Source organism: Lipophrys pholis (genome assembly GCF_963383615.2).
Source record: "Lipophrys pholis genome assembly, chromosome: 11".
Classification (NCBI taxonomy): Eukaryota; Metazoa; Chordata; class Actinopteri; order Blenniiformes; family Blenniidae; genus Lipophrys; species Lipophrys pholis.
This window is the reverse complement of record NC_137631.1, coordinates 6386648-6458736: the sequence shown is the minus strand read 5'-3', so window position 1 is coordinate 6458736 and position 72089 is coordinate 6386648. Positions and strand designations below refer to the sequence as shown.

Here is a 72089-nt window from a genome sequence, read left to right as displayed (position 1 = left end):
CGAAAGCACAAAAATGACCCGTTTTCATTTGAAGCGTTTGAGCTTTCAACAGGCAATGCATTTAAAGAATTTAGCTGTCACTGCTCAAGCTCCAAACTCTGACGTCTCTAATGTGGACACACATTGAATGTGGACTGACTTCCAACACGGCACATAATGGGTTACTGATAATTGTAGAATGGCTCAGGAAAAAAAAAGAACTGAATGGAAATGAAGTTTGAAGTTCTAATAATCCCAATTTTAAATAAATAAATCATCTTAACTCCCTTTACAGAGTAACACTGAAGGCCTTTGAGTTTTTAATGACCTGCATTATAATTTAATCATGAAATAATGGGGGAGTATTAAATAACAACTAAAAGTTAGTTTTTTATATGTATTTATTGCTTGAAATATTAGACACAGTCAGAGAAGACATTAAACTGTCCGTTCTTGAGTGTCTTCAAAAGTGCTTGTTTGATGTATTTATTTCTTTAAACTTGGACAAACAGGTTGAGTAGATCTTAATTGATATCTTAGGAGAGTGCTAAACACCAAACACATTTTGCACTTTGGTTCCAAAGAGCAGGAATTTCCATATTTCTGGTCGGGACACAAATGCTGTAAATTTTGTACACTCTGGTTCCAGTTATGTGTTGTTCAAACAGAGTCAACCATTCTGTACTGACAGTGTATTCAACATGTTTTCGTTGAGATATTATGTACTCAGTTGCCTTTTGACAGTTATGTGAAATTCTTTGTTAAAAAAATCTGTGAATGCTTATCGTGGTTTTAGCAGGGCTTTGTACAACTCTTGATTAGCCGTAATGACCAGCGGACCAGATGGCAGCGAACATTTCAGCACTGTGGACAGTAGGAGGGGCATCCGGTGGTATACCCGCAGTAACGAAACATGTTTATAAAGAGAATGAAAATAGAAAATACGTTACGAAGATTTTCCCACCTGGGATTAATATAGAGTAATAATTGGCAGCGTAATATCAATAAAATATGAAATAAGTACATATCAGTTTTCAAATAGTGATCAATATCACATGTTAAAACTTGAGAGTAAATTTTATTTTGCCTCACTAACTTTATCCAGAACATGTGAATCACTAGAGACAAAACAAGAAACAGACCCACAATGTGAACAAAAGTAGAAAAAACTAAAAGTGCACCCTCAGATCAATATGCACCCCAGTATGAACCACATTAGCTCCATTTCCTAAATGTATCCTGTTTGGTATCTAAAACACACCAAGCTTTGCTTATGTCCATCCCTGGTACCAGGATAATGTATTTTATTGTTATTTAACATCACCATTCAATGTAGCTCAAGTTTACAAAGACATACAAGGTTAACTATTTTCTTTACTCAGGGTTGCGAATGTTCTTGAATTTAACTTCTATTGTTGGAAAACATTCACGCATGCAGTTGTTCTTCCATCTTCTGCACCCACTTTATCCAAGCTAGCGTCATTGGGGCTTGGATTGGGGTAGGGTCAGAAGTGACCAATTACTCTAACAAGCATGTGTTTGTGGGAAAAAGACAAAGTACTCAGAAAGACCCTCAGAGAGAATATGCAAACTCTACACAGGAACCAGGGTTTGCCTCTGGTGCTCTGGTTGTAAGTGGGAGCCACCAATGCCCCTTTATTTGCCGCCCCCATTTTTTTGTCAGCCAATAAACTGTTCCATGAATATCAGGACCGATATCACGCACCGAAACGCCCATTTAAGAACCCTATTCAGATGCATTACCTCACATAATGAACGTCAGGTACTATGTGTCAGGAATGATAGGGAAATTATATTCGCAACTCATTTTGCCCATGTGTAAACGCACCTTTATAATGAGCAAAGGCAAACCCTGGACAGACGCCATTGACTATTTTTATTTAGCCAGGAGAACCACATTGAGATTAATAATCTCTTTTTCAAGTGTGTCCTGGTGAGTTGGGGGGCAAGGGTCTTGCTAAAGGACCCCCAGTGCATGTTTTTGAGACTGTGGGGGAAACCGGAGTACCCGGAGGAAACCCACACGGGGAGAACATGCAAACTCCACACAGAAAGGCCCTGTATTTGAACCCACGACTTTCTTGCTGTGAGGCGAGAGTGCCAACCACTGCGTCACCGTACAGTCAATAGGCTAGACTATAGGCGGCATCACGTAACTTTGAACTGGCTTGAATGCAAATCGGTGACTGCTTTATTTATTCTTTATAGACATGTGGCTCCACCAACCTTTTACAACACTCAGACCAAAATACAAGTCACACATCAACACACATGCACATATCAAGAAAACGCAAGAGACACCACAGTATTTAGATCGTGGGCGAGCTTAAAAGGCACCCTTCCGTTGGCAAACTCACACAAGATGATTAAACAGCAGAAAACAATTAATCACAGATGGCATGTTAAGTTGAGACAGCTTCATCAAACTGAGTTATGCTGGGCTGAATAGTTTGCACGGATGAAAAACTAGAACTAAGAACATTACAGGTAATATATGAAACTATGAAAAGAATAATACGTACGTCTCAGATCTTTAGCATTACCTTTGAAAAAACCTATAGAAATACCACTATAGATAGATAGATAGACAGACAGACAGACAGACAGACAGACAGACAGACAGACAGACAGACAGACAGACAGACAGACAGACAGACAGACAGACAGACAGACAGACAGACAGACAGACAGACAGACAGATAGATAGATAGAGACTTTATTCATCCCTGTGGGTAAATCCACAGTCTCAGCAGCAACAACAGAACTGGTTTGCACAGGAATAAAGAAAACAAAAGCTTTATATACAATAGGGTCTGGTACCCATGAGTACTAGAGTCCCCTCTAGTACCCTTGTCCACAGTTTCTAAACTTATAACTCCCCTTGGAGGAGTTAAACAGCCTCATGGCATGAGGGAGGAAAGATTTCCTCAGTCTGTCAGTGGAGCAGCACAGCGACAGCAACCTTTGCCTGGAGATGTTGCTGGACAGTGGATGCAGTGGGTTGTCCATGATTGACAGGAGCCTGTCCAGCACCCGTCGTTCACACAGATGTCAGACTGTCCAGTTCTGTGCCCACCACAGAGCCTGCCTTCCTCACTATTGTGTGGCATCCTTTTTCTTGAGTCCTGGATCACTTTCCTGTACTCCTCCTCTTGTCCCTCACTTATACACCCCACAATCGCAGTGTCGTGGGCGAACTTCTGCACGTGGCAGGACTCCCAGTTGTATTTGAAATCAGATGTGTAAAGGACGAACAGGACCGGAGAAAGCACAGTCCCCCAGTCGAACATACTGGGGTCTGCCTGTCAGATAGTCCGTTATCCATGCCACCAGGTGTGTGTCCACCCCCATCTCCGTTAGTTTGTGTCCCAGAAGCGGGGGCTGAATGGTGTTGAAGGTGCTGGAGAAGTCCAAGAATGTGATTCTCACAGCACCACTGCCCCTGTTGAGGTGGGAGAGGAATTGATGCAGCATGTGGCTCAGACTGTGGCGTAGCCGGGTAGTTCAGCGTTAGCGTCTGGGATGCTGGCAGTGAGCCAAGTTTCAGTGAAGCACAACAAACTACACTTCCTGTAGATCTTCACATTCTTCACCAGCGCAGCCAGTTTATCGATCTTGTTCGGCAGGGAGTTCACGTTTCCCATGATCATTGATGGTACCGTAGGCCTTTATTGCCACTTCCTTGCTAGCCACTTAGCCTTTAGCATCGCCACCTGCCAGGGGTACACTGTATGAATAAATGTGTATTATTTTGAAACTAGAACATTTTATTTACACACACATCTCTTCCACTTCCCTTTCTATGTATGTCCAATGATATCTTGAGAATTTTTATTGTCTGCATTTCAACAATAACACAAAAACAGGGTTGATTCTCATTAAAATCTTTTTTTTTAAAAATCACAAATATTAGCAATGCATCTGATATCGTCAAGGATTTTGACTTGAATAATGCTGACGTTAGTTTACAAGCCAATGACAAAAGACACCAAAGCAGAGACACCAATCAGTTTTAGAGCTGAATGATTCAAAACTAGAAACCAGACCAATAAAAACTGTTTAGTTATCTTACATGTTAGTCCATAAGCTGAAGTGATACCAGCTTTCAGAGGTATCTTAATGCTTTTCCTGTCGTCTAAGCCTCACTGATATGATATGAGGGCATGCAAACGTCACTCAGGAAAATCTCCAAATCCAGACAGGGAGCAATACCACTATCAATCTGTGACCCTCAGTCACAGTTCTCAATACAAAGTAGGAAGATCAAACTCATTACTGCTGCTCTACACACAGTCACCTCTTTAGCTTCACAACAAATCCATAATCAGAATCATGGTTTTAGGCAGCAAGCCGTCTGGCCGTCATTTGGACGGTCGATTTTCAGAAAAGATGGCCGAAAAAAACGCGGATGTGTTGCTCAAAGCCATCTAAAATATGTGTATAATGTCCATCACTACTTGGCACCATCTAATTTTGTCTAAATCCATATTTTTTCGCCAAAATATAGCAACTTATCTGCTCGAGTGTACAACTAGCAATTGACTGCCGGTTTTGTATTAGGCCCAGGAACGAGCAACATGATTGGTCAATTGATACCATGTGATCTATACCTTTTGAAAGGTGGCCTCTGATTGGTTCGTAATTTTTCTCCAGGTGCGTTCAAATGCTGAAGTAGTGAGGAGGAATTTCCTTTCCAAGATGCTGAGGAATTATATCTGCAGAATCCACGCAGGTGGGACTAATTCTATCGACCTATGATTGATCAAATGTTTTAGTGAAGTGAAGGTTTGGAGTGAGGTGAGACAGGTACAGGAGGACACCATCACCCATGAACCCCCCACCCCACCCACCCTACCCCACCCACACTGGTCTAAGATCCAATTTAATTTTGGACACACTGAATTTATGGATGGACATCCAAAACAGAAATTTCTGCCTAAAACCATGATCAGAATAAACCCATCCATCCGTCTTCTATAGCGGTTAATCCGGTTCAGGATCGCAAGGCACTGAAGCCAATCCCAGCTAATTGTAGCCAAGGGCAGGACAAACCATAGACTGGTCCATCGCATGGCAAACACACAAAGAGACACAACCGCAAACACCCACATTCACACTGCAGGGCAATTTAGGGTCAACAATTAACCTTACATGCAAGTTTTTGGACCGTGGGAATACTTTGAAAAAAACTCTCTCTCTCTCTCTCTCTCTCTCTCTCTCTCTCTCTCTCTCTCTCTCTCTCTCTCTCTCTCTCTCTCACACACACGCACACACACGGGTCGAACATGCAAACTCTGCACAGAAAGGCCCCAGCCGGCATTTGATCTTTGCGTTGTGAGGTGACAGCACTAACCACTGTTCCCAGAATAAAATCTCCGTAATTCAGGATAATCTTCAGCCACATCAGCACTCAGCAGTTAAATATACCAGAGCAATGGTCTTAGTATAAGTGGGGTCGGCTGGTGGGAGTCCTGCTCCGGAATCTTGGCCTCACCCCCCTGGGGGCCAGTTGTAGGTTTGCACTCTGGAGCTTAGTTTGACCTGCGGCGGCCCCGAAGGCTGCTAGGTTTATTTTGGTGCAGTTAAGCCTGCTGCTCCTCTACTATTGGCACATGAGCAGCTCCACTTCCTGTTGACAAGGGAAAGTAGGTTATAATCTGGCCTATTTGTAGACGTTTAATTGTAGGGAACCGATCAGTCTTTCCTTTATTGAACTTTATTTTCACAGACACCCTGTTGTGATGTGAGCAAAGCCCAAAACACAAAAATTCAAGCCATCGAACATCTCACTAGAAAAGGATGAAAAGTACATTTTGTAGTGATAACTTTAGGGACAGGGAAGTAAAACAGTGCAGTTTTAGTCATTAGATGAAGTATTTTAGATTTTTTTTTACCCTGAGAGAAATTATACGTTGGACCCTGAGTGTTAAGTTCATGTTATCTTATCCTTTAATAAATTAATATTCATGATTCATTTGTTAACACTGCTAGACGTCACAAAGGATTTCCTTAGTTTTAGTTTCAGTCAATTGAAAGCTGAAACGATCAAGTCATGCATTTGCTGAGTCACAATGAGGTGGAGTGTGGGTTTACATACCTTGTGGGCCTGAGGCAGTTCTCAGTGTGGTTCAATATCTGGTATTTCAAGCTTCTTCAAGTCTAACTGCTGAAGTTAAAAAAAAAAAAAAAAAGTATATTATGACTGAGCTTGGAAATGCAAAAATATGTTTCTGGGATCCCATGAATACAATGTAAAACGTTGTGACTTTAGTGTGCCAACTCTTCAAACTAGAAAGCAAATGTGGACCTCTGAACTGGATGACAGGATATGAAACCCAGGTCTGTTTCACACGCAATAAACATTAAACAGTGACCGATGAATCAACCAATGAAAACACAAGTGTCGGGAGTGTGTACAGAGAGCCGAAATACACAAACATGTTCCAACCGAATGTAATGTTTATTTCCAGCGAGGGGTAAGTACGCTGGTCAAAACAATGAAGAACTGCATGAAAAACTCAAAACCAATGGATAGAAATCAAAGAGACCAACAGACACATTGAATATGTGCTTGGAAATACGTCAAGAGGTAACGATGACGAGGCACAGGTGAGAACTGAAAGGGTGGTGAAAAAGGAAAGACAAAGAAAGCGCATATGAACACATTTGGGAAATGCAACTTAAGGAGAAACTCCACAACAACAGTTTCCATGTTGAACTTGTTAATTAATTATTACAACCAGCAGACAAAGTACAACTCAAAACACATGCATAGAATAAAAAAAAAAAAAAAAAAACCCCATTCAAATAAACCACTAACAAAAGTGGAAATTTTTGTAGTTTTACAGTTTTTTGGGGGTTATTTTATGGCTTGGGTTGCATAAAATGATAAATGCAGTGGTATTTTGTTAATTCCAGCAAGTTCTATAAATTATTCTTAATTGAATTAATGACAAAATATGTCACTAAGTATGATATTGCCTTATTTTTGCCCACAGATGGTGCTACTATCAGTTGGAAAGGTATATTTGGAAGCCACGGAGGCTGGACTGACCACAAATACAAATCATTGAGCCACAGTGTCTTTTCTTAAAACATTATATTTTTTTTATTTTTTTTTCTTCCACCGTGTTTTCTTTATACACCTTTCTCTCCTCACACCCCAATCCAAGGGAGGCAGATGGCCACCCACCTTGGAGCCTGGCTCTCCTCCGAGGTGGTTTTGCCCAGTTAAAAAGGAGCTGCTCCCTCCCTGCTGATGCTCATGTAGGAAATTTTCAATTGTTGGGTTCCTCCCCGTTTCACTCCGGGGTTATTCAATGTCAAACCGGCAGATTTCGGAACAGCTGCTGGCAGGAGGCTGAGTTTTCCATCACACTTGTGGAAGAATATAAGCTCTTTATACGTACTCCTGTCAATGATGTTTCTCCACAGATTTTTGATCTCCTGACAAAGTGATAAGCTCACTTATAGGATCTGGGCTTGCAGCCCACGAATAACCAAAAAACACAAGCCTTGAGGTTGATGCATTCTTGATTGCAAGTCCTATTTTATACTTGGCTGTTGACTTGTTTTTACTGTTCTGTGAGTGGTTTGATTTGTTTTTATGGTGAAGTTAGCCGTACAATGGAAATGTGCAATGCAAACGAGCTTCCGTATTGAATATTTTTCCTTCTCTGTTTGCAATAAACGCATCCCACAAAAAAGTTGTTACCAGGAAATCTGCCAACCCAGTTGCAAAACAAGTATATTGCCCAAACGTTTAATATTATTTATTTAGAATACGGTTATATTATAAACAGGGAGGGCCAACATCTGAAATGTGGTCATTTTTGAAGCAATTCATGAAGCTAAAACTCAACACATATAAAGAGAAAACATTTAGAATTGAAAGAAAAAAAGAGTTTAGATCTGGATTTTCAATCTCCAGCTCAGCGCCTCACTGACGGGCCACTTTGTTGTGCTTTGTTTGTTCGTACAAAATAAAAAGCTGCCAAACGTAGGTACCAAACTTATTCTGCATCCCTCAATTACTTTACATATTTCAAGCTAATAATTCAATGAACTAATAAGTAAACAAATTGGTACTCTGCTGTCCCAACATGACAGAATTTATGATTATATTTTCAACTTAGAAATGTATATATATATAAAGTATAAACATTATTTCATGATTGCTAGTGCAAATGGTTTTTTTTTCAAACATCTCCTTCTACCAGAAGAATTATCTTTCGCTTTGAATTTCCCGAGAAATGGTTGCTTTAATTGCAGAGGGAGGAAAAAATTAAATCATTACTCTATATTTTCAGCATCAGACGATAGTTGGGCGGCTAGACAGATGTGGTGTGTGGCTACAAGTTTCAGACCCTTAGTTTAAAACCATCCCGGTGTGTTAAAAGCATCAAGCACACATGTTATAAAAGTAAAAACATAAAGTGGCATATTGATTAAAAACAGATTTTTATTCTTTGCAGATGATTAAGACACAACGGAAAAAGGTTGTTGAAGACTTCAACTGTAGTTAGTAGTTAGATTATGATGGAAAAAGTAAAAGTGTATCAGATGGACTAATCAATAGAACAAAGGCACATATTAATGCTTGTAGTTCATGCTTATAGTACTGTCAAAATATACTGTTAGTAAAGGGTTTTGCTCCCTTGTCCAAGATTTCTTCTGTGGGTGGTTGGAAAAAAAAAGGTTGTGTTCAAAAATGAATTTTCCATGCTTCAGTAAAAGCGCCCATTGGACGTGAACTAACCAATAAATACCCGTTTTTACCTCAAACCAAAGTATTTATTGATTCCAGTTTATATCAAGGTTTCATTACTTTGATTTAAAAACCACAACCACCAAAACCTTTCATGTTCCTGTTTGAACCATTTGTAATTGGATCACATTTTTGCTCCCATATACTTGTTGAGATAAAAGTGACAAAACTCTTAAACTTGTGAAACAATGTGGAGTGCTGGTTTTAGTCTTCACTACAAAAAGAACAACACCAAATACCAAACCAAACGGCACTAGAGGAGGGCAGAACTACTGAATGAAAAGACATGAAAATAACAGTGAGTGTCAGAGAAGCAATACAGTCTCTCTTGAATTATGTTACAGGTATCCATCATTACATCAGTTTGCTCATCGGTTGTCAAATAAAACCCAGAAACCAACACCTCGCCTAACTAATGTGAAGCATGGTGGAGGGACCATCATGCGGTGGGGGCTGCATTATTTCTGGTGCAAACTTTGTTAGCTCATGTTTGGAAAGCCAAAGCCCACCACCAGGACCATAAAGGGAGGGTTGAACAGAAAAGATAGACTCTTCAGAAGAGTCTAGCAATGAGGCCTGACCTAAACTCAACTGCAAACCTTTGAAGAGCGCTAAACTCTGCTACTGTGGATTGAAACTGGAACACCACAAAAAAGAACAAAAAGTACAAAAAACAAACAGAAGATATAAACACTAAATTTGAGAAGAAATGGTGAAGTTATCTGTCCATGCAGCGTGTCAATTTTACTTGATAAATCTAGATTTAAGATTATACTGTAAAATCAAGGAATAAAATTTCCTTTTAAGTTTCTAAAAACGTTTAAAAAATGCCAAATTATCTATCATGTCTGAAAGCAAGACTTTATATATTGGCAAGTGCCAAAAAGCAAATAGCAGCAGACTTCTGTTTGTTTAGTGAAAACCCTTGACTGACTCCCCTCTTCTCTGGAGTCCCCCAGGGCTCTGTCCTAGGTCCCTTCCTCATCTACTCCCCTTGGCCATATTTTCCAAATACAGTATATAGTTTCACTGCAATGCATATGACAGTTAGCTCTACCTTTCCACCAAATAAACTGACAGGAGAGGGGGTAGGATTTAATAAGTTTTTGCTTCCTCAAAATGAATGAATGAATGATTGAATGAATAAATATTTTAACGAATCAATGAACAGCCATTCTTAGATACTGTATGATACACTGAAATAGAATATAACAGGACTTAAAGTTAAAAAAATGTAAGTATCAGATGAAAATGATTGGATACCCCTGGTGAAATAGGTTTGCTTCTTTATAATCTTCTTCATAACAATGTGTGTATGCATTTATGTATGTTTAAAAACATATATTTATGGCTGAATTCATCATATTTCAATTTTTGAAACATTCTGTATTTCGCTTTTGGAATGGGCTCACTTTAAAAGACAAAAGCTTTTACTCCTTGCCATTTGTTGTTATTCTGTTCTTTACAGTTCCCAAACAAAATATAAGTGAAATGGAACATTAGGATTGACTGCGCAGACACCTCTGACCAATGATATTTTTGCAACAAGCTTGAAATTGTACATCAGATTTTGGACAATTTCCCTTAAGAATCAGAAACAAACATGCAGTCTTGGTCCGTGGCAGGGCTTCACAATGCAAACAAAACCTTGAATATGTTCATCGGATTTGTTTCATTTTTGTTTTAATGAAGACAACGATGAATTGTGTAGAAAAGTAAAAAAAAATCAAAACAAAAGATCATTAGATAAACCAGTCCAAAAGGTGCAGAACAAAATAATCTTTCAAATTGTTGACATTTCTGAATGGGATCTTATGACTTCCTTGTTGTGTCTCTAATGCCGTCAGTGTTTTGTGAAACAGATATAGACACACTAATCCTCATGTATTTCCAAAAGACAGCCATCTCTCCAATTCTGCTTCATCTGATTAATATTTTCCCCTTCTTGACGACAGTGTGGCTCTGTTTTGTCCACTCACACAAGGCAAATTTCAAGTTCATGCTCCAACGGCTTTAATTTATCTGACCGGGCTGAAAGTTTCCGCGTGGCCGTCACAAATTTACACTTGTATGTTTCCCCAGTTCGGAGGAATTCAGTGACAGTTCGAAACCAGATCGAGATGAAGATTGGGATAAACCAAACTGACCCTTTTCGGGAAATGTCTTCCGGCAGTCAAAGTTGCCGCGACACTGATTTGGTTTTATTGCCCGACGTGAAGTGCAAAAACATCCTTACAGTTGTGATAGTTGTGAAAGTTTGTACAACAGAACAAGTTAACGCTGACCCTGTTAAATGAATAAAAAATCTACAGGGCAAAGAAATGTCAGTCAGTAAATGAAATAGTGGCTTGTATTGACAGCTCGACCTACCAGCAGGACAAACCTTTTCTGTTTTTAGGATGGGAGGCTGATCAGGGTAGATCTGGACTTTCACCTTACACATTGGAGGGTTCAACATGGCAAAACTCCAGGGCGCAAGGCTTCTGGGTACCTCCAATAACCTGTGCAAGGAAAAGAAGTGCAAATTGTTCATTGGACTGAAGTGAAGAAAAGGTGTTCCCTGGTGGTGTAGTGGTCCCTAAAGAATTGAGTTTTGAGAAATTGGACAATTAAGAGAATTCATTCAGGAGAGCAGCTCAGCTTGTTAACTTTTGACTCTTGTAAGTGGAAGGAGACGTCAGTCTGTTTCCACATGTTGACACTGACACTCTAGTTTACTTTACCTGTAATGGTTGCCAGTAGGGAGCGCTCATTCTCAAAACCTGGACTTTTGAAAATGAAACTGAGCTCCACAATGGGCCAAAACCGACTGAATTTCGATGACTGTGAGAGTGATGTTCTCAGCCTCGTCAAAGACTTTCCAGCCAGGAAAACAAGGAAGAGCCCCGTGAAGCCAAAGGGTTCTCATTGGGCTGCAGCGCTGTTGCATTGCTGCCATTATGATCCTTATATTTGCTGCTGCTGCTTCTCTGTTGCTGTTTCTTTCTTTTTCTTTTGATGAATTAGTTTTTGCTCATCTGCTTGATTTGCTTTAGAAAACCAGGCTGGTCTGTGCTGCTGCCCAAGATGTTGTGTCTTGGTTTAGTTAAAGTCTGGTTGAAAAACTTTTGTAGTTTATTTTTTTGTTATAATTGAAAGCTGTTAAATTAGATGGGGACATTTGGTCATCACAGCACCTGCACATAGCACAATCATAGTGGCACACAACAACATATATATATATATATATATATATATATATATATATATATATATATATATATATATAATGCAAGGATACCCTGTGTGTGTTTGTGTGCGTGTGTAACATTCTTTGAGTGCTGTAGTTGTGAACACACTAAATGTTAAGTTTGGGTGGGGTCGCATGGGGGGGGGGGGGGGGGGGGGCAAAGGGAGGCTCATGACTGCCTTAATCCTCCTCTGCCTGCAAGCTGCTCCATTCTGAAGATTTCTATCCGTGCGATAATAACCATGTCTTTTTACTGGCCTAACCCTCCAAGGTATAGAGTTTTAAAGTTCAAAGACATGTCCTGTCGAAATGTCTGGTAGAGCATTTTGTATCTCTTTCTAAAAGATTATTTTATGGTAAAACAGTCTGAGGAAATGTGATGATGAAAAAAATCAGTTTCAAACTTGAAACAGGTCCATGTGACCGATATAACAGACTCGTCAGTGCACATCTTCACATCTTCCCACACGTCCCTGGTGCAAAATGAGACATTCTTTCTGTAACGTACTGATTTCACAATGTGAAAAATGACATTGAAATCTTTATTGTTGCACTGTTTGGGGGCTCCGGGGACAAACTGTGCACTGAAGCTTACTATTAGCATTGGCATTTTAAATACTGTGTTTTCAAGTGTTACATTAAAAAGAATGTGCCTTGGGTGCAAGAATGACATTAATTGAAAGTGTAGACATGGACAGTTTCTCACTCCTGGATGACGACGGCCACACAGACTGATGAGACCCAATGGAGGCTGCAAAGCTTGTGATGTAGAATGAACAAAAAGTACGCGGATAAAAACAGGCCTTTAAATGAAAGCTGAAAGAAAAATTATTCCAACGACCAAAACATTTTTTTTTTTAAAGAGACAGCGCAGATAACTCATGTTGAACATTATTGGACTAGTATCAAGGGGTTTTATGTTTTACACACAGCCTGCAGTCTGTCAAAGTAGGATTTATTTCTTTGAGAAGTAGCATTATATGATGTATTTGAGCATAAACTGTGTGTATTGGGAATTCTGAAATCCTTACAGAGCTTTCAATTTTTATTAGTATAAGAAAATATGGACTCTTCAAAATATTGGAAAAGTATTTTTCTTTTGTCCCAAATATCATCGGTTCATTTATTGTTCCTCATGTACCAAAACACAAAGATGTCTTTTAATGTTTTTTTTGTTTTGTTTTTTCCTGGAAAAGAAAACTAGAAAGTCATGACACCAAAGATGTCATCATAAGTTAAGTTTACATTTTTCTTTCAATTCTTGTTTTCCACTTGTCAGACATTGGTGGGTAAATGTGATGCAGATGGGACAGGCTGTTGATTGGTTTCTGCCCCCCCCCAAAAAGAAAAAAAAGATCTTCAAATTTCTTTTTTCAAGCTTCAAACAAAAAATCTAACATCTTTGCTTCATTTTTTTTTAAGTAGATACAGAAATATGGAAATTCTGATTTCACATGATCACAATGTCGAATGTTACAAGAGCTCGATGGCTTTGTTTCATTTCCCATATTCAGATTTCCCTTGAAACAAGTTAATCTGACTTTCACAAGGCAGCTGAACAACCCGACGACACATTGAATCCAACATGTTTCTTCTTAGGGAAGACTCAGCGGATGATGTTTTGAAGGCTTTTCACTTAAGATCATCAGATTCCCGGGAAGCAAGACCCCATAGCTCACTCCACACTAACTCAAATGTGTGAAAAAAATGTTTGTCTAAAATTCCAATAGGCGTAGTGAGACTGAACGGTTGAGTGGACCTAAACTTGTTATTGAAAGTAATAGTACCCTCAGGAATTTGTTTCTGAAAAGATTATTGGAGTATACATTGACATATTGGAGTTACCATCCCTCAGGATGTGTTTCAAGGTATTAATAAAGCCCCGTGAATAACTGAAATCATGTCACAGTGTCCCGCTGGTTAAAAACGCATCCCTCACAGCCGCAACATCTGGTTCCTCACCGGACCGGGATCATTGTTGCACGTTATTCTGTGCTGTTTTCCCACATGTTCTGTGTGTCTATTGACTCTACAACATAAAATGAAACAGAAAATGTGCTCAGTGTCATCATGCCAAGGGCCTGAGAGCTCGCTGAGGCCTTCCGAGAAAATTCCGTTTGGCTGTGGATCTTAAAAAGACCTCAACTGTTTCATATTTCCTACGGCTGCCAATTGGTCCAGGACTGGCCATCCTGCATGTTTTAGCTTGACAGCAGAGCATCTGAGGTGAAAAAGGATTTGCAGCAAAACTACAACTGTTATCACAGGATCTGTAAGGGATGATTGCTTGGCCTTCTTGTCCAACTTCCCAGAGCGCCGCGTCACGGTGACCTTTTATCAAAACGTCTTTGGTGATTATTTGAAGTTCAACCAAAGGCTGTTTTGAGGAATTTGTGACCATTGTTAAAGTACACAGACCTCCCCGGAATGATTCCCTCTGGATGACGATTGTGACGCACTCCTTTAGGGATGCACCGTTACCACTTTTTTAAAGAATGAGTACAAAATCCTAGAAAAAAACTGTTGCCTCCCAACTCCGCTCTCACCTATCCCATAATAACCTATTTTAAATTTCCAATCCGGTTTCCACCAACTCCATAGCACTGAAACAGCACTGGTCAAAATCACCAATGACCTCCTGATGGCAGCGGATTCTGGACTCCTCCCCATCTTCATCCTCCTTGACCTGAGTGCGGCCTTTGATACCATCTGTCACTCAACAGACTATCCTCCATTGGCATCACCCACGCTCTCAGACTGGTTTACTTCTTACCTCTCTGGCCACACTCAGCTCACTCAACTGAAATCTTGGAAATCCATCCCATCCCCTGTCACCTCAGGACAGAGCCCTGGGGCACCCTCAACTTCGTTAAATTAAACAGCAATAAAACTGAGATCCTCCTCATTGGCACCAAGTCCACTGTACCGACAGCACTCTATCCTTCTCGTCTCCGCCAGTGCCGCCATCCTAGTCCACAGCCTCGTCACTTCCCGCCTTTTATTACTGTAACACTCTCCTCTTAGGCCTCCCTCTCAAATCCCTCCATAAACTGCAATTGGTCCAGAATTCAGCTGCCTGCATCATTATAAGCGCTCCCTCCATCCACCACATTACTCCCATCCTCCAACAGCACCACTGGCTCATGGTTCACTTCCGATTCAAAATCCTCCCCCTCACATTCAAGGCCATTCGCAACCCCCCCCACCCCCCCCCCCCAATATCTGTCCAATCTCCTCCATGTTTCCACTCCTTCCCATTTCCTCAGATCCTCTTCCTCGATTCACCCGTCTGTCCTTTCCGCCTGTCTCACCACCATGGGGAGCAGCTCTGCTCCTCGTCTCTGGAACTGATCTCCGTCTCCTCAACTGAGAAACCTTGAGTCGTTCCCCTATTTCAAATCTCAACTCAAAACACATATTTTCAAAACTGCATATTCCCTCTGATGTCAGTTGCCCTGTGTCTTGTGTTGTTTTTTATTGTTTTAATGCACTTTTGTAAATGTATGAATGTACGGTGTCCTTGAGTGCCGGGAAAGGCACCTTCAAATAAAATCTATTATTATCATTAATATTATTATTGTCATGAGCCACCTCCACACAGCCTGAGCATCGTACAACCTTACAGCTTACAGTACCCATATGGCGGTGCATAGCGTCTATCTATGTACCGTCTTATGTGTACTGTAGACTGTAGACCGAAGGGCTCACTGTGTGCTGCCACATGCTCCAGCTCACCGTTAATGAGCGTATCAGCCATTTATTAACCATGTTTAGCATGTAGCACCGCTTGTGTGTGAGCCCAAAACTCTTTAGCACATAGCCTGTAGCACAGCTCTGTGCCGCTGGATCCACTGAGCAGTTTAACTAATGAGTGACATCGGGCTATAACCCTGCAGGTCAAAATGTCTCTAGTGATTAAGTTGCTGGTATTGTACGGACTTGCTTTCGACTCTTCTTGATATGTTGGCAGATCATAGTTTACGGTCTTGTGTACCGGAGACATATGATGTCACGTAGCACCCGCCGTGTTGCATCTGGGATCTTTTTCTGGATACTTGTATTCTGTGCACCATTGGACCCGATACCCAATTGTTGTGGTTTCAGTATCTGGCAACCCTAGTTTTTGGTTTTTGTCTTTTAGTTCTGAAATCAATGGATTTCACGGTTAGGTTTCGGATAGCATGTACGCTGCAAATCTCTTTATTTAATGTCCCATGTCCCAAATCCCTCTCTCTCTGACACTGACTGTGACATAATTGGGTTCAAGTTGTGTCTCATCCTAATACCCTCCAAACATGTTGTGAGCACATGTCCCGGCCTCCTGTCCGGTGTACCCTTTTTCTCATGTTTCTGACATTTGCAATCATTTACATAACCCAACATTTGAACCATTTCCTGTTTTGCAAATTTACTTGTCTCCCTCCTGACCCGGAATACTCTTGTGGTCCATGACACAGAGTGCTCGAAAATGATATGGGCACATCTGTTTAAAAGTTGACTCTCTTGATTTTATAATGATGCCACGTACATTTTGCAAATACTTGATGTGACAGTGATTCAGAATACGAAAACAAGCCTTTGGTTGCTTTGAAGCTCATGAGAATGTTGAACATGGATTAGAAGCATCAAATATCTTTTTAACTGAGGGATTTTTAGTGTAGTGCTCAAAAATGTAATCAAGCCGAACTGACAGATTGATGTAATCCTGCAAAAAGCACACAATGCTCGCTAGATACAATCATGGTCTTAAAGATGAAACTTCCCACTCAGCAAAAAGTGGTCCAAAACACGTCTGAAAGACGTCATCTCTATACATCCAGACGACGTCCTCAGAGGGGCCAGAATGAAGTTTTTTTTTTATACGTCTTTCTTGGACGTTGTCTGTATGTCTTTTCTGGACATCATATGGGCGTCAATATTTGACATACAGAAGACGTCCTCAGACGAGCCAGAATGAAAGTTTGTTAGATCCCTTTCTTGGACGTTGTATCCACGTCTTGTCTGGACGTCATATGTCAATGAAAATAGGTTTCAAAACAAAAAGGACAGGTCATCAGTTTTACACAGGACACACAATTTTGCATTACATGCATTTTTTGGGAATGTGTGAGGAAACCAGAGAACCCTGAGGAAGCACATGCACACACAAGTAAATTCCACAGACACCTCTAGATGGATTTGAACCCACGATCGTCTGTCTGTAAAGCCAATGTGCTAACCAGTGCACTGATGACAATATTGACATAAGGAATTGACAGTGCTGATAAAACATTTACTCGTGCACATAGTTGTATTCACAGGATGAAAGGTTATCAAAGCGGAGAGTTTCTCCATGGAGACAATAAATGGTCATAACTCAGACATTGGGCATTAAACTTCACATGCTGTCTCCTCTTGCCTGTCATGATCTACTTCCCTCAATATTTTAATGACAAATCAATAATTATACAGGCAGTTTGTGACCTGTCACTTTCAACTGATTCTGGTTGTCTTAGATGTCCATCGTTTTATTTTTATGTGTCATTTGTCAACTAGTTCTGGCTGTCAAATAGACGTCCGGATTACGTCCTTTTTAAAACGTTTGTTTTCGACTAATTCTGGCTGTCAGATAGATGTCCAGATTACAGCCTGGATGTATGGATGAGTCTTGGACATCTATGGATGTTGCTTGCTCAGTGGGATTAAGGAACATTTTCCCACATAATTTTTTAAATGATTTTAGAAATAAATGTTTGAAAAACTCAACACACACAAGAAACTGAATGGGCAATAATTCAAGCATGCCAACGTTGCAAAATGACGTCAGGGCTGTGTGTTGCGCTGCCTTTTTCCTGGCTCCAAATGGACAAAAATCAATTGATACAGGCTCCTTGTTCTCTAGTCATTCCACAGCAGACTGCCAGCATAAGTACAGGAAATCCTCTTTCTTGCAAGGTTGTGGAGTTTTCATTGAAAAATACCCATGCAGTCACAGTATTAAGCTAAATAAGCACCTTATGTAATTATGCCTCTCAGACGGCCACTACACGAGCGATAGGCCTGCCATGTTATTCAATTTTGGCAGTGGCCGCTCATTAAACAAGTCTGGTAATCCTATTATTTGTTTGCAATCAAGCCGGAGGCTTATGATAAATCCCAAATCCACAATACAAAAGCTCTGCAAAAAATATATTCAGGTGATTTGGACTTGGTCAAAGACACAGTTTGTATTCTGATGACCAACTGAGAAACAGGCAGCAAACGCACGCATTTTTAAATGCTTTTCATGTCAGAGATTTGCCAGAACCTTAAAAACAGGCTGTTTCAATTGAAAGGCGATGTATCGCCGAAGCCAGAAGCTGGTGCTACAAATCCTAAAATTCTGGCTTTTTTTTTTTTTTTACTTTCCTTTGGACACAATAAAATTTTCCTGCACAAAGCCATTAAAGAAAAACACATGTTTTGCCGACTCCTTCGGAGAGAGCAGCATCTCGACATAGATGTTTGATTTTGTTAAATAATTATGTGTGGTGAAGTGACAAATATGATAGGAGTAAAATGGTATGTTTTAATTTGTAATACACAATGTTGGACTTAGAAAAATTCGGCAACCGGCTCGCTTGAAGCAGGCGACTTGGATATAGTGCTGAAGGACTCTATAGACCCTGGTTTCATTCTTGACTTCTTTCTAAGTGGAGTTTGCAAGCTCTCCCTGTGCATACGTGCTTTTTTTTTCTCCCACGCATCAAATACATGTCGGTTAAATGTTGATCCTAAACTACCTATGTATGTCGGTATTCACCCTGTGATCGACTGGTGAATCATTTGATATTGACTATGATCAGCGTCTGCTTCCTGCGACTCAAACCTTGATAAGTTGGGTATAGAAGACTGATGAAAACACGTCTTTATAATAGTGATGTACTGATACCAGTGTCAGGTATCGGTCTGAAACTGCACAGAGTACTCATACTCTGAGATAAAAAAAAACGCTCTACGATACAATCTCGTGAGTGTTACGTGAGGTCATGTGTCAAGAACGTCGCCTGCAGGTAGACACAAAAGCAGTTTGGAGATTCTTGGATAATACTGAGAATGACAAAAGTAAGACAGCCTATAAATAATGTTACTTAACCACCAGACGTTTGGACCAGCAGAGTTAGCCCGAAGTTGCTCATTGGCAAATTAGCTGGGTTTGAATTTTTTCCAAGCCGTGCTACTTGCTAAACATTATTAAAGTATGACAGATAAACTCCTGGAGTGTGTGGCTGCACGCAGCAAGCATGGACCCTCGATCCACGGTCTACAGTACACATAGCGCAGGGTGTAGATAGAAGCTATGCTCTGCTCTATCACTACTGTGGGCTGTTGGAGGTGCGTGTCGCATCGTCGCAGAGGCAGCTCACGGCCACGCTTCACCTTTGACTGCTTTAATAGGTACTCATATCGGTAATCCGTATGGGCAAATAACTCAAATTTAGCACTCATACTTGTACTCTTCCTTTAAAAAAGTGGTACTTGTGCGTCCCTACTTTGTTATGTATTGAATATTTCATGTATAAGAAATAAATTCCAAGGTGGTGCAAAGTGGTGCAAAGCAAAGTACATCACAGGTCTTGTTATGTACACTCAGCACACTCTGGACTTTTGACATGTGTCACATTTAATTCTCTGTAATGAGTCTTCACAGAGTGCCTTGCCATGGACCCGACTCCAGACCTTTTAAGAATTTTTAATTGGCAGAATCAACGCATTTCCTTAACAACCGGGATTATGATGCTATAAAGGCACTTTCTTCCATCAATAAATGTCCTGTTGATGACATGTGCGCCTCATTAAAGCCATGGCTGGACCGACAGGGAGTGGCTGCCAGGAGACTGAATTCCCTGACAACATGCAACGTCAGCATTATTGCCGTAGACCTTCGTTCGTCTGGCAAAGAGCGGCTCCAGAAGCCTTGAAGCACAAGTGTGTGGCGAAGATTATTAGCAGGGTTAGCCCTGATCCCCCCCAAATGAAGAAGCAGGAAATTCAAGTATTTTGTGTGTTCGATTAAAGATGATCAGTGCCCTCCAGGAACAGCAGCAGCAGCACACGTTATCTGCAGATGCTTTTCATTCATTACGACGGGTGCAAGTATACAAGTGTCTCACTCAAGGAAGAAATTCAGTGAATCTTTGGCGCACAGCTGGGCTCGCACACTTACAACGTCCAAAGTTCTGAACACTCAGCCCAATTAGGTTCACGGAGGTGCTGCTGGAGCGAAAAAATCTGTCAGTCAACAGCAAAAACAACTGCCAAAGACTTTAAAAGACGACAGTGATTTTGAAAGAAAGTCAGAAGGTGGGAAAACGCAACATCCCCGGAGACCAGATGTGCATCTTGACTTGTTTAACTGCAGCTAAGCAACATTTGAATGTTTGTGTGAAAAATACAAGAATAAGACAAGGTTGAAGAGCTCCGTCTGCATACTTCCCTCGACACAATATCATTTGCCTCTGACTTTCCATTTCCACCGGACAGCAGCAACATCCATATTTATTATTTGGTGACCTCTCACCTTCTCCAATTCCCTTCTGTCTTTCCTTCAAATCCATCGTCTGACTCAGAGGTGTCAAACACAATTTAGTTCATGGGCCACATGGGTCGGACTGGTAAAATACTACCATAACAACCTTAGAATGTATACTTTAAAGATTTTCTTTGTTGTTGTTGTTGAGATTTGGTTGGGTCAACCAAAATGTTGCAGCTTACAGGACTTTTTGGGGGGTTTGTTTGGCCGTTTCAGCCTCATTACAATACAGATATAATTTTTAGACTATTTACTGTATATCAGTGTTTCTCAGTGTCTCCAGGGTCTCTGGGTGATGACAGGTTTGTGACAGAATTAAATTAACAATGGGGTACTAAAGGGATATAATCCTGACCAAACTAAATAAACAGAAATGACCAATGTTGGACAAGAGTGGCTGGTGGCTAAAGATCACATGTCATTATTTTCACAAATGAAACCAGATCAGTCCGTGAAGGTCGGCCATTTTCCCCATCAAACTGAAAAGTGACGTAGAAAAACACCAACAGCGACACAGCATGACACAGCCTGGCTCATTTTGTTTGATGTTTTTTAATTTGGAATTTTGTATCAAATTAAAGTACCTTAACAGAAAACAGATATGCAATCATGTTGCAAGAAACATTAGATAAAAAATGAATAAGTTTAAAGTGTAAACGGTATTACTTATGTGCCATTCAAAACAGAATCAAAAAGCTAGACAGTTATATTAACGTAACACTCCTAGGCCACATGTAGCTAATAACAATTTAAATAAAATACATTTAACTGCATGTGTGAACAATCTTTTGTGACAGTCAAAGTGTTCAGGATGTATGTACCTGGTTGTACTGGCTTATGGGGGGCTCGCACTTGAAGCTCCCAGCCAGCCATATTTATTGTCATTATTGATGACAGGGTTCCATCCAGAGCAAAGGTGGTCCTGGTCTTGGTCTTGTTTAGTCCATCACAGAAAACACACTGCAACTGCATTGGAATGGGGCAGCAACAGGACCAGCTCTACAATGGTGGCCAGCCTCTGGAACAGGCTTGTTCCTGTCACCTGTAAGTGATAAACAAAGAGCACAGTGGAATTTAGATATTGAGTGTTAATTGTTTTTTTGTTTTTTTGTTTTGTTTTCTTATAATTTTTCGTTTGACAGATAGGTATAGGGTGATGCATGATTATTTTTGTCTATCAAAATAAAATGCATTCATCTACATAATGCTTTAAAATTCTATATAAAACAGCATATAGATGCCGGTTTTGGCCTACAGGCCTCTTGTTTGACTCCCCTACTGGATCTGGTTCAGAATGCTGCCGCACATCGTACACCAAGAACCCTAAAACTCTCCTGCTCGCCTTCACGTCTAACCACCACCTCACTGAGCTCCTCTACATCCACAAGCCCAGCTGAACACCAAGTTCATCGTCTTCCACCAGCCTCACTTTCTCTCCTGCTTGTAAGACCACCATGGGGTCCAGACTCATCGGCCGCAGCATCAGCAGCTTGGCCATTTTTAAAATACGACTAAATATACACATTTCTGGAAAGACCTATTTACGTTGTCATGATCCATCTTCTTATACCTCTTTATCCATTTCAGTGTTGCTTCAGCTGATTTCTACAGCGATCTTAAGCCTCTTATTTTTTCAATCATTGTTATTAAGCCGACCTGTCCTCAGCGTTGGTTGTCGCTCTTGCCTCACAGCGAGAAGGTTCCTATACCAGTCGGGGCTTTTCTGTGTGGAGTTTGCATGTTTTGCCTGTGTCTGCGTTGGTTTCCAAAAAGAAGCACGTGAGGTCAACTGGTGACTCTGCAATCGCCTCGCGGTGCGAATGTGAGTGTGTGTGGTCGTCTGTCTCTGTGAGTTTGCCCTGTGATGAACTGGTGACCTGCTGATTTCTGCACTTCAAAGACCACTTCATAATCTGCGTTGCTCAGGTTGACGCAGAGATTGTGCAACACTTTGTTGTTGTCTGTCATACTTTTCCAAATTTGAAGTGATGCGAAATATTTGTTTATCTCAACCTCTGCGCTGGCGTTCCCTTGAGAGGATCACTAAGGGAGACTTTAGAAAGAAGCTCACGGGACTTTGTACGACTGCTGTATTGAAATGTGTTTGGCAGGACCCTGCAAGACTGATAAGGGAAGATTTATCTATTTCTAGCATCTGGGCACAAGTTGGATTCTTATCAGCCCCATGTGGGTTGAGAAGAGAGAGGTACATAACGCTGGAGATTAATTCTGGGAAGCGTCTCCCTCATGGAGACACCAGAACATAAATGTGTGTACATAAGAACATCTTGTTTCATCCAGCTATACGCCAAACGGCGGTCTATTGGATGATGATAAAACAAGGTCTCATGAAAATTGCCTTTCTCTTTCTTAAAAGTCAAAAAAGCTGCCGAATGCAGAGAGATAAAGCGATCCCTGCTGTGCCGCACATGCATGCACGCTGGAGCACAAAAGGGCGAGTCCATCAATACTTTGACTTAAATTGAGACTGATGTTGAGAATCTTTTGAAACAAACAGTCCGGAATTACTGGTCACAAGGGGCACAAGACAAAAATAGCACGCACATTTTCACAGGGGACATCAGCAGGAAATACCATTGGAGTTCCTTCTGAAATCAGTTTTGAGTAACGTATCACAATACAAAGGATAACTTTGACTGGCAGTCAACTGTATGCACACATGAATTCGTTTTTAAACTACGCTATGAAAGTACAAATCATGTGATAACAAAATAAAAAGTACAAGTTGCACCAGAACATTAACATTCTTTTGTACGGTGATTGAGATAGATGAGAGTGCAGAATACCAGCTTTCGTTCCTGTACACGGTGAAAATATATGGTTTTTTACATTTCACTACTTTTGAGACTATAAATCTGGGTGTGTGTACTTGAACTATCACGTTTAAACACTTTATAAAAGAGGCCTGTTCGTGGGCCATGATTGTTTATTTTTTTTCAAGCAAATATTTGTTGTGAGTAAAAAGGGAAGATATAGATGCTTTTGTTTTGGAGTGTTGGTGTAAATTCATGGAACACAGTAAAAGTATACATAGAGATTTCATGTTATCCCTAAAAAATAAAAACTATCTCTATGAAGACTTCAGAATATCACGAGTGTCTGTCCCCGTATTATTTTAAAATTCACGGTTTCGTTTCAGAAACGTTTCGCGTTGACACTGACAAAGGCAGAAACAATGAAAACAATGTAGTGAGCATGCAAGGCCACCAGTTAGCGCCGTCGTTTGTTTTTGGAATGAAACCACACGTGTGCAGAGAACAATACGTCATAAACATTAAGAATGGCGATGGCACGGACATTCGTACTGGAAACACAACAACGGATCATGTGATCCGTCTGACTGGGGAGCCGCCCTGAGCAGTCGAGTGTTAAGGACATTGCTCAGGGACCCACGGCAGTTGGATTTGAACCAATAAACCTCTGTTTACAAGCTTGCTTCCCTAAATGTTTGGGCCACCACTGTTTTCATGAAGAAAAAAAAAAAGATTTACATAAAAGAGTTACATAAAAGTAGAAATGGAAGGCGTCTGCGATTGCAAAACATTGAACATGTCTTCGGAGAGCTCTTTTGTTAACTCTTCCCTCTGCTCCAGGCTTTCGGCCTAACGCACTCGGTTTTGGCACTTCTGTTTTCAGGATATCCAAAGTTTTATACGCTGCATGACAATGATCCACGCATTTGAGTCATTCAGTTACTGAGTCATTTATTCACCAACACACACACACACACACACACACACACACACACACACACACACACACACACACAAAAGGCGGAAGAGCGTGGTTACTCAGTTCTGAGGAATTCTTTTTCCATCAAGTCATCTTTTATGCCCTTTTTATCCGAGCTGATTTTGCAGGGGGCCGAGACTCATTTCTGCTGAGAAACAGCCCCCCTACCCCACCCCCAAACTCATACACACACACACACCCTTGGGCCCTACACCCAAAACTGGTATTGGTATTGATGCATCCTAATACGATTAATTGTCAGTGGTTTTGGCCTGAACCTTGATTTAAGCCCGGAGGCTTTTCAGTGTGGAGTTTTCTCCATGTGCATGTTTAAGGTTTGTTCTCGGTGCTCTAGTTTCCTCCTACAGTCCAAAAACATGCATTCAATGTTAACATGTCACCATAAATTGCCTGTATAGGTATGAATGTGAGTGTGTGTTGTTTTCAGTCCAGGATGTAATCTGCCTTTGCAAACAGTCCGCTGAGATCGTCTTCAACTGACTCCAAGTTAAATGTAAAAAAAGACAAGTGTTCAGTAAATCTTACATGAGCAGCACAAACATTCACAGTATCCACCACAATGGGACATATATGAGTTAGGGCTCAAAGTTTAGTCAACACCCTGAAACTCATGGGGCCAATTCTCTACATATGGGCAAGTCAGAATTATTTGACCTGGAACATATGATGCTTAAAATACTAGTGAAAGTGAAATATAGACGTGGAAAAAAGAACAACACAGATCTTCTCTGACAGCTCGAATTTCCAGGCCACGGGCAGTTTAGAGACACCATTCATCTTCTTTACCACTTAATCCTATTTTGGAGAAAACCCATGCACTGCACAGCTCAAACGTTTAAGTGATGGCAAATGAATGTAGACACACTTTCAAACTTGGGGTGGGTTTAAAAACTGGAGCTTCTTCTATATTATAATACGGTGAAAGTGTTTATTAAGATTCAAATGAGAATTTCTAATACGGTATATCGCTTCATGGGAAATAAATGACAATTTGTTATTTCTTTGGCACTGAATAACACCTGGTGTGTGTGTGTGTGTGTGTGTCTGTGTGGTGGCACCGAGGTGGTCACTCTACAGTACACATAAGACAGTGTGTGGATGGATGCGACAGATTGTTCTATTGAGTATATTGAGAATAAATTAGGCTTTATGTGTTTAACAAGTGCTGGTATTGGTACTCGGTATCGGCAAACAGCTACAGGTTAGTACTAGTACTTGTACACATCCTTTAAAAAAGTGGCATTGGTGTATCCCTATTATTAAAAATAAAATATATGGGGATCCATACGTTTTTAATAAAAGGGAAAGGGAACATGTAACTAAAAGAAAATGTAGGAACATTTTTTTCTTTGTCTATTTAATTCCCTGCATCTGGAAACATATCTCCTAACATATATAAATCAACATTTTGTAGCCACACACACACACACACACACACACACACACACACACACACACACACACACACACACACACACACACACAGCGAGCCTCAATTTCCAGCGGAAACCTCGATATGTTATGTCTCCATACTTGTGCATATTTCATGGTGGCGGGGGCGGCTCCCTGCCTTTACGCGCACTATAAAAGCGCACGTCCCTCCCTCCACATGCTGACCAGCTCCTCAGCTGCCAAACGCACAGTCACACACAGACACACACACGTACACACGGTCTGTTGTGTTGTAGTCAGTCGGGCTGCATGTCACAGCCGCTTGCTCACAGGTTGCAAAGACAGAGCGTTTAAATTTGTATTTTGCGCGTCATTTTCTTTTGGAGCTTTATATTTTCCCTCCTGTTTGGATACTGCTTACCTACGGAATTGGATATGTGCACACAGGATGAGGACAACCCCTTTCCTAACCGTAGAAGTAAAATAAAATAGGCTTTCGGACGCACTGGATTTACTCCTGTCATTCCATATGAAGAAGTCAAAAGTAAGTAGCTGGTTTTGGGGTCCCCCGCCCCTTTTCGTTCATGTTATTTTGTCTGCATTTGTGCGTCTACAATTAAGGAAATAAAGTATTTGGAGTTGTGGTGTAACGCGCAACCACAGGTCCGATTGGACACAATTTTCTGAAGCCCTGGCCAGCTCTGGTGCGCTTTTTCCCGAAGTGCTTTTGGTGTGATATAACGCACACACACAGAGGACTAGAAGTCTCTTGTCCCTTCTTCGTCTTCGACGCGCCTTTGCACCGTGGCACTGCTGTGGCAAACCCGCTTTACTCTCCTAAGCTGCGTTTATAGACGCTCCACCTGTGCGTAATTCACACTTGGATTGTCCCACACCTGCATCGTTATTCCTTATTGGCAGTGCCGTGCACTTATAACGCGTCCCCGATACTCACGTTTCGTGGCACCGATTTCTCGCTTACCTTCAAGTTAGAAACTTAGTTGTTGTTTTCCCCCCCTTTCAAAGACGCTCGGCTTTAATGTTTTTACGCACGGACCTGTCGCGATTGCAGATTCTTTGTAGACTTTAATTCTGCGTTGAAATCACAAATAACCAGCTTTAGTTTTATATACTTGAACTGAAACCACAGTGAATGCAGCTCCCTAGAGTGGGTGACCCATCACTTTCTGCTGGATGCACGCGTGAGCAATGACAGTAAAAAGGGTTTAGGGTGTAAATATAACTGCTTTCTTTTATAAATCTACCTTTTTCGATTCCCACAACTGGGTTTTTGATTGCGTTTTAAACACAGACTATCAATCCAAATATTGCCTCCTCATCCACCTTCTCTGTAAATGTGAGCAGCCTGCAGGGCCAGCTTAAGCTCCATTTCAGCCAACACTGACACTGTAATCTCTGGCCTGTAAGGCATGGCTGACCTAAAAATGTGCAAAGTGAAGCCTGGAGGTTTATCGCAGTCATTTCCACCTTTTTAAGAACAACTTGCATTTTACAGCTGGTGCAGGAAAGGTCAATCATGTATCACAGCAGCGCTTCAGGGTCATGCAACCAACCAAGAGTTTCTGTCTCTAGAAGAAGCACAATTCAACAGATAACCTAAAAAGTCTGGTAAAGAACTAGTAAAGCATTAACCTGCGAGTATGTATATTTACATATGTGTGTGACTGAGAGGTCATGATGTATTTATGTGCGTACGTGTGCATCAGAGATGGAACGTCTTTGAAGTAAGGCTGGGCGTCTCACCGTAATCACATTCTGAGCAGTTTCCTTCATCAGTCTTATTTTAATGGAGTTATTACGCAGTAAGTTGTGCCTGGCTGCAGTGCCAGACACCTTGTCTTTCTTAAGTTTGTTACAGATGCTGCTTGTGATGCTCCCCTCTGTCACGTAATCGCAAGGAGGAGAAAGAAGGGATGTCACTGCATTTCGAGCCTCTTTTTCTTTGGAATCTCATGCGCCTTGTTTTCTGCTTTACTTCCGTGTGGTGCATTAAAGCAGAGAGCTGTAGTACCGTTATTGATGGCAATACGTCTGTGTCTTGGACCCATCCGAGTGAACAAGCTTTTGAATCGGGCTCTGACATCTCGGCTGAGGCAAGCTGTGGTCTGTGCTAGTGTGTGAGAGAGCATGTCTAGACCTTCACACAACATTTGGAACCAGTAGGGAGCGCTAATTTTCTAATGCTGGTCACTTGAAGGCTTTAGGGCAAGTGGGAGGTTTAGAGAGTGATCACATGAAGTGACCCCCCCCCCCCCCCCCCCCCCCCCCCCCAATCCTTCCTTCCTTCCTTTCTTCCTTCTTTGTGTTCTCTGGCAGGCAGGCCGGCAAGGTAATGCTGAGGAGTGTTTGGGCACCAAGTGTAATTGAGTCGCACACGGTCGCAACTCCCAACGCAGGCCGAAAAACCCCACAGGCCCGCCGCTAACATAATCTCTGTGTTTGTCTTTTACTGTTGTGGCCTTTGTCCTGCTGGGGACCGGGTTGTTTATTTTAACATGGATGAAAGGAGAAAAAAAGAAAAAAAAAGATTTTTAGATATTCACAATTGATTAACCGAGCTGTGACTGTATATATGTTGAACGGAATTTGCTGTAACAGTTTATGGTTAATTTGTCTTCACCGAGTGTGAGAACGTCACCTTACTTCTCAATTCTACAGCCCAAACAATCTTTTTTTTTTTATTTAATGTATTTGTTGATTTCCCTTTTTTAAATGGGGCGTCATCTGTAAAGAACAAGCATTTGAGGGATGAGCGTCAGAGCGGAGTCTGTGGGTTGCACCAGCTAAATAGGAGCCAAATCTTCTCTGCTAAACAGCTTTTTTTTTCTTTTTTTTTTTGCTCCTTTATAAAAAATAAACCTTTTTATGCTTTGTGTCGCTTCACTTAGTTGTTGCAAGCATTTACATGTATAAATTCTTATCTAATCCAAACATGAGTGTATTTGTAAAAGAAGAAAAAGAAACTTTTACATTTTAGAAACCAGTACATGAATAAATAGTCAAACTTTTACCAAGTAATTATGGAAATGCCCTTGCTAAGCAATGGCTTAGCCATTCCATGGTTGAAGAAGAAATAAAACACCATTCGACCCAGTAATAGTAACCATTAAACCGGAAAAGATGTGACGGCTTGATCTGCATGCTTTGTCGTCGCAATTATGTCTCATGATCGAAGAAGCATGCAGGAAGGGAGGGTGTAATGTCAGAGGGTGCCAATGTGTCCGAATGAATGGGGTTACATAAACGGCAGGAAAAGAAACGGTAAACATTTACTGAGTGCCAGCGCGCTGGGTGGTGCTAAATGGCTGGAGGCAGAGTGGGAAAGGCGTGATGATGGAATATTAAGGCTTTAGTTTCCAAATCGCAGCACATTGTTGCTCACACGCTGCTGACCTTTTTTAATTAGGAATTTTTCCCTGAATGTGGCATCGAAGATACCTTGAGGGGTTAATGACACCTGTCTGCAGAGATTTAAAGCTGGTATGCCGACACTTGTGACGCTCTCCCCGTCATACAGCTCATAAGAGTGATGAATGTGTGTCGGTGCCGCGTATCAAACAGTCCTTGTGACTCATGTTGTAATCACAGCTCATGCCTGGCTGCGATTCCGTCCACAAAGTCGTTTGCTTTGTGTTAAGTGGGATCCATCGCTGCCGCGTTGGTGTCGGTCGTCTCCACCTCCGAAATCTGAAGGTTTCCCCCGATGGCTCGAATCTTCGAACCGATTTGATTTCTTCCTTTCCAAGCATATCTCTGCAGGGCACAATTCGCAACGGATCATTCACTCGCACAAGAAAAAAATGATCAGGCACTTTTTATCAATATGCTTTCTCTTCTACGTGACTCACTCCACCCCAGGTCATGTGTGACTCATCGCTCGCCAAGGTCATGCATTGGTAGAAGTCAAATGAATTTTCCGTGGTGATGCACTGTCGTGCCTTCAGGGAGGCTTCAAGAATGAACTCTCCTCAGAAGTGCGAGAGTTGTGGAAAGGGTGCGATCTGCCAAAAGAACAGGAGGGATTTCCCCTATCAGACGATCCACGTGCCGACACCGGCAGGTTTTGTCTGTAGGCCCCCCCCCCCGGAATCGACAAAAAAAAACTGTTGGCATCGTCCCACTCTGCAAACTGTGGACAGATACAAGAGTCTTCTATTACAACTATGTGATTCATATTTACATTTTCAGATGACTGCTGAAAGTGGTGCATGATTTTCACGTCTCTAGTGCTTTTCCCACCGCTTGAGTCGTTCCCAAATCGCTTTACACGGTCACATTCTCGCACACATTCACACACCAATGCAAGGCACTGAATCTATCCATTTCCATTGGCAGTGGGCAGCTACATATTGGGGCGATCTGGGGGTCAAAGCTCCTGCTTTGGGAGCAGTTTGGGGTTCAGTGTCCTGCTCAAGGACAATCCAACATATAGACAGGGGGACAGGGGGACATGGGGAATCGAACCTGCAACACTCCGATTGAGAGACGTTTGATGGAGTTGGTTTGTGTGTGTGTGTGTGTGGGGGGGCAAACAATGCATCTAAGACAAACGTTTTATTCATCATAGGTACTGTAGCTCAGTAGTTTTAGGGTTTAGGGTTACCTTGAGTTGGGAAACTGTGGCTCAGTTGGTAGAGTGAGTCGTGCTATACAAGTGAAATCTATTTACCACACCTACCTCGTGAGCCTCGGAGAAGTAAATGGTTGTGAGTAAAATAATGAGCTTCCTAACACATCTTACTTAAGATGCCAAAGATTCAGGGTGAAATCATGTAATTTCAAAGGATCTTTCCACCGAGTTGAATGAATTTAATTAGCCATTAAACTGGAAAATGTTATGCAATCGGATAATTTGATACAAGTTAAAAAAGCTTTTGCACTGACAACAACAGAAGAGCATTGGGATAAAAATCGTGCCGTTAAAAATCATTTAACAACCAGAATAACCTCAGCTTGGGTGGAAATATTGCTGCTTCAATAGCGGTAAGGTTACTACTTTTCTAATTTCTTCATCAAACAGTGTGAAGTTCAATCGATCTAGTAACTGTGCCATCCTCAGTGGCTTCAGGACAGTCCATGGTGTGTGGTGAAATCAGGCTTTAAACAACACGATGGGCTGTTTAATTTCAGGCTATTAAGATTACTTGCATTGTAAAACTACAGGATTTGTCCTCTTGCTGGGAGAGAAACGGTGGTCGCTGTGATGAGGGGCTGCGGTAAAAAAAATCCACTCAAACACCCCTACCACACTCCCAAAGGCAGCTGTCGCGTTCTGCTTTTATTCCCTGTTATTATAGATGTGACCACAAGGGGGAACCTTCTTCTCCACTTGCATCCCTGTGACGACCTCCAAACTTGTAATATTCTATGGATCCATAATTTACAGATATGTCCACCCAATGCTGCTCTGTACCGTCAGAGCAGATTCTCGTCAAGAGGAACAAACATGGCCCATGTTTTATATCTCCGATGTGGAGGAGAAGAAAGCCCAGGGAAGTGATGAGTCACTGCACATTGTAAAAGGAGGAAAATCGCATTACAGCTAACGTCTCCAGAACTCTCACCTCTCTTGTGCCGCCCGAGTTCAAACTAAAGCGACTCGGTACGTCCGACCTGCGGAGAAACAGCAGTGCAAAGCACGCACAATCGATGGATCCAAATTCCTGTAACTCAAACCACGTTGCTTCTGTCACAGAGTCCTGGCATCCTTAACTGTTTGTCTTGTTCCTGCAGTACCGGTGAGAACATGGAGGCGCGTTTGTGAGGTGCATGGATGCCTGCTTAGATAAATCGTGGCGTTCAGCTGCAGTGATTGTGTCTGTCACGTTCACATGGAACAGCAGATCTCCTCTTGGAGTGGATGTGTCAAGTGACCCGAAGTATATTTGTCTTTGTAGCAGATAATGAAAAAGCTTTCCAGTGAGCCGTGAGACAGACAACATACTTGGAGAACTCTAAAGAGTGTTAAAACAATGTTTACAGAACTCAAGTCTATTAACCACTCCACCGAGGTCTGTCACTTTGGAATTCCTGCAAGCCTCTATTTTTTTTTCTTTTTCCATCCAAGCGGATATGTAACAACTTAAAATGACTGGTTGGATCAGTTGAGATATGTATCAGACTTGGGTTCTGGCTTGTCTGAGCATGAGAAGGCTCCGACTTCGATCCCGAACATCGGTCATCTAGCTGCGGTATGCGACCAGAGCCGAGATGGATCGGGTTTGTTCCTGTGGAGCCGCAGAATGCAACAGCAATGTGATTTATTTTTATTTTTATTTTTTATTTTGAGGCAAAAAGCTTGTTTTGACGACTTTCTTCCCAAAGTCTAAAAAATGTCACTTTATATTTTCTGCAAAGAGCAACGCATAGATTCACTCTGGCCGCAGTTTGCTTTAGGGCATGAGAAAGATTAAGCCTGCCACCGATCTATACGTCCCCTCTTATTCTGGATGAATACACCTGCACTGAGGGATACAATCATTGAGTCATAATTATTAAAGTCCTAATTATCAATCGATATCGCCATAATGCATAACGATTAAAGATCAGAATGACAAATTAAAAATAAATATCATAAAACTCCTGGCATGTCTAAAGTCTAACTTCAGGGCACAAGAAGGCCTGTTATTAAATGGGCCGGTCCCTCAGCCCTATGCAAGAGAAAAATGACTAATGCACGTCCCAGTTTAACTCATGTTGGCTGCTTGCTTCACATATAACATGACGCGAGTGTATTCTACACATACAGTCACCGCTTTCAGGGTTCGCTTCATAGTGCTTGCACAATAAATCACCAATTTATGGCAACATCAACATGCACGATGGGGCCGGATGAATCCTTTTTTTTCATGCATTCATCCGCTTGTATGCGACACAAAAACACCGCAAACTACAAAGTCAACAAACCCATCCGCTTCTGAAACGTCCCTGGTGGGCTTAGTCGCTGTTGGTTGTTCATTAAAAACAGCATTGATAAATATAAAAAACATGAGAAGAAAATGTTAAATCTTTTAGCTTTTATTTTGTTAATCATGCAGCTGTTGCGATACACAAACATTATTGCATTTTTATTAGATGGGCGATTCCCTACTGTTTTACATTTAATTCCATGTCGTTGAAAGCCCGTATAAAAATGAGATCTCGTCAGACAATTAAAGGTTTTGTGCTCTGAGTAAACGACCGCTGTGAATCTCGTTCCGTTAATCCCAGTAAGTTGTGCTTGAAATTATGTGAACTTGTTGTTCAGGTTTCTTTCTTCAGTTATATTTGTATAAAAACCTTGTTGCAACACAATAACGTCGAAGAATAAAGACCGTCATTGAATCAACCTGGTTTCTTGTTTTATGAGGCGGTTCCAGTTAAAGTTGTCTTTAGTTGAATTGACTCAATTCGAGGAAAATAAGATTGGCATGAGCCCCAAATGCGCTCCTTGATTTAACTTTTAACATTAAGATGGAAATATCTTTGGCGTTTTAGTTTACTGGCTAGAGAACTTGCCCACTTAAAAAAACTGATTATCCCAAATAAAAGAAGGAATTCTTGAATTCTTCCTGTTGGTGCTCATAACACTGGTTCGTTGGGCTCGACGCGGCCTGTTTGTCTTCTCGTCTCTGCACTGACTCCCCCAGAGCTTCAGCAGGTGCACTCAGACTTAATGGAAATCCTCTTCCGCCGTGTCCTCTGGTGGCACAGAGCAGAATATTAAAATGTTGTTGTGGTTTCGGCGCAGGCCAGCTCTGGATGTGAAGTTTTTCTCATAATAAACCTTCCTTCTGTCAGTCTCTTCCTCATGCGATTGTCTTCCCTGAACGCTGGAACGATCCGCACAAAGCGCTGGACAGCGATCCACCCCCGAGGCTTCTGGCAAAATCCTTCAGTCTTCAGTCTTGTGAAGCGTTTTATAAAACAATCCGCCGGATCACGTGGCCCTCTTCACTGCAAGCCAGAGGGCCAAACAAGTTGATTTTTGTTGGCCCATCGAAGGTTGTCATGTCTGGACTTTTGCTTAACACCTGCAACATCTTTGGAAATGATCCGGAGGGAGCCGTTGCCATAACGGTCATGTGCTTTCTGTTGAACGTTGCATGAAACCTTGATGAATTTAGAAATTTAGACTGTCATGTTGCGATGTTGGCCTGGAATTTAAAGCTTGGATGTAATGTGAAAATGTGAAATGAAATCCGAGGCTAATGTCCCCCAGAGGCTTAATTATATTGGCTTTAGAGAGGATTTTGTTTATTTTATGTTTCATCTGCTACACTAAACTTTCATTTATTTATTTATTCTATTTTCTTTTTTTTTCTTCCATTTGGCACTGGATTCTCTTTTCAGTGGCCAGAAAGCAAAAAGCACATCGTCTGGCAACAATAAAGTCTGAGATAAAAATGTGACCGAATTCATGGACCCGTCCTTTCCCTGCAAAGACGCATCTACTTTCATGGGCACCCTGGTTATACCGTGGCTTGTGCACACGTGTCTGTTCAGGCTCCTTCGGGGGCCCCGGCTCTCGGAGAGTGATATGTTGCCTTGAACTCTTCATGGCTAATAGGAGCTCACAGCGCCCCAACCGCGTAAGGACCTCCGGATATTTTCACAAGAGCAAAGTCATCATATTTAACCATTCGCCACAGCTGAGCAGGTGGCCGAGTGACTCCAAGCTGCTGCAGGTCCGTCCGCGCTGTCCTGTTTCTACGCGTCTGTTGGCTCCGAAATTGCATTTTCTGTTTGATCCGTTTGCCCCCGAGCGAGGATGAGAATTCACAAGGTACAGACAAAGCCTGATACAGTTGTTATGGCTTTGTCTTGGTCATTAGCCACTGTTGAGGAATAATTACAGAAGTGCCCTGAGGTTTTTGCCTCGAGTTCGCATTACTTCAGGGTAATGTGCCGTGAGGTAAACTGAAACTGTTCTTTGCGGTCTTGAGCGCTGTCACTTGCAATTGCTGTCAGTTTTGGCATGACCGCGTTTAGGTATTTGATAATATTACCATATATCATTGAAGCCCAAGGCCATTCTTCTGAGATTTCTACCTGTAGAAAACCTGTTGAAACACAGGAAGCCACATTAGTTCAGTCAGCAGGACAGAGTAAGATTTGAAAAGACATTTCTCACATACCTAATCCAAACGGTGAGCTAGAGAAACACTAACAGTGCTGCCGATGGAATGTGGTTTTAGTATCAATCTTAATCACATCAGAATGCGAGAACTTCTTAGTTGAACACTAGAGCACACTGTACAAACGTCATTATAGTTTATCATAATTCTTTTTTGCTTCTGAAGGCTAAATTCACGACTCGAGCCATTACCATCAAGCTTCCGGGAAGAATATTTATGACACTTCCCTGTGGTTTAACACCTTCTCATTAAACATTCTCTTTGTGTGTTGGACGTTTTGATGTTGGGTAAGTTGGCGGGATCATGTTTTACATGAATCTCTTCTCAGTCACAGGCATTTTAATTTTCTTCTTTTGACGAGTGAGATTCTAAGAAGTTCTAAATGGGGGTATTTATTTACTGTCAAAACATGGCAATCTGTTGAGTCTGAGTCAAGGATCACACTTTTTCCTCTCTATGCATGACGATGGATTCGCACAGTCACTGTTTGCACGTTCTCCCCGTGCATGCGTTTGTTTTCTCAGGGTTTTCCGTTTTTTCTCTGACAGTCCAGAAACGTACATTTGATGGGAATTAGTGACCCTAAATGACCTGTAGGTGTGAAAGTGAGTGTGTGAGTGTGAGTGTGTGTGTGTTTGGCTTGTGATGGACAGGCGACCTGTACAGGCTGTAACCTGCCCTCGCCCATTCCTCAGCTGGGATTTGCTCCAGAACAATGTGACCCACAGTTGGATGAAGTCATGTTGAAGGCGGATTTATTTCATCTGTTTTGTCTCATGTGCCTCTGAAGTAGTATTAATCCCTAACAGAAGGTACTACATTCATTTTCCCCGAGTAATGAAAACAATTCAGCAGCCTGGTCCCTACCTACGATCTCTAACCAAAACATATTGAGTTTATTGTCTTGAGCTTGTCGGCAACCACGCATACTCCGAATTATACGAGCTGACAGAGTTTCATTGCAAAGTAGAGTAACTAATGATTCTCAAAATGTTTAAAAAAAATTCACTAATTCTGACATTTTGCAGAAAACACCGAAATCCTTAGTCGTTTTATGGTTTTAGGACTGCGTACAGCTGCCTGATCTGGTGCGATGGAAAAAGATTGCTGTGTGTTCACTGCAGCCTCCAACCTTGAGAGGCCTGAACTTAGCAGAGGGAACTCCTGAGTTATGGCGTCAACAGGTCTTTTAAGTCGTCCTTTGGGTGTCTTTGCAAAGCCAGAATCTTAACGTTGATGCAGACTTCGGGCACGGCAACGATGATGTGTTCAGAAATGTTTTTTCTCCGTCTTAAAACAAAGCGAGCCCGCCATTTTCTCACGCTCCATTTGAATCCGTTCGGAAAAGTTCAATCAGTTGGATCAAAGTGAAAAGACACTTCAAATGGTCTGCTGGGCTTTTCCGCAGGAGACACAACTGACTGTGTGCCGCGCTTAACTAGGTGACGCATCCTCCCCCGTCTTAAAACTATATACCTCCAGCATGTGTTTCTGCTGAGCAGCTCGGCTCCTTGTGCAATCCACACTCGCTTCAAAAGAATCGGTTTTGAGAAATCTCTCTCAAAGAGCTGCTTAACATCACTGTGACGGACGTTCCAGACCACCGCCATATACCAAATGATGTGAGCTACCGTTCTAGTTCAGCAGCCTCTTTTAAAGTAACCATTTACGAGCTCATTGGGAGAACTTTGAACAGTGTTGTGAAGGTGAAAGTGTGGTGAGAAAATCAGACAAAGAAGCACAATTGCACAATTCTGTTAACACCCCCCCCCCCTTTTGTTCCTTGTTGCACGAGCCAAATTCCCCTCCTGCAGTTGTGCATATTAACCAGAGCCGTCCGGTTCCTTGTTTATTGACACAGCAAGTGATGTGGCGGCGTAAAGAGCCGGACTGAGGATCACAGAACATCGCTTTCCCCATCCAAAGAAAACAAAAAAGAACATGCGTCAAGTCCATTTTTTATTTTTATCCGAACACACACGAACACACAGACACACACACACACACACTTTCTAATTTGCTCTGGGTGGCGAGCTCAGATTTCCTGCAGGACACTAACAGGACAAGGCTATCGCAATCAACACACTCATAATTCAAGTCAACATGTCCTCTGAAGTAGCAGCGATTTATTTGGGTAATGACGCTCGGGTTCACTCGGGGTGTCCGCCGCTCCATTCAGCCAATCGATGCGTTTACATTTAAAGCTGTTCCACAAGATACTTTTAGGTTTTTCTTTTCTGAATGGAGGACATGATTCAGAATTGTGTGTGAAACGCTCAGTTGAAGTAGACCTGATCCTGTTTAGGCTGGCCGTCCTTCTTAACATTATTAAGAATACAGGGTTAACTCAGGTAAGTGGTCGAAAGGACCCATTTGTTTCTTTATCAAACTCATCCACACTTTTTTTTTTTTTTTTCAGCTTGTTAATTCAGAAATAATTGACTTTCATAGAAATGCAATGTACATCTCTGCAAGCTAAACACTTGTCATTCCTGTGGTGGCGTGAAGTTTAAGAGACTGTTAACCCGTCTTTATTTAACTAAATCTCTTTAGGAAAAAATAATTTATACTGATTCGACCGAGCCCAGAGGCTCACACTGCCTCTGTATTGTTTCCACTGCTTCATTGCTTCACCGCTAAACCCTGTAATCTGCTCCGGATCGCACACACTTTCATAATCTTGGGTTAAAGGACATCAACATTGGATGCACACTAATCTTCCAAACCCCATCCTTAGAAGCGGCAGGGATTCTCTTAATTTCCACCAAATCCCCATGATCAAGTCTGACTCACTGCACATTGGAAGAGGCTTGTTTTTTTTTTTTCTTTCCCTTCTGAAACATATGTTAAGCTGAAAACTCAGCACTGCAATTGGTTTCCATCTCGCATCCAGGGAGCCATTCATTCAGCGACGGCTCGTGAGCTAAGGCTGCGTGTTTTTCTTTGCTAATCAATGTCGTTGCGCTTTGATTATCAATCTGCAGGGGCTTCTCCTCCATCTGTTCAGCTGTGGCTGATGAGTTATTCCAGACCGGCTTTGCTCTGGATCAGAGAGGGCAAGGCAAACTGTGTGCGAGGTCAATAGTTGTCCATCAAACACACCGTTTGTCTCACATCTGAAATATGATGGGATTAATCTTGTCATTCAGAAGCAATTCATTTGTAGAGAGGAAAGACTGCCATCTTTCACAGAAGGATTTGTTGTTTTGCCTTGTTAGGCAGACAAACAGATTCACAAAACACTGTTATCATAAAGCCTATTAGTTTCCATCAATGCACTAATGTAAGTTCTCAGTACTTTTATATTACTGTTGTATTATCTAACCTAATATAGAAACCAAGTATAACCAATATGCATTTATTCTACTCGTTTCCCGAATGTCCATATTGATCATTGAAGCGAATCAACGACGTCTGCATGAGGAACCCAAACCATAACCAAAGTTATGATGAACTTAAAAATGTCACTCCTGACGGTAAACCAAAGCAAACTACAGCTACCTCACGTCACCGGTGGTTTGTGCTTGTTAATGGGACAGAGGTTGTGGTACTGATGTAAATACATGTGACAAGATTGAAGTGTCGAGACACGGGGTACTCTGACTGACTTGTGACGTCAAGGACGCTGGTAGGAATCAGCTGATTATGCTCTCATGAGGGAAGAAAGCTTCTTCTTGTGATTGTTCGTGGCTGCCGCATCAAACAAAAAAGGAAAAAAAAAACTCCCTTTTACCCCAGCTGAGTAACGATTGTTACATCAAACCATTGTTGCTGCTTCTTGTCTACTTGGTGAACAAATCCGAAAGGTTCTCGGAGATCTCTTACATCATTACCGCCTGGTCCACTGAGCTTTAATACCTCATAATTAATGTACAACAGTGCCAAGGAGCAGCTTCATCTCGTCGGACAGGTGCCCCTGAGCTCGCTTGCTTTAACGTGTCTTGGAGTAATTGTCTGGCTTCTCTCTATTAGCCTGTAGCTCATTCTCTTGGCTTTAACAACTGTAAGTGCAGCTCAGCAGACAGTGGGAGCAGCAAATTGAATGTTCTTGGAGGCTAATTTGATTTCCGCAGGAAGTAAGTGCGCTCCAGGCGCTTGAAATTCAAGTGTAGGTGCAGTTGTAACCCCTCTGTTTTACACTTTCAGCTTTTGAAAAGACGGTTATATTGCATCATATAATGAAGTCAATGGATTTGACGATAAGTGCGCCCTCAATCCCGCTAGTGTTTGAGCCTAGATAAGAAACACAGCCGCCTCTGCAGTCTTATCTTTATGGGTTAAAAAGTCCACGGGTTTATCAAAGCCTTTGTTCGGTGCGTGTTTAGCGATGGAGATGTTAAATATTGGCATGAGACCATGACTCAGCCATTTCCCGGTGTGCTTCCAGCAGCAGGGGAAGTCTTAAGGTGTGCTGTGGAAGAGAGGTGGCAAAGATTACGACCAAACCACCGCTCAGATGACATAAAAGCTCACGCATTTATTCGTACACCCTTGGCTGACCTGAGCCTGGATCAACTCTTCTAACATCTGGACAACAATAGCGGCCTCGTCATTCCTCCCTGCAGCCTTTGTCATCTGCTCTGATTTAATCCCCATCATGAGACATGGGAACTAATGTCTCACGGCAAAATTTAAGGCAGTCATGTTGGCAGAAGATTAGGATAAAACATCCCCATCCCTGCGACAGAAACAGACCGCACATTGCCAGGGTGGACGAATGTCATGCGACGTCCTGTGTGCTGCTTTTATGAGATTATGTGGATAAGAGGGCCACAAGGCCGGCGGTCTGGAGGGCCTCCTCGGCTCATGATGCCTACGGTTCAAAGTGGTGCACGGAAAACGAGTGGAGAGGGTAATGACTCTCTGCATTAGGGCGATGCGGGAGAGCCGGCATGCCACCAGAGCTGTAATGCACCTCATGCTAATGATGATGGACAAGAGGGCTTCAGTTTGGAGGGCTGCCTCCGACGCCCCGTTGGTCCGGTTCTGCTGTTGCATAAGTAAAAGTGGTTTAGTTCCATTTCCAAAATATTTTCGGCCTGTGAGACCTTCCATCATCCTGTCAACATGGCTTTACATTCTGTCATGATCAAACCCCCCAGAAAGTGTCACAGACAGCTTTAAAGGAGTTGATGTTTTTCCACAGAAGCCTTTTTGTTTATTTATGTATTTGGCCCGAATTACATGCTGGAAGTCCATAAGCATTAATTTTGGGGAATCGGATCCATTTGTTGTGGTATTATCAAACCAAAATGTTTTTCCTTCAATTTTCTTGATTAAAAAAGACGGCTCATGATAAGGTCGGCGCAGAATAATTCCAGCAGACGTGTATAAATAACTTTTTGCATGGGTGGCAATGGACAAATGCAGTATATTTTTACAGAGACGCATAAACACTCGCATTCACTCCTCTTGCTGCAGTGAAACCAAGCTGGTGATGGAGCGCCTCAAAGAGAGAATATGGGGAGTGTTTATTTTAAGTATCCTGTAGCTATTGATCACTTGGTGAAGTTTTCTAAATATCCATCATTCCTACAGTCAACATGTTCTCCTGTGTGAAGTTTGGGCAACACGCTAACCAAAAGCGACCATTGAAACCACCTTTAAATTAATGTAAATGTTGTTGTAGCCTCGTGACCTTGAGACGACAGGGGCTCTGACGGGTTTATTAAATTTTCTTGCAATCCTATACATGGTTTTTTTGAGGGGTTTTTTTTTTTGCTCGAGGACATTGGTTATGAACACACCCTGCCGAGCTCTCCTCCCACTCGGAGTCTGCCCATTACAGGCGTGTTTCTACTTTCATCTCCACTTACAAAACAGAAATGATGATCAGAGAAGGGCTTCAGGGGAACACTGCGGGTGCATTTTGCCATTGCACGTCGTGTTGCTTTGTCAAGTGCAAGCTGTGGCTTGATGAATGTCACACGTTTCAAGAGTGAGAACAATTCGGAGAGGTCTGATCAGTGGGTTTAGTAACGGCAGCAGTAAAGGGAAATCGTAGGTCCCGTGAAACCAAAAATCCCAAAACGTGCTTAGAAATGCAGCATTGCCTGAAATTGCACATCCTTGGAATGTTGTCGAAATCTGGGGCTGAGGTGAGGATTTGGCATTTTTAACAAAGAGCCTATTCTGAAAGAATTTAAACTTATTTTCCACCACTGGCCTTGTAGTATGTTTTTGGTTTTGGACACACACTCAGCTGGAGTTCAAAAGACAAAAAAAGGTCTGTATTAAATTGACTCTTTACCTTTTTCAAAGCTTTGGAGTTAACGATAAACAGAATAACAAATTCTGTTTTTTCTTTGTCCGTCATGCAAGACGTTACTCCTCTTTCTTAACCATAATAAATGAGTACCTCGCTGCTCGTTGAAGCGATGGGCATTTTTATTTTTTTATTTTTTAATAACAAACAATTGGCACAAAAAGAGCTGCTACCTACAGTACGTATCAGCTTCTTTAAAGTGACCCTATCCTTCATATTGATAATGTAAACAGATCAGCCAAGTCTTTCTCTCCCTGACATGGACTTCACTCGCTTGGTCATAATGTTGTGGTTGATCTATGAGGCACAACTCTTGCGTGGTTCTACTTGTTGTCGCTGCCCTGCTTGCATATGACCACCACATTGCTTGTAGAATTAGTTCCCCTTTTAATCGATTTTTGTGAATCCGTGAGAGTGCTGCGAATAATTCTCCTCATTCAGATCTTCAAATGCTCTGATTTGCTTGCAAATTAAATGTTTTGTTGGGTCCAAAGTCCACGTAAGAGGCTTTTGTATATTACGATCAACAAATAGCCCGCGATTAGTTGATGGAGTATTTGATCAATGGAGTTGTATCACAGCATGTGAACATGGCGTCTCGCACTGCAGGCGAAGACTTTACTGTCAGCGGTGTACAAGGATCAGTCGCCAGTTTTTGAGAGAAGAGCTGAAAAAGCACACGCTTGTTGTAGATGGACATTTCTGGAAGAATAGATATGCAAGTGTGCTTAATGTGTTGGGTTTGTCTTTCATCTGTCAGTGTTTGAGACCGAAAAATGGAGTAAATTCTCAGACCAGATTCCTGCTTGGAGCAAAGAAACGATTAATTATACATTTGGTGGTAGCCCAGATGTGGGAATCCAGCCATTAAACAGTTTGCTTCTTCTTCTTTTCTTTTTTCTTTTTTTTTTGCTGGAGCCATTATCACATTATAGTGTCTTAGTCAATTGTTTATCATTCTGAACACTTCCAGAGCGTTATGAGGTGTGCTTTTTGGATGCCCTCGCCGGAAAACTTCTCAAAATAGTTCCGTTGTTCTCTTTGAGCGGGGCTCAGTGGGAGCTGCCGTGTAGTCCGATCTGCCCCGCCGTCGTAATTGAATAAGTGATTTTCGGCTTCCAAAATCCCAACCGCCCCCACTGAAAGTAGGTTTGTTTTTGTTCTGTTTTGTTTTTTTCTGCTCCAGAAAAGCCACTTCATAACTTGCCAGCACTGAAAACTAATATTGCTGAAGGAGCTGCAAAGGTTTAGATCTCACCAACACCCCGCCTCGTTTCATGGGCGATAAAGCTGTCTCATAAAGAAGGAATCGCTGTCATTTGTACGCCAAAATGCTGTGTTTACCCTGCTGGATTTGCCTCCCGCATACGCGAACGCTGCAAGGATAAAACGCGGATTTCAAATGAGAACATAACGACCATCTTTGTTTAACCGGTCCCAACAGCTTTGCCTCCAGCACTTGAAGCGCCACGGTTAGCAGACACAAGTTGCATGCCGCTTTGATTTGATGAGCAGATAAATGCCTGGCGCGACACGGCAGCTCCGCTTCGGGAGTGGCGGCGCTGAACCTCAGACTCGAGCCGCAAGGCTTTCCACTTGCGGCGGCGTTTGAAGACGGCAGGTGACTGCGCGGGGACTCCGTCCAAACAACTTTGACGTTGGTTTATCACATGGATTTTTCCTCACTGATGTAGTACTGTTTTGTTTTTCCAACAGCTGGCCCCTGGAGGGAACCGCTTGATTTGCTGCCTGGGATTTGTTTGACGTGCTCCTTTTTAAACAGACGACACACAAAAATAAAACCAGCCAGCGTGAGTCCAGTTCCCCGTTCTGGTGTTGAGCTGCAAACTCAAAGAGGAATCTCAGACTGTAAATTGAAAATTTAATGGAGAAAAATGGAAAATGGAGAAATAAACACAAGGTCCTTTTGTTTGCAAACGTGTTGACGCCTCGTAACAAACTTAATAGAAGTCAGCATTACCCCGGTTCCCTCCACACAAAAATAATAGGAAGAAAATTAAAAAAAAAAAAAGTTTGTGATCAACATTTCCAGCCCGTAATCGCTCCCATATTTCTTGTAATCAACACGAATTTTACCAAATTCTAAATTGTATATTTTTTACTGTATTATATTGGCTCATGCTAACCATAAGATAAACACAAATCAACAATTTATCAACAAAACTCTTGAAATGTGCACAGAATGAACGTTACTTCCAGGTTTTGAGATCATCTTTTGTTTGGCACCAAACACCTTCACAGCCGTCTTCAGTTTATGTTTTTAAAAGCTTAAACTCACGAGGAAAGTAAGAATCTCACCTTCTGGGAGGTGTGCCATATTTACAGGTTTTGTCTCATAACTTATTTTGTTTTTTTGAAGTTTGAAGGTCAAATTCCATTTGAGAAATCCCCAGATTCAGTTCTTGTTTCATTCATTGTCCTTTATTTCAAGAAAAATGGTAAAACGAGCAGGATAAGAAAAATGTTGATTTACAGATTTCACACGTTTGTGACATTTCTCCTGCTCTGACGTTTTGGTATTAATAACTCGCGTCCAAATTGAATTACATTCATCTGCCCTTTACGCGGCACTTTTCCCGTCGGGGGTTTTTCCTGCTGTTGATGGATCATTGTTCCTCTCTCTTCCTGTTGTGGCTCAGTCTGACAAACCTTTTCAGACAGGAGGAACGTGGGCGGTGGGGTCTGCCTTCAGGATGGTGGACTTTGTGGATCTGAATCACTGCCGTTCTGGCGGAGGAAACTTGAATGGTATCAACGCGAATGCATGCAACCGTGACTGAGAACAGTCACTTGTTTGAAAAGAGAAAGCATGGTCTTTAAATCCTTTGCTTAAGTAAACTTATTATTCACAATCCTGTTTTACTGGTTGAAGTATCCAAAGCTTAGGCATGGCTCATCTCACTGCAATCTCTTTATCCCTCATCGCTGTCAAACACTTGAAAGCGTTTGGGCTTGGCTCTGGCTGCTACTAATCTTCAATAAGAAAAGTTGTCGATTTATTTCACAAACAATGGTCGGTCCGGAGCAGAGAAGAGTTCTAAACTAAACGAAAGACGGCTGTCGGCTCATCAGGAAGGCAATCCTGGTGAATAACGTTTACATGAAGCACGAGCGCTTCAAAACATCTTGAGTATTTACCTCTTCACGACACCTCCTATTTCTTTTCCCACTGTTCTGCACGTATGTTCTCCCGCTCTGTTTTCCTGCTTTGCTCTTACAACTTACACGCGTTATCAATATTGATACCAAGAAAATATTTCCTAAATTGCCTTCACAGTGCCGTGAGTGGAGCAAAGAGGTGCTTTTAAAACTTAATATGTGGTTGCAAATAATATACACTGGGAGCTCTGTTAAGCTACACTTGAACGCTTTTGAGAAATATCAGGTAACCATGTGATAACAATAGTACTTGCGATAAATACAAACTCTAGCGCAGAGGCTGGTGATGCCTTTGTGCCTTGCAATTTGCCCATTTGTTCTTCCGAGTAACATTGTGGTTTTGTCGATCTTGAAAAAAATATTTTTTTTCACGTATTTATGCAAAATAATCGCAGCTATTCCAACTTTTTCGTAATTTCAAATTCTATCGTTTTGAATTTCAAGAGCATGAGTGCACAGTGCGTGCAAACATAAACCCAGTCACCATGTTAGACTTCATCACCTTGTTGGTCACGATTAAAATTTTGTAAGCTTATTGGCCTTAGGTCGGCATATTTTTCCTCCGTTGCTCAGCATGCTTTTTACCCATTACCATGACAGTGGCGGCCCCGGTGAGTGTTTGGCCCTCTCAGACGTGGCATTTAGCACCTGCAGGTTTGTGAATTGTGAAATGTTCAGGGCTGCAAGAAGTAGTGCACTCTTGTGTAGTTAAGAAAGCCTTGTCTTAATGGAGCTTTGGCTCCGATACCAAGGCAGATACCTTGTAGAATTACCGTGAATCTCCTCTTCCGTTTTCATTGCTGAATGGATCCATCATTAAAGGATTTATCTGGTATTAATACATTTGAACCGGGATTCAAGGCTGCTTTTCAGAATAACGTTGTTGGAATCAACTGATTTTGACTGTTTTCGTACAATTCTGTATGGTGGTGTTTTTAAGCTTGACTCTTAAGAATTGTCACAAAAAGTTTTCAACAGATTATGGAAAAAATAAGTCACCTAATAACTACTTTCACCAAGCACTACTGTTTACACGGAGTCCTATGGGCTCCTGTTGTGACATATTTAGTATCCTGAATCTCCTGTTTAATTAAATTGGATGTTGAATCCAGTATGAGTTACGATAGTTGACATTCTTGGATGACTTCAGTGTATTTTGCGACATCAGCCTTCAACCTAAAAAAAAAAAAAAAAAAAAAAAATCACTTCCAAAGTCTTCCAGCACTTGGCTAAAAAAAAAAAACAACTTATCCTACCAATCAAAACAGAGGGAAAGTTGCTTTTGTGTCAGTTTGGAGCAACTTTTGTCATTGAATGAAAGGAGCTTCTGTTCAGTACGACACTGACCAGTTGGAGACTTGTAATCATTTGACCAGAGGGATTACAACACCCATGTTTAACAAGTCACTTTTTTTCTTTTAAAGTGTCCCGTTTACATCCTTTTTTTTTCTTTTTTTTTTTTTTTTTTACCCAGTGACTTGAACAAGATTTTGAAATGACCTTCAGATTAAAAACCGCCAACAACATGGTGGAAACTTTGGTTTTCCTGCTTTGAACATGTGTGACGCGACCACTTATTGGTTGCACTTCGTTTGTCAATTAACTGCCTGAAAAAAAGTCGTATAGCGCTATTTCGAATGGCGAATTTTGAATTGTATGGATCATGACTGGAAGAATTTGATGGTTCACTCTTTGTGCATCTGGGAAGTCTTGCTGTGGCAGAGAGGTGCTGCAAGGCCTTCTGTAAAACCAGTCTGTTCTTTGCCGCCGTCTAGAGCTGTATACCGAGCATCGTGCGGACTGTAAATGTGTTCCCTCACCGGGGGGGGAGTTTTCCCAACAGCGATTACTTTTTGGACTTGCGCTTGTCACAAAGCAGCATCCTGGTTTCCGATTCACAAGGGGCAGTTTAGAGGAGGCTTTAAATGACGACTCGTTGCATCAAGGCAACCGAACAACAACTTTCATGTCAAGTCAGCTATTGTTGACGTTTTATCAGTGGATGTTAAGATGGTTAACACAGGCAGATGCACACAAAGATGGCATCGATTCCTTTCGCCTTGATTTTTTTATTTTATTTTTTTTACGCTCATGGAGACTTGAAAACTAAATCAAACATTCTAACTTTTCTAAGTTGCAGTCTTGTAAATAATCTTCAGCCTACTCTTCAATGCTGTTGTTGTTTTCTTGAGTCTTCTCTGACATCTAAAACCATTTCAACCATTTTTTTTTTGTTGGGCTTTGACGATACGTTCTGTGAAAACAGAATCCCAATCTTGACGTATCCTTTCACGAAGTTGACGTACTGGTTGACATAAGAGTTTCACAATTGTTCCAGTCGGCGTGAGCGCATCATCACCAGACAGGTGTCACACAGCTTTAGTTGTTCTAAAAACTGTCAATTTGTTTAACTGATGCACTGATAAGTTTTTTTCAGGACTAACTGTGAAATTGTTTCTTTTCTCTTTCACAGAGTTGGTTACACGTCTGTGTCCATTTCCTGCTGTGGATCATACTTACGATAAGTTCATATTCAGCAAAAGTCAGCCCGGTGACGGATGACATCTCAAAACTATTTACTTTGGTAAGCACAACACTGCAATGTCATTTCAGTTGAAAGTATTAACTTCATTTCATTTCAGAGGGCATTCTGTGTGAACCGGACTACAGTTGACCCATGATATTCAATTTATTTTAATTGTATAGAACTAAATACATCTTTTCTAGGCACTTGAACAGAGAAAAGCCAACAATTCCACATGAGCGAGGAGACGGTGGAAAGAAAAAAACCTCCCTATCAATATGAAAAAAAAACAACCTGCAGAACCCGAATGGGTTTTCCGCTCTTCCTGTTGGGGTTGGGCTTGGGCTTGGATAAAAGGAGAGAAACGGACAGATTGTAACCAGGGATTCAAAATGGTTGCATCTCAGCATTATCCAAAGTCCAGATTTAAATAATGACATAGAAATGGAGACATGTGAAATATTTAAACCGAGAAACTAATTTGGAATTTGACATCAGTGATGCATTTTGTGGTACCAATAAACTGTAGACTCAACGCTGGATTCCAATCTTGTAATGTGTTTTGTGAGTATGTATATATATATATATATATATATATATATATATGGAAAGATCCCTGTATTTCATGTTCAAAGCACACCTTTAAAACATTAATCCCATTGAGGCTTGTTGGATGAACTTGTGATTTACTGGCATCACATAATGCCGAATACATGTATTCTATATTGGTACTCGTTCACTGATTCATGCTCGGAGCAATGATGCTATGTTTTTGTCTCGTTACAGAAACATAATATTCCCAAAGATTACAAAATTCCAGTGCACTACGTTCCAAAAGAAGAGGTAAGAGAATGGGGTGATTGCTGGGAGATAATGAATACAAATGGCCAAATCCATGTAGAATTTAAACTCTGAAGGCTGACCTTTTTATCAGTTGCATCTTTACAGAAAAATAATTGTGGATTTTTGCTGCTGTGTCATGTGTTTAATTCAGTAAACTGTGAAGGTATCTATTCAACTTTGATAGCTCTCAGAAGATAGGATATCCATCTTGCTGACACCGTAGCTAATAGGATTAGCACTGAGAATACATAACAGGATGTGATTATTATTTGTGACATTTTTTTTTTCTATCTCTCTTTTCCTTAGGGCGGGATGTGTTGGGTGAAATTAAATGTCTTCTCCTTGGAGTCGAGTTTACATGATTTAGCGCATAAGTTTGGAAACATCTCATCCAACAGAAATGACATTAGTGTAATCATCGTAATACTCCAAGACCTGCGGTTCAAACTGGGTCATGTGGTAAGCTCACGCTGTTGCTGAAAAGAGACTTCAATTTTGATGTGAATGTGAATTTTAGTTTCACAGCTTTGTTTTGTTTTTTTGTTGGTTCGTTTCCGCAGGATCTGCTCATGTACGAATTCGAGTGCCACTACAGGGAAGAGCGGTGGCAGACCGAGAGATATTTTGACTTTCTCGAAGAATACCTTTTAGCTGCAAAGAATGAAGGAGACTCATACGACTGTCATCCTCCTCCCTGTCCCGTCACACCGCACGATGTATCAGACGCATCAGACGCATATACAGAAGGTGAATATTTCCCGTCTGTAGACATGAATGTGGCGGCTGAGGCTTAGTTGTTAAAGCGGGCTGTTTGTAGGTTCAACGCCCCAATTCACCCTAACCCAAGGGAATGTTGAGCACCTTGCATGTTGGCTGTGTCCATTGGTTTGCCAGACCAAGAGTTTAAGGGGTTAATACTCAGTCAAGACCAATACCAGAGCATTCCGAGACAAGTCCGAATCCTTATTTAGTAAAATTTTTGGCAAAAGAAGTAAATTCCGTTTTGAATCCCGAGATTTATTGATTTCACTTTGATTTTCACATCATTATTTTCGTCATGAATGAATCAGATGTACCACACGACTAGAGGTGGGAACTATTTCTTTAGGGGTATTGGATTATTTCCGTGACAAATCTTTCTTAAAGGGGTCTTATCATGCAGTTTTTCAACACTTTCACATGGTCTCGTTGGTCCAAAAACGTTATATTCAAAGTTTATTGCCCCCAAATCCAGCTCTTCCTTGATTTTCAACCATTTGAATATTGGAACATAGGAGCTGCATTTAGAATCTGCTGTGTCTGTGTGAGCTGGACTGGCTCTGCCCACACATGCCCTTCTTGTGATGAGGAGGAAGTACTTCCTCTCGTGGTGCCATGTGCCAGAGTAGAGCTGCCTAATTGTGGGAGGGTCAATGGGAGGGACTACCTGGATTGGGATTGGCGAAACCCCCGATGACTCTTTATAGTGTTTGATTTCTGATTGGCTCATTGGAGCAACACAGATTTTAAAAATTGAAACAAGCCAGGGAGAGAGAGGACAGACTTTCTTCACTTCTGGTTCGTCATTCCAGGTATGGGGAACATTATTACTGTTGGAAAACCGTAAGAAAGTGAATTTTGACCCCTTTAAATTCTGCCACACACAATCTTATAAGATGTTGGTAGTGTAAGATTTATGGTTCAGAACACGGTGAGAGGATTTTTTTCAAATGCATAAGCGTACATAATTATCATTATGTAAACAATTAGGAAATGTCATCTAAGCAATATCATAACTACAACAGGCACTCGGTAGAGCGCATACCGTCACTTAAGCCACATTTGTCAACATGGGAACCAATGGATTTTAAAAGGTTTATTAATACACCACCCCTTCCATCATTTGTCATGGTTGTTTAAATCGGTTCATGTTGTCACTGTTTTACCTTTGAACTAGTGATGACCGGAAAAATAATGATACCCAATAAATGGATATTTTGACAAGTTCCAGGGCAGTTCCTTGGAAAACAAAATTGCATGCATGCTTTGCAAAGCTGAATCAAACTACTGCCGATGTAATTCATCAGTAATGTGAAAAATCCCCGCAGTTTAGGAGAGGAGGGTCTTTGTCCACAGAAGACTTAGAATGAACCCAATTTCTGTGCATTGAAATATTGTTTATGTTAGTTACAAATGTGCAAACTGTAAGATTAATTTCCCCTCAGCATGAGGACCACCCCACACTTTGGGAAACGCTGGTCGAAGGTCAAAATTGCTTTGATTTCACGGTCGTCTTTAGTTTTTTTGTTTTTTTAAAATTTTAAATAACCACAGGGGAAGTCTGTCTGGACTAACATAAGCGTACTGCTGCTGTGGGTAGACATTTTTGTTACAAATGATACTCATATCAGTCCAAAACCCAAACACACTGGGTTCAAAATCGTAATCAAACGGATCTGTGTTGTTTCACCACCATGTGCTTTTGGGAAACTTTATTTCTCCTTATAAAAATACATTTTTCTTTCATTTGCTAACAACTGCATCTAATGCTTTATGAATAGGTTAAAGTGTGAAGCTGTGGATGATTGCAGCGTGTTTGTAGCTGCTGCCAAAGTGGGCGCATGAGATTGTTTCTGCTGCCAACAGATTTAACTGTTTAAAAAAAAAAAAAGTCAATTAATTTAAACATCCACACTTACTGTTGGTTTAAATTATTTCAAGATGTTTGATGAACTTATTCTGAATCTGTTCATGGTGTTCTTTTTTTTCTCAAAACAGCCCATGTAGCTGGAATAAAAAATAAGACACAGCTGTGACGTGTGTTGTGTTGCGTGCTATAAACCAAAGCACACGGCAGTAAAATGACGAGACTGGCCCAAGATCTAACAGTCACTTTGGCTTTCTCTGGACCGAGCTGATGTTTTTGAGGCTTTCTTGGATCCATTAGGATGAAAAATGAATGTAACGTTAACTAGATGTGAAATTACATGTGAGTACATGGACATTTGTATGGACAGACGACAAAGTTGGTAGTTTCATAGTTGAGTCACCCAAAATGGTCGTCCCAAGTCCCCGGAGAATATGGGCGGTGGGCCATGTCACTCTGGATGCCGCAATTGTTGTTATTGATGGTCTGCTCTGCCCATGAGAAGAAAATCTTTTTTACTACGGCCACGGTGCGCATTTCTAATAAGTTGCTTTTTCCCGAGGCTCCGACCATCACTGTCCCGTAAACAGACGCCCAAAACGCAACTAAAGCTTTCTTTCTTTGTTGCCATAGAAACGGCCCCTAAGTATTTTTCTGTGTGGCGGACAATGAGCTGCATGAAAAAGAATTAAAAGCAGGACTTCAATAGCTGCTCCAACTCGGTATCTCCACACATTCTCTTACAAACCGGGCCTCTCAATGTCTGAATTTCAAAGGCAACAACTTGGTGTATGAACAAGTTACTGTTGACACTCTTGCCAGGGTCAAAGTTTAAATCAGTAATCGCTCCTACATCACACAGGCTCTGTTTCGCATCAGAAAATCCTGTAAATCACTTCAGTGTAATCAGGTTCTCTAAGGTCAGGCCAAAATTAAGGATCACCCATGCTTCTGTCAGTAGATGCTGCGGTCACTGGGCCACATGTTCTCTCATATATATATATATATATATATATATATATATAATGTATGTATGTATATATTTTGTGAGGTTTCGTTCCGTAATCTTCACACCGCAGTAGGTGCAGCAATACCATGCAACTGCTACATGCGAATAAACGCACATGTTCTTGAAATATTCAGAGTCATAATAACATTGATGTGGAATGTTTGAACTCCTCAACAAACTTGCCACTTGCAGGATACCGCGAAAGGCGATGGGCTTTTATGGTTTTGGTTTTAAAGCAGCTCTTTAAGCGTTTTATTAGAGTGCGCGTTAGCAGCAGCCGACGATGTAGTTTTCTGAAGCCAAACCAGCAGCATTCCAGTCACAAGCTGGCCTCTGGTAGTAAAGCAGCCGCCACCCCCTCTGGTAGCCGTTGTGAATGGGCTCTATTCGGGGCAGATCTCCTGTGGCCGCTTGGAGAAGCTTTTAATCTGGTGACCATTATGTCTTCACAAGAACTATGCGAGATAAAACCCCCAAACGCTCTCAGTGCTTCGGCGGCCCATTGAGAGGCGGCTGAGTCACAGCGACCGGGGAGAAGAGATGTCCCAAGGTAACGCATGTGAAAGGGTTGGGGGGGGGGGGGGGGGGGGGGGGGGGCGAAACCTGATTGTGTACGTGTTGATTACAGAGCAATCTTCCAATCTTCCCAAGCGCTCGGCTTTTCTTTGCCAGAGTGGTGGGATCAGGTCTTTTTTTTTTTTTTTTCTGTCTCTTTTGTTTGTGCGTGTTGTTTGAGTGCATTCTAGCATCGGTGACTTTTTAGCACCTGACAATGACGTGTTCTCATCATCAGATCGTGACTGTCTTTCCCTTTTCTGCACTGTCTAACTCCACAACCTTTGTTTGTCCTCCGTCACCCTCAGCGCCGCCCACTCCCAGCAGTGACGACCCAGAGTGTCCAACTGGCTGCACACCACGTAAGTTTGCCTGTTTTGAAGCCTTTTAGGAAAACAAACAAACAAAATAAGGTCTTGCCTGCCGAACCAGCCCAGCTGCAATGTCAAACGGGCAACTTTCTGCTGTCCGTTGATTAATGGCGATCTGCAGGGTAAATTCCACCGCTCATCTTTTATCACAGGAGGCTGTTGGATGTAGTTTGGCCTTTTATGTACCTCTTTAAACCCTCACAAAGATTTGAATCTTGGAAATTTATAAGCTTGTTTCCGTCTTTTCTCCATTCAGAAAAGAAAAATACCGTTGGCAGTCACACTTGTGTATTTCTCTTGATGATAATTATAATAAATGATTATTTCATTGATCTAACGATGGACCGTCACTAAACAGAATAATCGTGCATAACATGTAAATGTAAAATTTTGTATTGTTTTCATAAGCACATATATATCAGAAAAATACATTTCCTATAAAGTTAAAAACAAAACGAATGAGCAATGAAGTTAGTTTATTTATGGAGCGCCTTTGACAGATAAAGATCAGATACTGCTTAGATTATAAATTCATTGCTGCTTTGAAGTCTGAATCATATCAAAGAAATGGAAAACTCATAAAAAAAATAAAAAAAAAGTATGACTGGAGGGACGTTTTCTTAGCATGTTGCATTGTGGCATTAATGTGTCTATAAATGGTTCCAGGTAAAGAACTGAGACTCCTGCCTGAGGTGGTGGAGCGAAGCCTAATCTCCTTACTCTTCATTCCACTGCTAGCCCTGGCATTCCTGCTCGTGTGGAAGGTGAGCTGACCTCCAACCTTTTGATGGGCGTATAACTCGCCCAGATGCCCCACTGATACGACTCTCTCTGGCAGGGCTCTCTTTATTGGCTTCCCTTCCCTTTGAATTTACAACTGCCGGCAGTGGCTTTTATACATGCGCTGGGATTGTTTCGTTGGACTGCGCTGACCTGATATGATCATGTGTGCTGTTTGTCCAACCCAGGTCAGATCACGGAGGAACGGGGAGGACCTTGAAGAGAGTCCCGGAGAAAGTGGAGTCTTCACAGGAACAGAAGGGACTGCACCTCCACTAGATGCTGAGATATCAGAAAAGTAGGCTGCTTTTCTCTGATTCTACAAGGGGGAAAAAAAAAAAAAGTTGTTGTTTGTACATGTTGCAATGTCTTTCTCAGAAGACATTGCAACATTGCGTCTGAGAAGGGACACAGAAGAAACTAAAATCACAAGTAGTTGGTTAAACTTGGGGAAACACTTTCGAATGATGAATATGGTGCTTAAACTTTTAGTAGGAGTAGCGATCAGACAGTGGCGTTTTGGGAATTGCGAGATCTGTTTTTGAACCTGGCAACGTGTGCGGGATCAAATGACTGCACAGCTACTTCCCATTCATTTTCTCCTCACTTTCCCTCAACCCTGCGCTGCAAAATTGCTGTTTTCACGCAAACGTGACCTGGGCAACCAGAGGTCCATGCTGACTTGGTATAAAAACCAAAGTTCCTGGAAAGGTTTCAATCTCCGCCGGAATAGAAACTTCTGACTCATCCAAAGCTTAGAGTTGCTTATACCCCGTGTGTAGCAAGCAAAATATCGGGGCATAGAAGTGTGGTTGGTCCTGACTGACAAAGAGAAGTTAAGCTAAAAAGGACAAGGCCATCGGCAATGCCCAGGTTAAGCATTCTTTACAGATCAACCTGAACTCGTTTGCAAGATATTCATTTCAAATGAAAAAAAGTGATCCATCATCCATAGTAGCAGCAAGCAAAAAAACAAACAATTATCTGCATGGTGGGATTGTTCAAATACTTTGAATTTGACTTTGACACTAAGTAAACCTATCTGACTGGTTGTAGAATGTGTGGCGGGCTCTTAAAAAAATTGTTTCTGCAGGTGTGGTTTGTTATTTAATAGAATAATGAGGTCTAATATGTTTTTGTTTTTTTTGTGTGTGTGTCCCATTACAGAAACATGCTGAATGTCATTGAAGCGGTGTAATGCTTGTACCTGTCGATGTTCTTCAGTGTATTTGGTAAGATGTGTTAAATGCAACACCATTGCTGGGGATGTTGGGTATACAACAGTCGCATGTACTGCCTGAAGGGCTGCGGTAATCTGCAAATTATTTAAAACCCAGGTATCCCGTCCAATTATTCTGCTTTTACAGGCGGGTTCGGGTCACCACATTTACACACACTAAGGGGAGAACATTAGAAACACCTTTACATGGGATACAATCCAGCTGAACAATGCTGCAAACCGTAACCTCAAAACATCCTGGAACTCATTCACTTCACTGTTTGTGGACATATTTAGCAATCTAACAGTCAGAATACCAATTCCGAGTCCCTGTAAGGACTTTGACGAACTTACATCACATTTCAAATAATCAGGGCAGGTTTGTCGAGCAAATATGAACGTGACAGCTTGAGGTCAGACAGGAAGTCAAGACAGCTTCACAGAATAAAGGCAATGAAATACTATAGACAGATAACACAGTAATTGAAGACAAATGTTTTTTTTTCTGAGAGAACCTTGAAACTTCTGTGCTACCAGCACCTCGATAGGACCAGAGCACTGATTCACACGAAGCTGACTATGGGGCAACAAAACATCAGGTGCATTAACAATCATTTTAAAACACATACACCACAGCAGAAAAAATAAGGTCTCCTTGCATGTGACTTGACAATTCTTCTTTCTCATCAGTTGAATTCTGTTATTCGGTCTGTTCTTCCATCTCTAAGGTGCTGAATTTTGATGTCACGTGTTATTTGTAATTCAGTGCTTAATAACCTTTAGATTAAAACGTTCAAGTGTTTCTTTGTTTTGTCGGGAGTACACATGATAAAAACGCAACCAAAAAGATTTCCACAGAAAAGTACTGCAATCTCAACATAGAGCCAATTTTAATGAAGCCTTCCGGTGCAGTGAAATGTCACCAAAAGCTTCTCCGGTCACTGTTGCATTATGGGTGTTTTTTTAGAAACTCACCCTGACAGCATGGCTTTTAGGCTAATGCTAGTTGGCTAACTTTAACGGCGGCATCGCTGATGTCTCAGTGTTGTGTTGTGTCCGCCACTCTGTCCAAAAATTCGAAGAAAACATAGATTTTTCTTCAACAAATTTCTTAGATTTGCTCGGTGGTTTGCTGGACAGGCCTGGAGCCGTTTTTTTTTAGTGTGACATCCCCGGTCTAAACTCTCTCCTTTTGATTTCTCGCTCTCTCTCTTTCCCAGGACTCTACCCCTCTCTTCTGCTGGTGTCCAAAGGTGGAAAACAAACACAAAGCTGAATTCCTGACGTGAGGTGAACGGCCTGCTTTCGACAGCTCTCCAGATTCATGACGGCATGGTGACAAATTGCCAAGACCGTGATTCTTCTGGCTGAATCGTGCCAGATAACGTGTGGACAAGCTTGCCTTTCTTATAAGCTGTATTAACCCCATGATTTTGGAAGAAAGGAAAAAGGATTTGGAGAAGTTAGTTGATAGATGCCACCCTCTATTCCCTCTTTAACTGTCCTCTTTTGGATTTTCCGCTCCCCCAACCATAATCATCAATCGAAACCTGCTGCGCTGTCAACGACGTGAGGAAAACTTCGCCTCTCTCGAGTCTGCCTGCATTCATTTCGGGGTTTCCCGTTTGTCTTTCAAGAACAGAGAATGACTGATGCTGGTTATCTTCCTTGTATGAACTGAGGCGTGAATTACTACCTCCGGTGACCCTCATGCTTACCACATCCTCAACGAGCCCCGCAGCCTCCCTCCAGCGCAGGATTCCCAAAAGAATAACAAACGCTGAACTTCCAAGGTGTATTTGCGTCGTCTTGTTTGTTCCCATACCCACAGGAGGGTGTGATGTGTTTATTTATTTGGCAGCGGCGGCCAGTTGCCACTGCCCACACAAACTGAGATGTTTCAAGCAGTCATTTATGAGCACCTTTTACTAATGGGTCACATTTAAAGAACGATCTGTATACTAATGCATAAACTCTCCAAAGCATATTCCTGAACAAGTGAAAACTTCCTTGTAGGTTATTATTGTTGATATTTACAATACGACGTGGGTGATGTAGAATGGGTGAAGTGCTCACATGGAGACAAAAATGTGCTGCTTTGACTAACTTTCCTGTAGAATATTGAAATCCGTGATGACATTCTCCCAACAAGCATCAGGGGTGACTACTGTGGGTCCAGAATGACTTTGTTTGTGTTATTCTTTTTATTTTATTAGGTGAATATAGGTGTCAGGTACATAAATTTAAAAAAGAAAAAAAAGGGCCTCCCTGAGAAAAACGTTAGTCGGACAATGCCTTTTTTTTTCTTTTCTTTTTTTATTCGTCTCAGCTTTATGCTCGCGGGGCCCAAACTGTTACATTGGAGATTTTTGTTGGCCAAGAATTAAAAATAATTACAAAATCTGAAGCTGTTAAAGGGATAATAAAATTGCATGATTCAGTTTTTCAAGTATACGCCGTCCTATAACTTTTGATTGTTTGTTTCAGGCCGTTCTTCCGTTGATTCAATCGAAGCCACCCAGCTTAGACCGTGTTCACTCCTGATGTCTAATCACTTCTCCCTGACTTTGCCTTTTTTCCAGTATTAAGGGTTTTCTGGTGTAATAAAGTCCAATTGTAGACAACCTAATGACAGCTAGCACATTCACAAATGCTGGAGGATCACATTTGTATTCAGGCAACAGATGTTAGTCAGTTTCACAGCCCCAAAAAGTTAAAGATCCTTTTATTTTGCCTTAAAGTTGGGCCATAACACTCAGAGGAAAAACATAATGGCCTGTGGGGGAAAAAAAAGTTAAAAAGCTTTGACTTTTTTTTTTGGTTTAGTTTTTTTTTACCAAGCTGCATAAAGAATGGGACAGCTTGTGAATTGACCGTCAGTTTGAGGTTGGGGATTTCACATGTGGTGAAGCTAAAAGCAGTTGAGGCTCTCTCTAAGTTTTTCTGGTCCCTACCTGCACTCTTTGCCTAATTCTCTTCCAGATCTGATGAGCACGGAGCTCGAGGTGCTCTCAGTAATATCCGATCTTACTGGAGGCACATGGAGAAAGCCAGTTTCAGTTTAGAAATGTATATCGCGTCATGAAAAAGCCTTAACAAGGCGGTTTCTCCCTTCGAATCGTACAAAGAGTACAACCCCAGTTCGTCAGTTGTGTTTTGTAAAATGTGGAATAAAAACAGACTGTAATGATGTGCAAATTGCCCAAAATCTTAATTTATTTGAAAAGCGCATGGACAACACACCCAAATGTTGAAAGTGAGAAATGTTTGCAAGCCAATTTAACAAAGTTTGGACGGGGGCATGTTCATTATAGTGTTGCAGTAATAAAACTTCCAAATGTGTTTAGGAGCTGAAAATGAAGTATCCTGGATGTTGGGTAGCTGCTTCCTTTTGCTTCTGGTTTGTTTTTGTCAGGTTTTCACAGTCTGACTACAAACATGCGATTGCAAAGCCGACGGGCAGCATACGTTGATACATACAGTGTTCTCCACCCTGCTGGATTGTACACAAATGTACTAATCACATGTGCCAGGTACACCAAAAACCAACAACCCGGATGGTCCCTCTCCTCTGTCGCTTTGCATCCATTATTTGTAACAGATGTTTGTTCATTTCCAGCATTGGTGAGACTTCGCATGCAGGTCTATGAGATGATCTATTATTGTGTTCTTAAGCCATACACAATCTTAATGCTTCAAAAAAGGCATGTTCATAGCACTATAATAGACAACTTAAACAAGGGTTTATTAGTGGTGGATAAAATGTATCAAAAGACAGTCTTATTCATTTAATATAAGTAGGAGGTTTTCTACCTCCTACTTAAGTAATTAAATCTATTCAGTGTCCATTTTGGGTGGAGCCAATCCCTGCTCACTATGCAAAAGCTGCCAATCATGCCTACGGTTTATTACTTAAATGATTATTCTAAAAAGAAGTTTAATCATTTTGGGGATTTTGTAAATACAATTTACATCAAGCAAAGATTGCTCATACCCCTATAATTATATTGCAGTACTTTAAATGTACACAGAACACTCAGTTCACTTACTGATTATTGGATATTGTAATATGGTATACATCATTCAGAAATGAGTTTCCATGGAGGTTTAAGAGAATGATGAACTTATTATATCCACCACCTCTAATCGAATCTTCTTATAATGTTATTTGTTGAAAATCATTATTATTCCTAGCTTGTTTTATGAATTTAGTAATATCTTGGGAAGTTGCTTGCACAGCTTTATACATAGCTCTTCAAACCGATGTTACCGAAGCTGGCCTGCCTCTTATTTCTATAAATGGGTTCTTGTTGGCATATCTGAGTCACACTCGCTTCATTTGTAGAAGCGGTGTTGGAACTGCATTCGACAATTGTTTATTCAAGTGTTAATGCACCCGTGCACTGATTTCTACGACACACGATGTTCATACTGCCCAAGGAAGTTTTTGACCTTCCATAAATGTCACCCAATCCCCAGCTTCTTTTGTCTTTTGTTTTTTTCCGTTGCTGTTGTTTTTTTAAGACAGATTTTATTTAACTTTATTTTAAGCTGTTGCACTAATGGGGCGAACACATTTTCACAGTGATGAAAAGGTTATACCACTCTGAAATATACCATTTTGGCAAAATACTGTACAGGTTTTACAATGTTTCATTGCCCCTGTCCCAACTTTTTTAGAATATCGCATTAGCAAATTTTCTTGGTCTACATTTGATATACTGTCTTGGTACCACCTTTAGGTAAGTCTAGATCGTAATAGATTTTCACATCATTGCATTCTGTCTCTTACAGTTCTTTCACAAAACTTCTTGGATTCGAGGCATCAACGTGATTACTAATGTTAATAGAGATGGGGCACGCTGGCTGTGACCCTGCCTACCAAGCAACCAGCTGACAATAACAGAAATTGGCAGGACACAAACATCTGTTTATCTAGTTGGAGTATTCCTTTCATATCTGTGGTCTTACATTGTACTTTGCCCATGTATTTTTTTTTTTTTTTATTGTGCCTTGTTTGATTAGTGTGACTGAGTCAAGTGTCTGTGTTTCTGTGTGGTAGAGAGCGGAGTGATGATTGCCAGGTATATTCTATTCTTGTATATCCAAAATATACAATACAACGTCCATTTCCTTTTTAGATAACCCCCCCCCCCCCCAAAAAAAGAAAAACTATGGCTGTTCATTTGGCTTGACCTGTGCCCAGTTATGACTCACAATCTAATTTTCTGGTAAAGTTGTACATGTTGGTATCTCAAAACGACAATGGCAAACTGGTGTGGTTGTGCGATTTTTGTCCACATTTCACATTTACGTATATGCTTTAGGAAACACTTCAACCCGGTAACTGCTTGTTTCCTCTGTACTTGGGATTCTATGTGGGGATGTTTTCTCACAGAAGACACCAGTATATTGTGCAAAACTGAAACTGTGTTTGATGAAAAACTTTTTTTTAAAAAACAAAAGAAAAAAACTACATTGGTGTTCATATAGCTCAGATCAACAGTACCGTTCAGCATCAAGGGTTGGGAGTCCTCGGTGAGGTGAAGTATGGTTTGTTGTGTTGAACTGCGTCATAATTTCACGGATTTCAAAAAATGCATTTTTCAAAGAATATCGGTATTGCAGACGTAGTCCTTGGCCACTGCACTTTTCTGACAGGGAAGAGTTTGTGTTGTAATGAAGTTCCGATAATAGTTTTAAGGTTTTGGTTAATTTTCATGATTCAAAGATGCATTTTCGAACGACAATGGCGTGTACACAATCGATAGCAGTTTGGACCTGAGACTCTCTCTCTTCTAGATCGTGCTTCTCTACATGACAACTATTATATGCAGTGCCCAGTATTCCGACGACGGCAAAAGGCTAGTGTAGCCGCACAAACTAACAAACAAGGTATAACTATGTCAAAAGTTTGCTTTTTATACATAGTCTATGAATATATTGAGCTGCAACAGGTCTAAGCTGTGAACAAAACCTAGAAAACAAAATGAATAGATTACATGGTCTCCCATTTTCCTGTCCGTGTGAGAGCCTCAAATAGCTGCAGGAGACGACGTGAGCAGTTTCATGCATTGGTCAAAAGAATGACTACCCTTAATTACTGTTCCTGAGTGGGTTATGTGTAGTCTGAGTGAGCGAGCAGTCCTGAACAGTGTGGTCTAATCCATCCCGCTTTAGTGGGCGCATCGAATGGCTCTAGGCAGGAAATACGTTTGGGTGCCAAAAACACAAATGTAATTATTGCCCAGTTGGTATTCTGGGCGAAAACTCTACTGTATTCTGTATTTTTGTATAAATTTAAACAAACGTATATAAAATATGAATAAAGTACATGTATCCAACTGTTACTGGTTGCTTCTGTGCATTATTGGGATCTTTTTGCCGGAGGGGGTTTTCCCTCAAATGGAGCCTGTGATTCACACTTGATATATGTTCAGTTTGCTTTAGGTAAACTATTTTGGCAACTTGGCAATGAACATGCTGGTAGACCATGATTTGCTTTAAGCCTCTGGGGACAACATCTGCACATTTCAAACTGTATGTCTGCGTACTGTCTGTGTAGGCTAATTACACCTGAAGAAGAATCCAAGGTGGTAATTTACTTCTGAAAACACAGGCTTAAAAATATGTATTTATATGTTAACCTTCAGGGGCTTGTCTTTTTTTTTTTTTTTTTTCAATAGAGCCAAATATTTCAACATCTGCCACATTAAAAACCTACCACTTACCTGATAAAGTGTATGACGACCGATTACTATTCATTGATTAACATTCAGACTTAATGCCACTGTTCATAATAGACAGTGGCTTAGGTATCACATAAGATTTTATTTAGTCACAAAGGATATACACAACATGCTGAGGTGTGTTTTGGCTTTGCCATCATAGAGCAACAGGAAGACTATGAAAGCATCATTGTTCATGGACACGTCCCGATAAGTGCACAGTTGTGCTGAGTCAGACCTTTGACGTGAGTGGCATGAGACGTGGCAAACTGATCTCAGGCGGTCGTTCACTGTGTGCAGATCATGGGCAACATGTGGCACGGTTGCTTCACAGGTCTCGTCCATCATGCCAACTGAAACACCTCCTAGACAACTTCAACAATAGAACCTTCTTGGGTTGGCTATAGCAATGACGCTGATTAGATTGTGGTTATTGACTGAGATCGTGGAAAACCAGAACCATGAGACATATGTACATTGATAATAAATTCTTTCAACACTGATGAGTGAGATAGACAGTTGTACTCCTTAAATGTGCCAGAGCAAACAAAGACAACAGCAGCTTTGGCCAAAAGTCTCCAAGAGCAGGGGTGATTACAACACCAGTTCCAAAGAAGTTGGGAGGTTTTAGAAAATGACAGTGAAGCCTTTAATAATAATAATAATAATAATAATGGCTTGGATTTATATAGTGGTTTTTTCGAGGTGACTCAAAGCACATACCGAAACCATTATTCATTAACACCAGTGGTGGTGAACTAGGTTGGAGGCACAGCTGCCCTGGGCCATGCTGACAGAGGCGTGGCTGCCATTTGGCACCTACGACATTCCTGTACTAGTCATACCCATTCATATGGCGCAATGTGGGTAAAGTACACAACAACAATGACTTGGATACAGCGGGATTGGACGACCCACTCTACCCCTGAGCCATGGTTACAATAACAGTAAAAATGCAGTATGATAAATGTCAAAACATCAGAAACATGAAATTGAATAGCTATGAAGGACACAAGCAACACATTCCAGCAAGTGTTGAGTGTGTTCAGTACAGTGTTATATTAACTCTTCATTTAAGAACAGTCTGAAGGCATTTGGAGAATCGCAGGACAACTTAGGACCATGCACTTCCAAAGGGAAGCAATGAGGGGGGCTTCCTAATCAGATGCCAGAACCATCTCATTCGGCTTTTCTCAATGTAGAGGAGTGGCATCTCAACGTTGAGTCTCTCCCAGATGACTAAGGGCCTGTTGACACAGCAATGATTTCATCTGAAAATGCAAATTTGGGTGTCCGTGTTCATGACATGTGCACCGAGACACTGAAATTGCAACTTTTTGAAAATAGTTCCCAAGGCAAAACTTTTCAAAAACGCTGGGGCTGATACGTGCATACGCACCACGGCCGTAGTAAATAGATTTTCTGCACACGGGCAAGTCAATCCACAAAACCAACAATGATCTACTCCTCCCACTCCATATTCTCCTGGGACTTGGTGGTTTTATAGTTGACAGTCAAACAGAACAGCAATTAAACTTTTCTGTCCTTAACAAAGTCTATATAGTCATAGTTGTCTGCACGCATATGTGTGGTTTCATTACAAAAACAACCAAAAACAAAGCGCGCCAGCACCAACTCGTGGCCTGGCATGCTAACGACACCTTTTTCAGCGTTTCCGCCATTGCTGCGTAAATGGACATTGTTTTCAACAAGTTGCCGTCCAAACACGAAAGTTTTCTGAGGGAAAATGTTAAAATGACTCCATTTCACTTGAAACTAAAACGGAGCCGTTTAGATGAGTGAGGCTCACCGCTCTGCAGGGGTGGACTGGAGCAAAAAAATCAGCCCTGGCGTTTTTGGCTCCAACAGGCCCACAAATCTGCATAAATAAATAATATATATTTATTATCATCAGCAGCTGGGTGATTGACAACCCCCTGACTGACAGATAACCAATGGGCTGTGCTGTAACACTACTGTCAGCCCACAGTAGTGTGGGCCGATTGGCCAGCCAATTATGTTAGGTGGGACCTGCTGACCAGCCCGACACACCGGCCCACAGAGACACCGGCCCACCAGGATTGTGCCCGGTATGCCAGATGGCCAGTCCACCCCTGCCGCTCTGTGAAGATGACCTGGGGCCTAGACGAAAACTCTGGATAAACATACCCGGGACAAATCTCAGGATATCTATTACCTAGGTTGACTTACCCAGACATACGCCGAAAGCACTCATGGGATAGAGCCAAAAGGACAATACCTTAATTTAGCCTCCTGCATGAAGTCCCCTGACATAAACTACGCCTTGACACTATTCAATAAAGATCAAGACAGACATGCTGAACAAATCCAACACAATGATTTAAGCACCTATTTATTAGAATTTACAACTTCTGGAGTAAAGTGTTTGAGGCTAACCATACAACAGATTGATCTCCAGGAATGTGGAGGCTGGTGTGTAGTGTATGGATGGTTTAAATCATTGCTGGCTGAAAGAATCGCTTCTGTGCAGGAAATTCCCGAGAGTCCCCAGTCAGCCACCGTGCTGCAAGTCATTTAGATCTTATCACAGTCATTTCAAGGCACCTTTTCAGAGAAAGACCCAACAACTCCGAAAGAGCAAGTATAAGCCACGGTGGAAATAAACTACTTGCTTTTGCCAGGAATAAACCTGCAGAACCAGATTTAGAGGTGGCAGCTTCCCGCTGTTTCGGTTAAGGAATAGAAGGAGAGAAAAAGATGGACAGATTGCCAGGGAGGGATTCAAACCCAGTTTGCTAAACGTGACCCCAGAACTATCTCCAGACAGCGGCTCTCATAACCTCCCTTGTTTTTACCTCACGGCCAGGAGCTGCTACTTTCCCATCCTTTTCCCGCAGACAACTCCCAGCTGCACAAACCCATGAAAGAAGATCTTTTAGCAACCAGACCACTTTTTTTTTTTTTTTTTTTTTTTTTTTGTTGTTTCTGTTTTGTTTTTGTGACTGAAGGCCAAGTTGAACTTGGCCTCGAGAGTGTTGGCTCCGTGTGTGAGCTCACTTGATGGATCAGTCCCTTATGGACCCATGAATGTGATTTGGATAAGTGTTCAAACAAGCAGGGTTTTTTTTTTTTTTCCTTTGTTTTTTTTTTTTGAAATATTTATGCTCACTGATGCTTTTGTCTCAGGCAAAGACGAATGTGAGCCAAACTTTCCCCTCCGATTCTGTTTTAGATAACAGTTTTGAAAAAGAATTGAGAGCAAATGACAATCTGACACAAACCGGTTCAAGTGGAGTCATTTTGGGAAGGGATTTAGCTGTGGGTCATTTCCAAGAACAACAAGAAATGCAACTGTAGACTAGTAGCAACAGCTTGAAAGGCTCGACTGCCAACATTAAGAACTAACAGATAGTAAACACAAACGGACGTCACTCTGCTTGGCGAAGGTTCAAATGTTTTAAAGAAATTTAGGTCAACTCAGAGCTCTTAGGAGGGAAAACATTAATTTGGGAACACTGTGTCACAATATCAGTCATCATCTTATCTTCTTATAAATTGGTGTAGGTGCAACAACCACTTAGCTGCACAAATGAAATGAACCTTCCGTGTTGCCTTTGGGTTATTTGCCACTTGATGATTATTTGTGAATTGTTCCCTATTGAAATGTGACATCAGGCCTGGCAGGCCAATACAGGCTACAAATATCAGCTTATAGTCCGAGCCCAAGCTCGAGTCATGTGAGTTGATCCCAATTGCTCAACTAAAGACAATTTTGTTGTTTTAACACTTTGATACACTTTGGCAAAAGAAAACATCAGCAACATGTGCCTGCATGTGTCGGACTGAATATTGAGCTTTGCCGCTAGTGCACATTTTCCTCCCATTCATGTCTTCGTGGATCACGCTGGTGAGGAAGGTATGTGGGTGTGGGTTGTTTGTTGTTCAGATGTGTTGATGCACAGAGCCAGGCTGTGTGAGCAAGCGTGTGTGTGTGTGTTTAAGATATTATTTAGACGTTTGTGGGAGGTTGGCGGAATTTGATAGTAAAAAGTTCCATTTTTCTATTTTTACTTTTTATTTTTGAGCTTCTCTCATCTTTGAGCCGTATTGTTTCCTTTTTTGGGGGGTTTATTTCATAATGCACAACGTTCTTTCAGATGGTAAAACGTTTATTCTCAATGCAGGTATGTGACGCACGCTAAGCCTTTTTTTTTTCACCTGCAATACACATAAAGTTCTGTTTGAAATCTTAATCTAAAATTGAGCTCGGTTTTTTCTGAAAATGTGTTTAGGGATGCGCCAGTATCGGGTAAACGATTCCGACACCAGCAACTCCATCACCAGGGAATTAGGCTTAATGGCATTCAATAAGTACTCGTATCAGTACTCGGTATTAAGTTGCTAAAGTGCAGCACTCGTACTTGTCCTTTAAAAAAGTGGTATTGGTGCGTCCCTACTATGTGTCGTTGTCACTGCATGTGTTGTTGGGCAACATATTACAAATGGTCTGCGCCTCGGATCCACCTTTGCTCCTTAGCAATGGAGGCAAGCTCTTTCAAAGCACTTGTGGCTTTTCTGGATTAGATAAGACTTTTTTTCTGTGGATCTATGTGTCTGCGTTCCAGCAGTAAACTAAGACAGGCACAAGGGTTTGGACACCAGCGAGATCTGTTAAACCTTTTGCAGATGCGTTCATGCTTTTTGTAGTGCTTTCTTGTTTCCCGTTTTAAGCGTCATTCTTGCAACAAAAAGATATACGCGTGCAACACTTGAAGTGAAACACACCAATGTGCTTTACATAAAACACTGTAGGTTTTTTTAAATTGACGTTTCCTCCACCAATTCTCTCAAAAGAATCTAAAAAGGTTAAAAAAAAAAGAAAAGTTTTGATCCCGTTTTGCGTCTCCGTGACTGGGAAATGAATTATTTTTATTTTAAACAATGTTTTACTTTTTACAGAAAACCTATCAATACAATACAAAACACTTTAGCTTTCTATTAGTTGCATTAGTTTTAATAAAAACAACATGGGAAGAAATGGATCCCACCATCTGTGTGCATCTGGACACCAGACCTCATGTACATGACAGATAATGGCTTGATTTGCTAAGTTCCTGCATTAAATCATAAGAAAATTCAGCGGGCTTTGATTTTACATGAAGAACATTACGAAGAACAAGACCATGACCGGGTGTTTTTAAATGAGGCTCTTACACGCTTTAGACCAGGGCTGTTAAAGTTATTTTAGTTCAGGGGCCAGATACAGCCCAGTTTCATCTTGAGTGGGCCAGACCAGTGAAAAAGAGCCATAAACAACCTTTAAATATAAACTTTAAGGTTTTTCTTTGTTGTGGCACAGAGTGTACATGATAGAAATGTCTATATTTTTACCAAACCAAACAATTACTACCAAAACTGGCTACACTGTCAACATAAAGCCAATTTAAAGAAAACCTTCTGGTGCAAAATACAGTGAAATGTAAACAAAACTCTTTTGTAGCCGTTTTATTATGCATGATTTTACAAACTCAACCTGACTTTGAGCAACCTCTCGGAGTGCCTGAGCAAATAGAACTGAATTTGGTAAGAAAAAAAAAAATGCTATGGGGGAAGATCTGTCACAAAGTCACACTCTGAAGTCCAACACAAAAACAAACCAAAAAAAAGTCTCATTATAAAAGTCTTCAAATAGACGTCCCGGCACGCCAGCTGAGAAAATGCCCCCCCTTTTCTGAACAGAAGCAATCATAAAACATGCAAGCAGTTTGAGACAGCGAATCACATCGTGTGTTGTACATCAATATATACTGTACGCACAATATCCCTTTTGAGCCCATTTTCATTCTCACAAACCTTTAGTAGATCAGACCGAATGTCTTCTCTTGCTAAACGACGGAGATGAGGTCTTTTTATTTGCCGAATTTGAAATTATTCTCACCTCAGTGTCTCTGAATGCCTTTTCCATCACTTCTGGAACAGGCATCCTGACATGTGGTTGGTAAAATGCTTTCTCGTGCCACGTTGGGGAGAATTCTCCAATTGGGCACAGAAACGGAGAGTAAAGAGTAATACTCTAAATATTCCACTGAAATCAGTTTGGGATTCAGCATCAGAGCCCAGCAGCTTTAAGGAAACTAACACTGTCCCAGATGATAAAGAACCTCTGCTGCGCAGTATCAAACTACATAGTTCATCCACTAATGCAAATATTTAGGGAGTGTTGTGGGGGCTGATTGCGGCCTCATGACGGAAAGCGTCTTTGACTTATTGAGGCACAGAATGTGACCATTCCCAAGTTACATTTATAACTGCCTGACATTGCTTCCCCAATGCCTGATTTTATCTAAATTGAATCCAGCTTGGTCCTCGTGAATGAAAGCGTCAGCCTGTGCAGCTGCATCAAGGTCCAGGACTCTCTGAAGAAGAACACACAAGGAATATATTGTGAAAACATATATTGTTGACGACATATATTTTTACGCAAAACCAACAACTGAATTAGAGAAGTAAGGCTGTGTAGGTTAGATTTACAAGTCAGACTGGCGTTGGGTGTTTTCAGATGTGAGTTTACATTTTTATTCAAATTGTTTTCCCAATGATATAAATTAGGGATACGCTGATATCGTGTTTTTAAAGGACGAGTACAAGTACAAGAACTAACTGTAAGCTTGCTGATACCAAGTACCGACACGAGTACTCGTCATAAATGTCATAAAGCCTTATTCATCTTCCATACGTAAACAATTTCTCCATACGACCTCTGCGTCAACGCTACGCACACCTGCAACAGCCTTGAAGACTCCGTTATACGACTGCGTCTACAGTACGCATAGGGCAGCGTGTAGCATCTATCTACCATCTATCTACTGCTCTATGCATACTTTAGCTTGCTGTCCGAGGGACCGAGCTCTCTGTGTGCCGCCACACGCTCCAGCTCGCTGTTAATGAGGGTATCAATCAAATTGTAATCATGTTTAGCATGTAGCATCGTTGGTGTGTGAGTCCAATACTCTTTAGCATGTAGCATGTAGCATGTAGCACGGCTCAGAGTAAAATCCTCCTAATCCATTGAGCAACATCGGGGCTCGCTCTGCTGGTCCAAATGTCACTGGTGATTAAGTTGCCGGTGTTGTAGAAATGAGCTTTCGCCTCCTCTTGATATTTTGGCAGATCGTAACTTCCAGCCTGCCGTAGTTTTGTCAAGCTCATTAATATCAAAGGATCAAACCACCGATATTGCTTGTGCTCTCTTGCATACCTTACTTAAGTATTACGCGCCGGGTTGTATCGGGGAGTTTTTGCAAGTACAAGCACGAGTACTCTGTGCAGTATCGGACCCAATACCATCACTAATAGAATTTATTGGGTTGTTTCTTTTGAGTGAAGTATTGAACGGAGGAAACAGTGTTAAAGAATCAATACCAAAGTGCAAAGCAAAATGCCTTTCAGGAAATATTACAATGCAATCAGCTATTGTTAGAAGAATTTAGGTGTACGCCATTAGCAAAACTTTGTTCTGATGTATTGCAAGCTGGCCACATGGTGGCGCCGCTGTTGGCGCTCCTGCCTCACAGTCTGGGTTGAAATACTGCCCTGACCCGCGACCCTGTACAGGATAAGACCGTAAAATAGCTGGATGGATGGATTCCAGGCTGCTCAACAGTTAGAGAAGTCATTTATCAGTTGCTGATGTGGTTTATGAGTTGCCACGGGTTTCAAGAGGGTGACAGGGCGCTAACCCGGTTTCCCCGTCAGATTGGTTCTGCACCCAGAATATGATGCCAGCACATGTGGTGGGGCCTTGTTTTGCTGCAAATAGGCGAGGCTTTTACTGGCAATCTGTGTGATGTTTTGAGAACTAAAACCATATAATGTTGACGTTTTGAGAGTATTCTTTCCACGTGTTGCCCGGATGGTTTAATGAAATAATGTTTTCAATGTGTTCAATATTCCACTTCGTCTTAAAAGTCGGTTTCCATTCTTTGTTAAAGTGCTAAGCTGGTCTGTAGGTTGTACCAGTGGTTTGGCATTGTTAATTTTCTCGTGTGTGTGTGTGTGTTTGGGTGTGTGTGTGTGTGTGTGTGTGTGTGTGTGTGTGTGTGTGTGTGTGTGTGTGTGTGTGTGTGTGTGTGTGTGTGTGTGTGTGTGTGTGTGTGTGTGTGTGGTCCAAGTATCACTGATTTAATTGTATTTGTGGGAGGGTCTGATGGCGTCGCCACAGTCGTGACGATGATGCAGTGAATGCTCCGCTCCTCACTCTCCTGTGCTGGTGCATACATTAACAACAAAACAAAACCAAGGGAGGCGCATTATCCGCTCTCTTCAATGCACGACAAAGCTCTTTATAGTCATAAACTGTCTTTTTTTTTTTTTGTGCGTTGTTACCTCCCACTCCGTGAGTGTGTGTGGGAATCAGCACAGGACCCTAGTCACAGGTCAGGGACTCTAAGGTTACTAATAGCCCACACCAATAGACTTGTGATCTACGTCTTGCCCTTTATGGCGCTCTTCCCTGCGGCCGGAGCAGAATGCCTTCCCCCCCAGGTGGGGAGCCTGGGCCTGGCCAGCCCCGTCCCGGGAGAACGTAACAGGAGGCTTATCGGAGTGCCGGGCTGTGCTGTAATACTCCTGTGAAAGGTCTTTCAGGCCGCCTCCCAATATTGATTTTTCTGGGCAAGAGGGAAATTGAGAAGGCCCTCCCCCCCTCAAAGGCGCTGGAGCCAGGGAGGAGGTGGAGGCGGAGGGGGAGGAGACAGGTAGAGAGGAGGAGGGGGGAGAGACGGTGAGAGACACAGAGAGGAGCTGCTTGTGCACCCGCTCATGTCCCATGTACAGGGTTAAGGCTCTACTAGCGTCTGTTTATGTACACAAAGCACTTGCATAACCTGTCACAACAGGCCCATTACTGCTAATGGACGGCATGCAGGTTGAATGTTTCTGAAGAGTGTCATCAATATCATGAGTTATAACCGCAGTGCGGGTTATTTGTCAAACAATGTCAGGTCAGTGCTCGTGTTGTCTGAAACTTTTTCTCTTACTTTCTGAACCCTTTTCACTGTCGCTGTTACCACAAGGAAAAAACCCGGACAGCTGAATATCGTCTGGCCACCTCACTCATTTCCCCTCGTTTCTGTCACGTCGTCTAAACATGAGAAGGGAAAAAAAAAAAAACCTACAACAAAGTCAAATTATAATTCTGCTTCCAGACTATCACTAATCTAATTGAGAACAGACAACAAACAAAGCCAATGTTGAAACAAAATCCACAGAAAATAAACAAAAAACCAAGCAGCATGAACGTGTTGCTTTGGCTCCTATTTTAACACTCCAAAATAGGGATGCACCAGGGAGTACAAGCACGAGTACCAACCTGTAGCTACTTGCCAATACCGAGTACTAATACGAGTACTTCCTAAATGCCATAAAGCCTAATTTACTCCATGTGCTCCAAGGATGTGCGAAGGCTATGGATCCCTGCAAACGACCTCCAACAGCTTCACAGTCTTCAGCATGTAGCTCAGCTGACTAATAAGCAACATGGTTCTAACTCTGCTGCTCCAAATGTCTCCGGCGATGAAGCTGCTGGAGTTGTACGAGCTATCTTCATCTTTGCTGATGCATGACAGGTCAGGTTGTGATGGGGATCTTTATCCGAGTACGAGTACTCTGTGCAGTCTCAGGCCTGACTCGATACTAGTATCGGTGTGTCCATACTCTGATCACTTTATCATCAAAGGTCATTCCATTCTTGTTCTATATAAATTACAATACTAACATATCAAGAGCTACTGAGAACCATCAGCGGTGAAATGATCATCAAACCTAAATAAATCTAAATTCATGGTATTTGGCAACGGTAAAAGGTATACATATGGCCAATTAAAGGTGGATGGTGTGGAAATCGAGAGAGATTTCATGAAAGTAGGTTTCTTGGTGTTATAATTGATACAATAAATTGGAAATCGCACATAAAGCATGTTCAAAGGAAGATATCAAGAAGTATTTCAGTGCTCAATAAAGTAAAACACATTCTGGACAACAAATCGCTCCACATTTTATACTGTTCACTGGTGTTATCAGGTCTTATTACTGTGCAGAGGGTAGGGGCAACACTTTTAAATGTTCACTACAGCCACTGTCAATTTGACTAAAAAGAGCAATGAGGATAATTCAGAAAACTGGGTATAAAGGTCACACACTTTTATACTTGTCATACACATACTCTTTTTAAAATCAAAAATACTCAAATTGAAGTACAGGGAGGAGAATGGGTTGTAAACACGGGTGTAAGGACAAATTCTTTTTTATCTATATTTCTATTTACTGGTTTGTCTTGTAAAAATGTATATATACAGTTTGTTGGTAAATATGTACATACACAACTACGGGGGTATGAATGATTGATGGTTGAGGTGAAGAAGGGGCAGGAGTAAATAAGCTTTGCTTTATCCTTTTCCCTTTTGGATATGTCGGGCCATTATTTATTCAGTTACTTGTTACTTATCTTATCGTTTGTTTTGCTCTGCTATGTTTGTTTGTTTGCATTTTTATGGTATTTTTTTGGTTTCGTTTTGTACCTGCATGTCGAAAATAAACTTTAAAAACAAATCAAATAAAGGTCATTTTCTTGGGAGCTAAATTGATGACAGGTCAGTTTAGTGTTTTTATCTCCACGTCAGTCCAGTTTCAGGACTCAGGCTGGTACTTCAGCAGGACGATTGGCTTTCCTGATGGGCTGCTTGTCCGGTTTCATTTCTTATTTGTAAAACCGAGAATCCCCTTAAAAATGTCTCTATGGTCTGTTTCATGGGTAGACTCTTTAGTAGTAGAATAGAATAGAATAGAATAGAATAGAATAGAATAGAATAGAAATATTTTATCAATTGCAGAGGGAAATTCTTTTACACATAATAAAAAAACACAGAATAGATAGAAAAGTAGTTAAAATATCATTAAGTAATATCAATTATTAACATATACACGGCTAAGCGATGACTCAAAGAGGAATCAAAGTCACAGCAAAGAACAACAAACGCTGTTTACAAGAGAAGTTATTGAGTCCTATGGCCACAGGAAGGAAGGATCCTCTGTGCTTCTGATGTTCACCAGGAACATGAAGTGGGTGAGAAACATTATTCGGGACGAATGTCAGTTTGG

The 72089-nt window shown here is 41.5% G+C and overlaps 1 protein-coding gene across 1 annotated transcript; it reads left to right on the top strand.

The window, feature by feature from the left end:
- The first annotated feature begins 25899 nt into the window (after positions 1 to 25899).
- On the top strand, positions 25900 to 57421 carry kitlga (kit ligand a). The gene is made up of 10 exons (XM_080474738.1): positions 25900 to 26257; positions 46769 to 46879; positions 47606 to 47662; positions 47969 to 48121; positions 48223 to 48409; positions 52161 to 52214; positions 52890 to 52987; positions 53192 to 53301; positions 54171 to 54235; positions 55443 to 57421. The coding sequence occupies exons 1-9, from the start codon at positions 26243 to 26245 to the stop codon at positions 54199 to 54201; spliced, it is 816 nt and encodes a 271-aa protein (XP_080330864.1). The 5' UTR covers positions 25900 to 26242; the 3' UTR covers positions 54202 to 54235; positions 55443 to 57421.
- Positions 57422 to 72089: the final 14668 nt, after the last annotated feature.

Coding starts and splice junctions, on each gene's coding strand:
- kitlga (XM_080474738.1), top strand. Junction 46,880..47,605: donor TCTCAAAACTATTTACTTTG/GTAAGCACAACA, acceptor GTCTCGTTACAG/AAACATAATATTCCCAAAGA. Junction 48,410..52,160: donor ATCAGACGCATATACAGAAG/GTGAATATTTCC, acceptor CGTCACCCTCAG/CGCCGCCCACTCCCAGCAGT.